Below are 72,089 nucleotides of genomic sequence, written 5' to 3'. Positions count from 1 at the left end.
TTGTCTTTTTAATCATGCCTGCTAGCTGAAAAAGTCAGAAAAACTGGAGCCCTGAGAGGAACTTCTATTCTAGTATAGAGAGTAAGTGTACATAGTTATGAGATAAAGTGTATCATCAAAAATGTATTGAGAGGGCATCAAGGTAGCTCAGTAGAGAGCCAGGCCCGGAAATGAGAGGTCCTGGATTCAAATTTAGCCTCAAGTACTTTCTACTTGTATGACACTGGGCAAGTCACTTAACTCCAATTGCCTAGCCCTTACTGCTCTTCTTCCTTGGAACTAATACTCAGTATTGGTTCTAAGTTAGAACATGAGGGCCTTTTTTTATTACAAATAAAGTACTATGAGAAATTCAAAGAAGGTATTACTTACTTTCAACTAAGACAATCAGGGAAGACTATGACATTTGAGCTAGATCTTTTAAGGTCAACAGATAGGAATGGAAAAGAGGGAAAATAAGGAAGGAGACTCATATTTGGCATGAGTTTGGGGTTACCTGAAAAGAGGACATCACTCTGCACACAAATCAATGCAGGTATATATTTGTCCACAGCTGCCATTTATGCCCATTATGCCATTTATGGGCAGTTCTAGTATTTATTCTTATTGCTGGTTTTCTCAAGAGGCATGTAAATAAAGGCTTGTTTAAAGATGTTGGTATGGTAGAATCTGGATGCTGGATGCCAGCCATTGGGTTCAGTGAGGGCTGAAACTGTACTGAGTTAGTCAGTAGAACAATAGAATCAATGAAGAATAGTAGTGTGACAATGAGAGGATGGGAGCATGAATGAGAATCAATGTGGCATGTGTGAGGCAGTGTCAGGAGCTTCAGCACCCTAGCAATTGTGTATCAATGTGGAGTGTAAGGATATAGAGGGAGACAAAGACAAAGGGAGACACAGAGAGAGAGACACAGGCAGACACAGAGACTGACTTTAAGAGAGAAAGAGAGAATATACGTGGAAGAGATTCAGAGATTCAGTTCAAATTAAGGCTAAAATGTATCTCCTAGCCGAAATTCAAGGTCTTGATATGATTGAGAGTGTCTGTGATATTGTAAGAGGTCATGTAGCTACAACTGTGGCTAGTAGGGGTTCTGAGCCCATTCCCATTGCAAAGTAGCACTAGATTGGGCATAAGAAGTCCCAATCACATTCTATTCAATAAATTTCCAAGGAACCAATAGTAGTAGGAGCAAGTACTGTGTTCCATCCTTATTCAGAAGGATACAAGGGAATTGAGAAAGGGAAACTAAAATGTATAAAAAATTTCTCTGTCCTCAAAAATTATAAATCTAAATGGAAAGGTAAGATCAACAATCAGAAGTTAAATAATAATAAAAGGTTTAAATAATATTTCAAGTTTTTTTCTTTATTTTCTATATTGTGAATTTTAGAATTACTCCACCCTGCTTAGTCTTTAGAATTTTAGCAACTAGGAATGTATACACCCCCACTTAAGGATTAACTGTGAGGAGGATGGCCTATATGCTAGCGAGTGACAAATCAGAAACAACTGACTGACCCCCTGGGCTGTCCAAAGCCAAGTTTAAGCCACCATTGGTACATGTGAGACACAGGAAGTGATGTAAAGAACTGCCTTTATATTTTGCATCACTTCCTGTGAGAGGGTCTTTGGTGGTGAAACTTGACTTGAAGCTCAAGCATGGGACCACAGACAGCTTCCCTGAGATGACCACATGGAGAGTGATACTCCCCCTTTCCTTGGCTTTTCTGGAGGCACTATCCTCTGGAGAGGCTCATCTCTTGGGACTCCCTTTCCTTTGGCTTTCTGGAGTCACTAGCCTCTGGAGAGACCCCACATCTTAGAGAAGGTCTTGTGACTGGAAACCATGTTCAATCCTCTGCCCTGCCTCCCCACCTTGACTGAGGTCTCTGAACTCCTGCCTGGTTCAAATCAGGACAGAACAGTCATGTCTCTCTCTTTCCCTCTCTCATTCCCTTAATTTCTTCCCTCTATTGTAAATAAACCATCATAAATTCCATTCTGAGTTGAGTATTTTCATTGGGATTTAGAATTTAAATCCCTGGTGACTAACCAAAAATTTATCCAGTCCAACCATAAATTTTACTCCTAACAATATCCAATTAACAAGATCATTGTATTTTGCCTCCCCCGTTATCTCTCCAATCTACCTACTAACCAATGTCCCTGGTTCCAGTCTTTCTCCCCACTTCATAACATCCTTTTCATGATTGCCAGATTACTTTTCTATATGTACCCAACTGATCTTGTCACTTCTTTTCTGAACCTTTCATTTGGCTCCTTGTCACTCAGAAGATAAAAAAAAAAAACTCCTAAAGTTCTACATATTCTGGCTCCAACCCATCTTCCCAGACTTCTCTCACAATAGAAATGTCATCAAGCAGCTATAACTAATTGGTAAATGAATTATACTGACAATAATTACAATAAAAATTTAGAGTAAGGAAGGGCCAGAAAACTATGTTAATTTTTACCTATAATCTACTTGCAGGCTCTCTTTTATCTGTCTGTGATGTCTCTTTTACCTGTGATTGCAGGCAGATTGACTTTTGGATGTGTTTCAGTATTTTTTCAGGTATTAAGAATTCAAAAGACAAGTCAATATCAAAGTCAATAAACAGTTACTAAGCATCTTCTATCTCTATAGCACTATTCTAAGTCAGGCCAGAGCTTTTGAAGATTAAATGCAAAGTTTTTCCCTTCATGGATCTCACAATCTAATAAGCAGGGGTATCACATATGCAAGTAAATATTATACAAAACGATACATGTGATGTATAGTATACATTTAATAAACAGATGTTATATATGCAATAAACTAGAATACAAAATTATATATAATAGGTGCACAGGAGGGGTGCAAACAGCAACAGGAGATATCCAGGATAGAATATATTATAAATGTTTTATGTGACAGACTGAAAATTTCATCTGATAAAATGAAAAAGGTCATGGCTTGGACATTCATACACAACAGACTACCAAAAGCAAAATACAAGCAGACAAAGTTGATAATCAGGAATGCAGTGTTGAGATGAGAGTCCAGGGGTAGAAAGTCATCCATAGAAATAAAGTTCATACCAGGATCAGAAAGGAAGCAAGGTTAAAACACTTGTGTATAATAAAAATTATTATACAAACATAGCATATTTTAATGACTGTCTATTCTCTCCAAGTTTACTCCAACTGGACAACTCCTACCGCTACCACCCATGTCACTTTCCATGGAAACAGCCAAGTCTAATAATAAAATAATAGCAAGGGGTCAACCTCTGCAAAGAGTTTCCTAAAGTTCTTACTCTCAACTTCCTTCTGCTAGGAAGAAAGGAGTAGAGTTTTTACCCTCTCTCCTTCTATCCCCTCCACTTTGTGGTTTTTTAAAAAACCCTTACCTTCCATCTTAGAATCAATACTGTGTATTGGTTCCAAGGCAGAAGAGTAGTAAGAACTAGGCAATTGAAGTTAAGTGACTTGCCCAGGGTCTCACATCTAGAAAGTGTCTGAGTCTGGATTTGAATCCAGGACTTCCCATCTCTGAGCCTGGCTCTCAACTCACTTATTCACCTAGCTACCCCCCAAACTGACTTGTGAGAGACAATTATTAAATATGCAGTGTGAGCATTTAACTTCCTATATCTACCAATACTACAAATGAGTTTGATTTACTGTTTTAAGAAATATTAACTTGAGAAAATGTTAATAATATTAATAAGAATGTTAATAAGAATAAGAATAACTTAAAAGTATATCCCACCAACCAAGAGATATTTGTTAAATATTCACCAACACATCTCTGTCATATGAATTATTATCATTGTTTTCAAGAAATAGCATGATAGAGTGCTTAGAGCAGTGATTCTCAACCTTTCTAATGCCGTGACCCTGCAATACAGTTCCTCATGTTGCAGTGACCCCAAACCAAAAAAATTATTTTGGTGGCTACTTCAAAACTGTAATTTTGCTACAGTTATGATTTGGAATGTAAATACCTGATATGCATTATGTATTCTCATTGCTACAAATTGAGAGGTTGAGAACCACTGGCTTAGAAGTTGACCTTGGAAGATGGAAAACCTAGGTTCAAGACCTAGGATCATAGATAAAGAGCTGGAAAGGATCTCAGAGGCTATCTAGTCCAATCCCCTCATTTCACATATGAGGAAACTTAGGTCCCTTTCCCTGAAACATAACTGAGTGCTCATGAGCAAGTAAGTGATCTTATCAGTGCTCCCAGGAAACCTTCTAAAACTGCAAGTTATGAATGAGTTGTCAATCTGCTTAAACTAGAGATTTATGTACTGGAAGGTCCCTATATTGATGAGATCATAGGTTCTAACAAACAGGGGAAATTATTATACAAACAAAGGGATATTTTAATGGCAGTATACTCACTCCAAATTTACTCCAACGGGACAATTCCTACCACTATCACTCAAACCACTTTCCATGGAAATAGTTAAGTGTGAAGATTAGATATGGCTCTCCCCTGATTATAACAATGAAGGTACTTAGCTCTTCCTTGATTGTGAAGATTAAATTGTAATCCCCTGTCTATTTTTAGATTTTAATCCCCAAATTGTAAAGCACAGTACTTAAAGTTGAGTATGGAGATCTACCCATTTTGGATTTTAACCACAAAAAGGAATGAACACCCATTTCATACACTGAGTGGGAGGTCTGTGACCCATGTGTGAAAGAGTGGGCAGCCGTGGAGTAGAGGGTCAGTTGTGATTGGTAAACATAAAAATTTAGGGGAAGTGACACAAAAGAAAAAGGTCTTTAAAAGTGGAAACAGAGACACACAGAGGACAAACACTCAGACTTGGAGAGAAGAGAGACTTGAAGGGAATCACTTGGAGTGAAGTCTGCTGGAGTTGAGGCTGATAAAAGAATCTGCTGCTTGAACTGACAATGTGGTGAGTAAAAAGGCTGACTTCCTTCCTTGCCCTTTCTGGAGGTGTGAGCCTCTAGGAAAGGCCCATTGTCTTGAGACTCCTTTCCCCTGGCTGGGACCTTAGAATTTCTACCTAACTCATAGGAAGCCGGAGCTCACTCTCTCTCTCTCTCTATCTATCTATCTATCTATCTATCTATCTTTCTCTAACTCTCTCTCTTTCTCTCTTTTCCCTTTTCTCTCTTCCTTAATATCTTCCCTCTTTTGTAAAAATAAACTACCATAAATTCCATTTTACTTTAGTAATTCATTTTTGGGATTTAGAAATTAAATCCCTGGTGACCAATTAAATATTCAGTCCAACCATAAATTTAACAAAAGTCAGTCCAATATTTGCTCATCTTAGTATGTCTAGTCCTAGAGTACTAGAGAATAGACTCTACAGAATGTCAGAACCAGAGGAGACTTTAAAGATCATTGAGCCAACCCATCATTTTATGAGTGAAAAAAAGCCAAGGGACTGATTTGCCCAAGGCCATGATCATGAAGAGTCTCACCATGTTTCCCCAAGGAATTCTGCTTGTGGCATATTCCATCATTCCTAACACATGATTCTGCATACTAGTCTTGCTCAGCTAACTATTGTCCTCCAGATTAATGTTTAGTATTTGCTTATGTCTCTTTATAGAGAATGCTTTGATCCCAAAATATGTTTATAGTGTCTATTATTAGTCATTCTTCAGAACATTCTTGTAAAGTAGGTCAGGAAGGTTAAGGCAGAGTGAGATTAAGTAAATTGCCCAAGATGGGCCCCTTCCCTGTTAAATAATGCTTCCAAATTACCTGTGAGACCACATGAACACTCAAACACTCAGTGATGAAAGCCGCTTAGGTCACTAAGATAACCAGGACTAAAAATTATTATGCCTTTTTCATTTTATATCTTCTCTTTCCTCCACTGTCTTCTCTAATTTTTAATGCTTTTAATGAAGTGGGGGCCTGTAGGCAAAGGTAATATAGGGATGTGAATGAATGCAGGAGTAAGCCTGATTTCTCATTTTCTTCCTTTTCATTGCTAATTCAAGCATAGGAAATGAATGCAAAAGAAGGCCTGGAGAGCAAGCACCTAAGGGCAACAGAGGGAGGAGAAAGATTTCAGCAAAGAACAAACAGACCTTTCCTCTGAATCAGAGCTTGTTAGTTAACAGAGGAGGAAGGAATTATGCCAGGAACAGAGTCTTAGCTGTGTTTCCCAAACCAGACTCTATTGAGGACCAATAAAATATTTAATTACCATGGGCAGCTAGGTAGCACAATGAATAAAATGCTGGGTCTGGAGTCAGGGAGACTTGTTTTCCTGAGTTCAAATCCAATCACAGACACTTACTGACTGTGTGATCCTAGACAAGTCACTTAATCCTATTAGCCTTAGTTTCCTCGTTTATAAAAAGAACTAGAGAAAGAAATGGCAAACCACTCCAGTACTTTGCCAAGAAAACCCCAAACTGAAAATGACTGAACAATAACCACAGAACCCTTTGCCCTCCACAGCCTCAACACAGTGATTAAGGCAGAGACAAAAGAATCAGGAGTATTAGGGTAAAAAAGGGAGTCAGGTATTTGCTTTTAATATAGGATTTTTTTAAATAAATGTATTTATTTGTTTGTTTGTTACATTAAAATACCCAGATAATTTCCTCCCTTCCTTTCCCCACCATTAAAGAAGGTATCATTCAACAAAAAAAGATATCTGTATATAAAAAACTATGTCAATTATTTCAATTGATCAGTTCTTTCTCTGGAGGTAGACATACACAAGTCATTCTTCAAACAATTTTTAGATTGTTGTATATAATGTTCTCTTGGTTCTACTTATTTCCCTCTTCATAGTTTCATATAGGCCTTTTCATGTTTTTCCAGAATTAACCTGGTCATCAGTTCTTGCAGCAGAGTAATATTCCATCACAATCACATGCCACAACTTGTTTAGCCATTCCCCAATTGATAGGCATTCCTTCAATTTCCAGTTCTTTACCACCACAGAGAGAGCTGCTATAAGGATTTTAAATCATATAGGTTCTTTTCCTTTTTCCCAAATCACCTTAGGAAATAAACCTAATAGTGATATTTCCAGGTCTAAAGGTAAACACAGGTTTTTAACTCTTTGAGCTTGAAATAAGGACCTTCTTAGGAGCAGCTAAGTAGCACAGTGGATAGACAGCCAGGCCTAGAGTCAGGAAGACCTGGATCTTAGACACTTCTTAGCTATGTGACCTTCTCAAGTCACTTAACACAGATTGCCTAGCCCTTGCCAATCTCCTGTCTTAGAATTGATTCTGAAATAGAAGGTAAGGGTTTGTTTGTTTTTAAATAAGAAGAACCTTCAGCTGTTAGAAGTTTTGCAGGCCAGTAAAAATTGAGCACGCATTGGCCTGCAGGTTGGAAAACATCGACCTAGAGAAGCTAAAAAATTATCTGGGGGTCTCTTCTATCTCCAGTCCCCTTTGTAAAGGTATTCCAAAAGTTCTGATATCTGCATACTCTATTCTCTTTAACTACCTACTAGCCAACTTAAAATTGTTTTTATTCATTCTTCCAGAGAGATGGCATGATAAAGAGGAAAGATAGCTGGGTTCAGAGTCAAATAATCTGGGCCATTATCTAATTAGAGCAAGTTGTTTCACCTCTTACACTTCTCCTTTGCTTCATCTGTAAAATGGAAATATTAATACTTCAATTAACTTCAACAAGCATTTATTAAATGCTCACTGTTTACAAGACACAAAGGATTCATTCCCTACTTGAATGAAGTTTACATTTTACTAGGACAAATAACATGTATACTGTGAAGATTGGATTTGGCTCTCCCCTGATTGTAACAATGAAGGTATTTAGCTCTTCCTTGATTGTAAAGATTAAATTGTAATCTCCTGTCTATTTTTAGACTTTAATCCCCAAAAATGTAAGCATAGTACTTAAAGTTGAGTATGGAGATCTACCCATTTTGGATTTTAACCACAAAAAGGAATGAACACCCATTTCATACATTGAGTGGGAGGTCTATGACCCACACGTGAAAGAGAGGGCAGTCCTGGAGTGGAGCATCGGCTGTGATTGGTAAACATAAAAATTTAGGGGAAGTGACACAAGAGAAAAGGGTCTTTAAAAGTGGAAACAGAGACACACACAGACACATTTAGAGTGAAGAGAGACTTGGAGTGAAGAGACACCTGGAGTGAAGAGAGACTTGGAGTGGAACCTCCTATAAGAAGCAGTTCTACTGGAGTTGAGGCTGATAAAGAATCTGCTGATTGAACTGACATGTGGTGACTGTAAAGGCTGACTTCCTTTCCTTGGCCTTTAAAGGTCCATTGTCTTGAGACTCCTTTCCCCTGGCTGGGGCCTTTGAATTCCTACCTGGCTCATAGAAAGCCAGAGCTCTCTCTCTCTCTCTCTCTCTCTCTCTCTCTCTCTCTCTCTCTCTCTCTCTCTCTCTCTCTCTCTCTCTCTCTCTCTTTCTCTCTCTCTCTCTCTCTCTCTCTCTCTCTCTCTCTCTCTCTCTCTCTCTCTCTCTCTCTCTCTCCCCCTTTCTTCTCTTTCTCTCTCTTCCTTAATATCTTCCCTCTATTGTAAAATAAACTACTATAAATCCCATTCTGACTTTAGTAATTCATTTTTGGAATAGAGCAATTAAATCCCTGGTGACCAATTAAATATATTCAGACCAACCATAAATTTAACAATCCAGATAAATAAAAACTAAATATCTACAAAGCTAACAGAAGAATTAGGAAAGTTAACAGTGGTCAGGAAGAAGGCATCACTTAAATTGAACCATAAAGGAAGCTAGAGGTTCCCAGAGGTGAATATAACCTATTTTCAAGTCTAGAGTAATTTACACACTATTGCTTAGGCATGATTCTGGATTGGTGGTGATGTTACATGGATATTTCAAGAGAGGAGATGAGGTAAAAGCTTTGGAAGGAAGAGGCATTCATAATTTCTGCCCAGAGAGAGAGAGAGAGAGTACAATTCCAGACTCCACAATCGACAGACTCCAAGGAAAAAAAAGGGGGAAAACTTACAGACCTTTAAGGGGAAGCTGGATCTTCAGATCTCCAGATCACCTGCCTTAAGACCTTGGGGGAATTTTCTCCTTGTATGAGATCAGGGCCTCTCTTGATTGAGCAAGATTATCTCATTCCAATCTAGAGCTCATTCACTCTTGTGTATTTTCTGGTATATAAAGGGTTGGTTTTTGTTTTTTTTTTCCTGTATAATTTCTCCAATTCTGTTTTTCAAGGGCTTGGATGAAACAGTTACTTAGTAGGTACAATTTTTGACAATCTTTTGGTAACCAACTTTTAGTAGGAAGAAGTCAAGCCTGCAGGTCTACAAAGTTGGAATTCCTTCTATCCCATCTCCACTCCCCTATCTCCCATCCCCTTTAAAACATATTCACCAATAAAGCAGTTTTGTTGGTTTTGAATCTGAAAATCATGCCTCTAGAACATATTCAGGAAAGGGAATATTAAGGCAGGAAGAACAATTCTAGTTTAGTAACCCCTCTCAAAGAAGAACAAAATGGCCAGACATATCCTTTTCTCCTGCTCTCCTCCAGGCTGGAATCAAAATCTCCCTTGGAGAAGAATAAGTCATATTTCAAAGTTATCTAGCTATTCTTCCCATCAAGCCACATTTTTGAGAATCCATCTGAATATACACATCTTACAAGGGTAGTACACATCTTATATCTGGGAGCTCATCCAACATAAAACTAGATCCATCAAATTTTCAGGGACCTCTCAATAGCTCCCCCATCCAGGACCTATATTTTTGAATACCCTAGTTGATGGCATCCTAGAGAAACTGGCAGGTTTTTTTTTCCTTCCCTCTGTTTTAATCCATAATTGTATAGTTATTTTTCCAACATGTGTTTCTCTTACAAATTAGTTCCTTTTGAAATATTTACAGGTTTTTGCATTTGTTGATTCATTGAATGTTTATGAACTGTTACTTTTTTTAAACTTACCTTCCATCTTAAAATCAATGGTGTATGTTGGTTCTAAGACAGACGAGTAGTAAGGGCTGGGCAATTGAGGTTAAGTCACTTGCCCAGGGTCACACAGCTAGGCCATATCTAAACCCAGGATCTCCCATCTCTAGACCTGGCTCTCTATGCACAGAGCTACCTGGCTGCCCCAAGAACTGTTACTTTTTATATTACTGAATTCTCTCCAAATATTACTCTTGAAGCTAATCTGAGAATAGACTTTGCATTATTAAAATGCTGGGGATTAGTTGAGAAATGTTTATATTTTTCTTTTTATATCTAAACAGTCCTAAACTACTTGATTTATTATAAGATCCTTATGCACTCTAAGTCCAGAGGGTAAGGTGTGCCTACTTGCTAGAAACCTTAAGTAATTCTTGGGAGCCTTGCCCCAAGGCAACTGAAAAGCAAATTTGATAGATCCCTGGGTCTATAATCACAAAGACTTGATTTCAAATCTAGCCTTAATAATCCTAAGCAAGTCACTTAACCTCTATTTGTCTCAGTTTCCTTAGTTGTAAAATTAAAATAATAAAAATATCTTCCTTGAAAGATTGTTGTGATGGTCAAATGAGATTGTAGCTCCTGGAAGAACCAGGAGAACATTGTGCATAGAAGCTGATACACTGTGGTGCAATCAAATGTAATGGACTTCTCTACTAGCAGCAATGCAATGATCCAAGACATCTCTGAGGGAGTTATGAGAAAGAACACTATCCACATCCAGAGAAAGAACTATGGGAATAGAAACACAGAAGAAAAACATTTGCTTGATTATATGGTTTGATGGGGATATGATTGGGAATGTAGGCTCTAAATGATCACCCTAATGCAAATATTAATAATATGGAAATAGATCTTGATCAATAATACATGCAAAACCCAGTGGAATTGCTCGTTGGCTGCAAGAAGGGGGAAGGAGGAGGGAAGGAAATGAACATGAATCATGTAACCATGAAAAAATATCCTAAATTAATTAATTAAGTAAATAAATATTTTAAAATAGATTGAAGTTCCTGGAGGAGAGGGACTATCTTTTGCCTTTTTGATATCTCCATCCAAGCTCAGTGGTAGGTGCCTAATAAATATCTATTGATAATATAACCTTTCATTTTACTGATGAAGAAACTAAAGCCCAGAGAAAGTTAAGTTAAATTATGTTAAGTTTCCAGAGTCACACAACTAATTAGTATCTGAGGCAGGATTCCACTCCAGGTCTTCTGACTTTGGAGTTAGTGCTCTTTTTATTGCATTGAAACTGAGGTTGCAAACACATAACTGGAAAGATGGTGGCATCCTCAAGTTAAATAGGGAAGTTAGCAAGTTTTAATAGGAAACAATGAATTCTGTTTAGACACATTGACATTGAGATTGCATCTCCAAATGGAAATGACCACTAAGCAGTTGATGATACAGTTCTGAGGCTCAGAAGAGAGAACTGAGAGCTGGGTATGTAAACTGGAGTCATCCACACAAAGATGAAAATTAAATCTATGGATTTGGTAAGATCACTAAGAGAAAGAGTATGGAGAGAAGAGAAGATGGTCCAGGATAGAATCCAGAAACCTCCAAATCAAAGTAGATGGGACATGCATAATAATCCAGCACAAAACATTGAGAAAAAGCATCCAGACAAATGAGAAGAGAATCAAGTGATAGACAAATGTTACTAAAATTTAAGAAGAGTGTATCGAGGAGGTTGGAGTGGTCAACAGTATCAAATACTACCACAGTATCTAGAAGGAAAAAGATGGAGAAAAAAATCTTTGAACTGAGTAGTTCATTGGTAATTTTGGAGAGAGTAATTTCCATCTAATGGTGAGGCAAGAAGCCAGACTACAAGGGGCCAAAAAGTAAACAAGAAATAGAAAGGAAATTGATGGACTTTTCTAGGAATATGGCTATAAAATGGAGAAATAAAGGACAATAGTTTCAGAGGATGTAGGGGCCAAAAAAAGGGTTTTTACTGTGTTTTGTTTGTTTGGGGTTTATATTTGGTGCTTATTTGTTTTGTTTTGTTTAAGATGGTAAAAACCTGGTCATGTGTAGATGCAATGTGGAAGGAGCCAGTAGTTAGACAGTTAAAGGAATAAAGGGGAGTAATTAAAGGGCAAACTACCAGAAGAAAGTAAGGAATCAAGGGCCCAAGTAAAGGAATTAGTCTAAAGGAGAGAACAATGACATGGTGTTAAAATGTTTTAAAGTACGTACAATAGGGGAAAAGAGGGAACTCACCATAGAAGAATGCAGTGGATAGAACTTACCTGAGTTCAAATGCACCTTCTAACACTTCCTAGATTTGTGACTTTGGGCAAGTCTCAATCTCTGCTTCAGTTTCCTCATCTGTAAAATGAAGATAGCAATAGCACTCTCTTCCCAAAATAGAATGTGAGCATAAAATGAGATTGTTTTGCACCACATGAATGCTAACTGTTATTATTTTTATCATTGTTGTTGCAAAGATAACTTTGATTTTCATAGTATAGTATGAAACAAAGTTGTCTTCTGAGAGAGAAAGAAGGGTCAGTCTAGATGACCTGGGGGTCACACAATTAGGAAGTATCTGAGGCTGTCAGAGTCAAATCTAGGAATTCTCATCTCCAGACCCGGATCTCTTTCCATAGAGTCGCCCAGCTGCTCATTATGTGGTTTTCTTGAAGGAGACAAGAGATTCCACTCAGTAGAGATGAGATGAAGGAAGAAAATATTCCAATACACAGAAAGTCCTATGAGAGGAAAACTAAGAAGGTCAATATGGCTGGTACTCATAGTTTATGTAGAGGATTAATATTTAAAATGTGAAATATAGGAAGGTGCCAATTATAAAAGGCTTCAAGTGCCAGACAGAGGAGTTTGACATTTGATCCTCTAGGAAACAGAGATCCCCTGGAGTTTATTGAGCAGGGAGGTAATATGGTCAGACTTAGGAAAATCACTTTAGTGACTGAATGGAGCATGGATTGAAGTGAAGAGAGACATGAGGAAGAAAGTCCAATTAGGGTGCCACTAGAGTGATCCAGACCAGCATTTCCAGTGAATGTTTGGACTAAGGAGGTGGCTGGGTGAGTAGAGAAAAGGCAGAAGCAAAGAAGAAGCAAACAACTAATAGGAGAGATGAGAGAAGTAACCAGAAGAGGAAAGAGTATTTAGGAGAGGAGGGTGCTTAACAGGGTCAAATAAATGCTGCAGAAAATCAGTAAAGATGAGGACTAAGAAAACATCATTAGATTTGGTAATTAAAAAATTGTTAGTAAGTTAAGTGATACTGTCAAAATCCAGGGTTGAGAAGATGGTGAAAAAAGAGGAAGTAAGAGCAGCAAAGACAGCACAGTTAAAGAGAGCCAGGCCTAGAGTCAAGAGAACCTGGTTTCAAATCTGGCCTGTGACTCATCCTAGCTATGTGACCCGGAGCAAGTCACTTAACCCTGATTGCCTAGACCTTACTGCTCTTCTGACTTGGAACCAACTTTAGTGTCCAATACTTAGTATCAATTCTAAGAAGGTAAGGTTTAAAAAAAGAAGAAGACAAAGCAAAGAAGCAAAGGTAATATGACTTTCTCCAGGAGCTCTGCTGAGAATATGAAGTGAAATATAGAATTATAGCTATTCTCAAAAGTAGAAACTAGTGAAGATATTTGAGAGCTGGTTCAAAGGTGAAGTTGACATACGTTGGCAACAGATTGGAAATGGGAAGTGAGAGACATTGATAGCCAAGTTACCAGACTGGGAACCAGGTAAGATTGGACCCTGAGGGGTAATAGAGGAGGCTGGAAGAGGGAATGTTTTAGGGGGAAAGATAATGAGTTGATATGGACATGCTGAGTTTAAGATGTCTCCTCGATGGGCAATCCAAAATGTCCAAAAGGCATTTATTTGAATGGCATGTCTGAAAAGCAAACTTGGGGGTGCAATATGATAGGTCAGTGGAGAGGTTAGGGCTGGATGGTTCTGAGAATTGTCAACACAGAGAAGGGAATTATATCCACAGGAGATGATCAGATCACCAAGTAAAACAGAAGTTGCTTCTGTTGTATATCTCCAGTTTAACTAGTATATAGCTTGTTTGTACAGAATTGTTTGCTTGTTGTTTCCTTCATCGGGCTCTGAGTTCCTCCAGAACAGGGATTATCTTTTACTTCATCACTTGGCACAATGCTTGGCACATAATAGGAACTTAAGGAGTGACTATTTATTTAAATATCTAAAAAAATACACACAATTGTGCTTCTACAAATCTTTACTGAATTAGATACAGTATCAGTGAAAACTTTTTTTTTAAACTACCACACAAACCTGCAGCTGCTCTGAGAAGAAAATTTTTACATAAACTAACAACTGTGTGACACTTTAAGAAGGGTTTTTTGAAGGAAACATTATGAGTTGCCAATGAAAATGGAAAACCTGTTTTTTTATTTTTATTTATTAATTGAATGGTGTAATAAAATTTAGTATAATTTTATCAGAATGTTAATATCATTAGTCCTTCTGCCTTAGTATCAATTTTAAGAGAGAAGAGAGGTAAGAGCTAGACAAGCAGGGTTAGGTGACTTGCCTAGGGTCACAAAACTATAAAGCATCTGCTGAGATCAAATTTGAACCCAGATCTTCCTGACTCCAGGCCTGGCACTCTGTCCACTGTGCTATCTAACTATCACCTCATTAGTTACTATTTACAAAGTTGTTCCAAGGGTTTGAGTCTATTTTGCATAATTCAGATTTTGATAGCTAGTCAACTTGCTGATTTCAGCCAATCATTATTTCTCCATCCATTTGAAAATAGGAAGTCTGGCTATTTCATTTCTCATGAGGCTCAATGGTCAGCAAGATGATACAACCTAACTGGACCAGCCCATCAGCAGTTGATAAATAAATTTAAATATGTAGAGCATGAAGAAAAGAAAGAAAAAAACTATCATATAAACATTAGAAACAGCAATGTTTTTAAAAGAAAATTCAATGTGTGCAGGAGTATCTCAGTCATCATATGGCTATGTACCCACACAGATTAGAGGGAATATTACTTTTTTGCATATTCAAGAGCTACAATTTTTAAAAGGAAAGATGACCGATACAAGGAACTGGTTGTAAAATGTTTATCTATAAAGATCTTGTGAAAGCAACCACCAAATTAATTTCTAAATATCTTGAACAGAACTGGACAAGAGTTAGCATGCCTTAATCAGACAAATATAGCATCTATTGAAAATGCAGTAGATGCTATCCACCCGCTGACAAAGAGGTAGGTAATAGACTCACTGTATGGAACAAGCCCCACAGACCTGGAACATGGGATTTATTTTGTTTGACTAGGCATATTTGTTACAAGTGTTTTGTTTTGCTCTTTTCTTTCTCCCAGTGAGAGAGGGAAGGTGAGAGGATTAGAAAATAAATGCTCATTAATTTAAAAAATTAATAAGAAAAATGTAACAACCTTGATGAGTCTAGGGGTGATAGAGCAGAAAATAAAACACATTTCTTATAACAAGGCCTTCAAATCCATCTCAACTAGAAAAATGTCATTCCGACCACAAAATTATTAAGGTTTTAAATTTAGAACCAGAAAGATACTTCAAGGTCACCTAGTCCAACCCCTTCATTTTACAGAAAAAGTCATTGTGACCCAGAAAGTTTAAGCGACTTCTCCAAGGATAAGCAGGTATCCAAGGCTGAATTCAAAGTCAAATTTCCTGATTCCAAATCGATTACTCTTCCCAATGTACTATGTCATTGCACAGAGGAGAAAACTCAGATCCAGAGAAGTTGTGACTTACCCAAGGTCATTCAGGTGGCAAATAGTGGGGCCAAGATCCAAACCTAGATCCTCCAGTGACAAATCTGGCATTTTACACACTGCATTATGCCACCTTTCTATTAAAAACAAAATCCTATTGCAGCCAGTATCCCCAACCAGAGAATTAAGCAACAGGTTGTTTTTGACCTATAAGGATATGCCTTATGTAGTTTTAATAGTAGTCAGGCTTGGGTTTGTTTTCATCAATGGTCTGAAGGAAAATATAGGTCAAGGTTCTCTCTCTCCCTTGAAAGGGAGGCATAATGATGCAATAGAAAGAGTGTTAGATAAATTGTCAAAATTAATTAGTCAATAAGCGTTTATTAAGGGTCAGCTTTGTGCCAGGTACTGCCTTGAATACTGGGAAGACAAAAAGAAAAAGAAAAGCAAAAAACACACCTCTGTTCTCCAGTCTAATGATAATGAGGGAGACAATATACCAACAAATAGATACAAACAAACTATATACAGGATGATAGAAGGAAGGCACTAAAATTAAAGCTGATCAAAAAAAAAAACTGCTAAAAAAGGAGCTGAATTTGAATTCTAGCTCTAACACTTCCCAATTGTGTGATCCCAGTCACATCACTTCATATCCCTCTGCCTCCATTTCCTCACCTACTAGACTAGATGTTCTCTGAACTCCCTTTAGTCTGTGAAATTGTATTACTGAAGTTAACATTGAGAGCCATAGAACTTCAATGCATTAGCAACATTTGTTAAAGTCTCTTGCAAGCTTGATGAAAGTAAAGTTTCCTTTCATTGGTCATTAGAAGTAAGATTCTTCTATCCAGAAATGGAGCTTTAAAGACAAGCTTTTAAAAACTACCACCTATAAAAGCAGTTTTGAAGACTGGATAAAGCAACATGTTTGCCATGGCATATGTCTTTGTAAATTAAACTATTGAATGGAAAAAATAATGGAAGAGGAAAATGATAGATGATGGAAATAAAAGATGAAGGATAAAGAAGTGATAACAGGAGGAGAGAAAATAAGTAAAACTGACAGGGAGAAAAGAGAAAGGAGAAGAAGATAAAAGTAGCTGGTTCTCTTCCTCGCTCTCTTTTCCTGGTCAAGTGGTTTTTGTCTCTGTGTCTACAGAAAAGAACATTCTGCCTCTCTGGGATATGATCACCTGCTAGAGCAAAGGAATCAGATGATAAGAGAAAAAGAAAGGTACTGACCTAGCCAGCTATCTCCCTCCCTTTCTCCTTTCTTCCTTCTAAGCATGGTAGAACACAGATCCCTGGCCTTCCCAGATCACATAGAATTTGTCCTTATCAGAGACATGCTCCCAGGCCAACCAGAAACCTCTCCTCTCCTCTCAAGTGAGCTGATCTCAGCCTTGTGGGTAAGAGGCCTTTCTCCTCCTCCTCCTCCTCCTCCTCCTTCAAGTCCAATGTGTTTAAGGTCATTTAGCAATGGAGACCCTAAAATCCAAGCAGATGCCAGGGATTCAGTGTCCTCTAAAGGGATTCAAATTTCAGAGGGAATAGGAAGATGAAAAGAACAACAAAGAAAGAGATTCAAGATGAAAGAAAGTTTAGTAATAATAGGATATGAAAAGGGGCAGCTGGGTAGCTCAGTGGATTGAGAGCCAGGCCCAGAGATGAGAGGACCTGGGTTCAAATTTGACCTCAGACTTCCCAGCTATGTGACCCTGGGCAAGTCACTTAACCCCCATTGCCTAGCCCTTACCACTCTTCTGCCTTGGAACCAATACACAGTATTGACTCAAAGATGGAAGGTAAGGGTTTTATTAATAATAATAATAATAGGATGGGAAGATCCTAAGGAGAAAATGAAAAAGACAAAAGGAGGAGGATAGTGGTGGGGAAGAGAAGGGCTAGGCAGAGATAAATGGGTCTGAGGGAGCAGGGAGTGGTAGCAAAGGGAAGAGCTTTCTGCCTCAGGAGGTTTATGCCTAAGCCACTACAACTGTGAATCACAGGTACAAGAAAAGAGGGAGGAAGCTGCTAGCCAGAGAACTGGGAAAATACCAGTAGACTGGATCCCCTCCTGCCATGATAAATCCTGGAATAATGGGAAACAGTGTCAATCTGTTCTTTCTCTCCAAACACAAAGATCTAGAAATTCCTATTTGGTGATTAGATTCCTTGGATATGACAGCTCATAATCCTGAAAATTTATTTAGTTATATTGGTTAATTTGGCTCTATTTGTATCCTTGTGCTTACCACAGAGATAAGCAATTAGTATATGCTTTATTATCCTGCTTGACACACCTACTAGCTGTGTGACCCCAGGGCAAGTCCCTTAACCCTATTCGCCTCAGTTTACTCATCTATAAAATGAGTTGGAGAAGGAAATGGCAAACTGCCCCAATATCTCTGCCAAGAAAACCCCAGGAGGGGTTATGAAGAGTTAGACATGCTAAAATGACTCAACCACAAGTGTTTTGTAAATGCTTTTCAAGGAGTGACTAAGTGGCTCTATCTAATGGATAGAGAGAGAGGATGGGAGATGAGAGGTCTTCAGTTCAAATATGATCTCAGACATGTCCTAGCTGTGTGATCCTGGGCAGATCCTTTATCCCCAACTGCCTGGCCCTTAACACTCTCCAGACTTGGAACTGATACTTAGTATCACATCTAAAGCAGAAGGTAAAAGGGTTTCCAAAAAAGTAAAATAAATGAATGCTTTTCATTCATTAATTCAATCCATGTCACTTCTGCACTTGATATTCATTGCTATTGAGTCCCATCACACACACACACACACACACACACACACACACACACACACACACACACACACTTTCAGGAAGAGTCAGACACAATTGACTGAAAATAATGATCCATGGCTCCATGGCTCCATAGGAGCAGTGTTGAGTTAGAACTAGCTCCATCAGACCAGTCATTAGGTTAAGTTACAATGTTACAGGTAAACATGAAGATATAGTTACACAGCTAGCGATTGCTTAAGTGAAATGGGCTTTTCTCATAATGATATTTGTTTATTGCTTTGTCATTATTCAGTCCTTCAGTCATGTCCAACTCTTTGTGACTCTGTGGACGATATCTAACCCTGGAGTTTCTGCGGCAAGGACGCTGAAGTGTTTTACCATTTCCTCCCTGGTGGATCCAGTGGGACCTTTTGTCAGACAGTCAGAAGTTAGGTGACTAGCCCAGGGTGACACAGCTAAGAAGGATCTGAGGATGGACTTAAATTTAGGTCTTCCTGACTCCAGGCCATTGAGCTGCCCCTTGTTTATTGCTACACATGTAAATTACCACATGATTGCATGAATTTGTTTCTTATTTTTACTATTATGTTCATTCATTTGAATATGTTTTGTGTTATATTCATTCTATTGCAATGTCTGTTAATTGGTTTGTATTCAAAGTGTATTTTTTTTAAACCTTTCCTCTCCATCTTAGCAATATTCTAAGACAGAAGGCCAAGGACTAGGCAAACAAAGTTAAGTCACATAGTTTGGAAATGCCTGAGCTCATATTTGAACCCAGATTCTCCAGGATCAACTTTTATCACCTAGCTGCCCTTTAAAGTGTACTTTTACATAGGCCTATTGCTAGCTTTATTGTTGCAACTTTGTAGCTTTGCTTTATTGCTTATGGTCCATTGCTGCGCATTACGGATAGGTGTGTACTTCTGAAATGTGCGTGTTATACCCTGCATGTAGTAAGGCTTGTTGTCAGTAGAGCACCTGCCAGGTGATGCTCTGTATGCCCTGTCTGTTCCATGTACTATTAATGTAGCTTTGTTTTATTGTAGTCTCCACACTGGTTACCTGGGACACCAGGAAAACCACTCTTTGTTTTGAAGCTCTAAGGTTGGTGTTTATCACACCTAGTGAGTTACTACTTTCAAGTTGGCCCGGCTGACCTTTTTACAAGGTCAAGGTCTTTTTACAAGCGTAAAACTCTTTGTAGGGGGGATGTCACCCAAAGGTTAAATGTAATTTGCTTAAGACTCTCCTTATTGGTAGAAACCGTCTACTCAGAGCTCTGTGACTTCCTGAGGGACAGAGTTGTCAGAGCTTGGAAGAGAGAAGACCCAAGTCCAAACTCTCTTCAGGAAGATGCCACTGAAGGGAGAGAAAAACTCTGGAAAGAAGCAGCTGATGTGTAGACAACATCCAGCCCTCATCAACTCTGTCCAGGCAGGGAGCATTGAGTTATTAATCTCCACCGAGGAGAGCACCATGAACATGGACTTTGAGCAGAAAATATCCCCTTCAGGGAGGGAGGCAGCTCAGTGGATTGAGAGCCAGAGCTAGAGAGGAGACATCCTAGGTTCAAATCTGGCCTCAGATACTTCCCAGCTGTGTGATGCTGGATGAGTCACTTGACCCCCATTGCCTAGCCCTTACCACTCTTCTGCCTTGGAACCAATGCACAGTATTGACTCAAAGAGAGAAGGTAAGGGTTATAAAAAAAAATCCCCTTGAGAATTAAAAAGACCCCACCCTATTTTAGCTCTGATGTATTTATTAGATGAGGACTAATCAATCCATCAGTTATAGGCTTTACATGAAGTGCTGTAAGTCTGAAAACTACTTGATGACAAACAGAAATTCTGCTCACTTTCAAGAAGTTGGAACAAGTGTAGTTTTTCAGGAAAACCTCTCAGAACATGGAAAAGGGTGTTGAGGAGTAGCTAGAGGTCCCCTCCCCGCAAATGAGCATTTCCATATGCATATTAGAACATGAAAATATTTCATAGGGAACTGTGACAAATAAAATTAGATCTAGACAATTGGGAAGCATTAATTTCTCATTGGTAGGCTGAGCTAATATAATAAAAATGACAATCCTGCCTAAATTAATTTATTTATTTAGTGCCATACCAATCATTACCAAAATACTTTTTGATGAAACTAGAAAAAATAATGACAAAATTAATTTAGAAGCACAAAAGGTCAAGAATATCAAGAGAACTAATGAAAAAAAATGTGAAGGATGGGGGCCTACCAGTACCAGATTTTAAACTGTACCATAAAGCAATGGTCATCAAAACAATTTGGTACTGGCTAAGAGATAGAAGGGTGGATCAATGGAATAGACTTAAAGTAAATGACCTCAGCAAGATAGTGTACAATAAACCCAAAGATACCAGCTTTGGGGATAAGAACCAACTGCTGGGAAAATTGGAAAACCTAAGAAACTGTAAATCTCTACTTCATATTTTTTATGACTTTTTTTTAAAGCATTTATATTCCATACATTACTTTCTTTCATTTTTTAAACCCATACCTTCTGTCTTTGTATCAATTCTAAGACAGAAGAGCAGTAAGGGCCAGGCAAGTGGGGTTAAGTGACTTGCCTAGTGTCACACAGCTAAATCTAAAGCTAGATTTGAACCCAGGACCTCCCAACTCCAGACCTGGTATTCTATCCACTGTGCTGCCCCTCACACAATATTTTCTGAATTTCCTTCTGTTCTCTTCTGTGCATTTTTAAAGGCATTTCAATGGCATTCTTTTAGAGTACCAGTATTGCTAACTTCCCTACCTACCTGCCAGCAGCCTTGCCCCAACAGGGGTCTCTCCCCAATACATACTTTCTAGTTCTCATTTGTGGTTTGTTTTACCCCCATTAGAATGTAGGATGTAAGCACTGACATTTGGGACTTTTATTTGGATCCCCTGAATTTAGCACAGTACCTGACACATATTGAGTGCTTAATAAATATTTCTACCTATCTATATCTATCTATCTATCTATCTGTCTGTAATCTATGTTCCTATCATTGGCCCATGATCAATTGCCTGACTCATGGTTTAAAGAATAATATGGAGAGACAGCTAGGTAACACAGTAGATAGAGCACCAGACCTGGGCTCAGAAGGACCTGGGTTCAAATTTGGCCTCAACAGATACTTCCTATCTGTGAGACCATAGGCAAGTCACTTAAGTCTCCACTGCCACCCCCTTCCCCCCTTATAGAAGGTAAGGGTTTTAACAGGGGAAAAAATTAATAACTGCATGGATACCTCACAAAGTAGCCTCTCAGAGGGCATAAACACCATGTCAGAACCAAAATAGCTATGAGGTCTAAACTCAAAAATGTTGTGTCTGAAACAGACACAATCCACAGACCATCAAAGGAAGTCTCTCCTTCCCCCTCTACTCCCCATGTACTTCCTGCTACCCAAAAAAAATTCAGTGTGATCACCCTTTGAAAGGTGTGTGTTTCACACTCTCAGGCCTGTCATCAGACACTTACTTATTTGACTATAATCCCTTACAAAGAAATGGTGCTCTAAAACATAAGAGCACCAGCTTCTGGGTATCCTTTGATTTAGGTATTATGCAAAGGCTATTCATTGTTTGAAATCCACAATTTTAGTCTAGAAGAGAAATCTTTGGGAATGTAGTCTCACAATATGTTGGTAAATAATTATTCTTTCTATTTTTATTTGTCCCTTAAAGTGTAATAGGACTTTTAAACTTTTATTTCTTTTCTTCAATTTTTCTCTTTAGCCTTGGGCATGCATGGAGATCACACACACATCCTCCCTGCTTCCCCTCTCCCCAGGAGGAGTAGGTAAATAAAAGGAAGAGGAAAGAACCTCTTGGTTATTTATCTAAAGACATTTGTTAATTGGTCACTATGGTGTGAAGGCAGATCTGGCTCCAGGACCTAGCACCTAAGATAGAAAGCATGGATAGAGGTATACCTATAGACTCTATAGAGGATCTCCCAACAGACTCTAAAGGCAGATGAGACCGCATTAAACATTTATTAGATAGACAGGCCTATGTGTGTTTACATCCACATGCACAATGTCTAAGGTAAATGCATTTTGTAAATGTGGATGGATAGGTCTGTAAAAGTTTCATACCCAGACAGGGTTCTGCTCTCACTAAAGGATTACAGTGACCACATCCACAATGTGGGCTTGTCAAAAATCTTGGATTTCAATTGAAGTTCTGCTATTTATTACTTATGTGACTTTAACAGAAGTGATCTAACCCCACTGAGACTCAGTTTCCTTAACTGTCAAAGTGTTAAATCCCTTGACCTAAATTTTTCCTATGGAATTATACCTCCAACAGCAATCAAGTTTAAATGTTATGATTGACATGATTTTGCTAGTTCCAAATTTCCCTTCTTCATTACACAAGCAGGTCTCTTAGAGTGGCTGTTAGACTTTATCAGATATTTTTCTCTTCTCAGTAGAGAGGTGGGGACTATTGGGTTGGAAAGATTGTATATGCCATCAGATATGGATATTTTGTAAGTCGGTTTGATTATCTGTTTTTCTTTGGTGTAGGAAGGATTAAAAAGGAAGGGGGTTATGTAGAAATATGTTAGGGAAGGAGTAATGCATCACTCCATCCCTAATTTATATTCCTAGAGGTATTTAGCAAAGTGACTGATAATATTTTTTTAAGGGTAGACCCCCATATAACATTTGAAAAACATTTAAAGGTTAGAGCTAAAAGAAAATGATGGTGGGTAAATATGAAATGATAAAATATGCTAAATATTTTAATGGGGTATTGCTAAAATAGGATGTTCTGGTTTCATTAGGTTCTAGCTTCACTAGACCGGAACACCTTGGACTGCACTTGTGTCTTTCCAACATACCATTCTCCCTAATCATTCTACATACATATATACATTTAAATAATTTAAGTAATAATTAGTAAGGAATCCTATCACATAATTATAACCTATGACTTATGGTGAAGCTTCCCTTCCCCCCACCCCACTCCCCAAACAACCTCCCAGTAGCATCTCACTGAGCTCATCACCAGAGCTGAACTGACTCCATAAAGCTGGATGGGGACATTCCAATGTCCATATTCCCTAGTCAATGACTCAAGTATTGAGGTTGGAGGAGAGTGGGTGGGTGGGTGGAGACTTTCAGCTAGAATTGTCCAAGGTTGTTTCTGATGCTGATTCTCATAGTGACCCCAGGCAAGAACAATCATTTCACTTAATAGATTTAGCTTCTTCTTCAGTAGAAGGTGGTGGGGTGCAACAGAAATAGTGGTGGATTTGTACTCATTTCACCCAAGTTCAAAACCCCTCTCAGCTATTTATAACCCATGTTCCTTTTGAGCAAGTCATTTTTTCCTCTCTCAGGGTCACTTTTCTGGTCTATAAAATGAGATACTTAAACCAAATGACTATTTAAGACCTTTCTGACCCTAAATGTGTGTGGCTAACTACATATGTAAAATATATGCTAGAAACCAAGTGGCTAATTAGTTCCATTACCTTTGTTAAAATTAGGAGAAAGCAATCTCTTCCCTTTACCAAAGAGAACTGTTTTTAACTTAAAATTCTCCAGACCATGATTCTGTTCAACATTAAACCATTTTGAAGCCCATAAAACCAGGCATTAATCTATAAGATTATATAAGACTCATTTTCCTCATTTCTAAATTGGACTAGCTGGCTACTAGTTCATTCCATCTCTAAGTCTCTAATATCATAAGGAAGTAGGTCATAATAGAAAGGAACAAAGTCTGACTCTAGAGGCAGAGGGCTTGGGTTCAAATGCTACCTGCCATTCTGTCCATATCGCTCTCTACTCAACAAACTCCAATGGCTCCCTCTCACCTCAAGGATCAAAACTAAAATCCTGTTTGATGTCCAAAGTCTTTCATAACAAAGCTCCACTCCCCTTTCTTACATCCTCCCCTCCCAACATATTCTTCAATCAAAAGACCCTGGGCTTTTTTGCAGTTTCCCTAACCTAACACTAGGTCTCTCAGCTCCTGGCATTTTCTGTAGCTGTCTCCCATACCAGGAACATTCTCTTGACTCTACTGGCTTCCTTCAAGTCCCAGCTAAAATCTCATTGTCTACAAGAAGTCTTTCCCAGTCTTTCTTAATTCTAATGCCTTCCTTCTATTAATTATCTGCTATTTACCCTGTTTTTACATATTTGTTTGCTTGTTGCTTCTCCCATTAGACTGTGAGCTCCTTGAAAGCAAGGGACTTTCATTTGCATTTCTTTGTATCTCCAACACTTAGCACTGTGTGTGGTATTTAATAAATGCTTGCTGACTAGCTGGGGTGTATGGGGTGCTCAGGGAGGGGTAGTATCTCTGGTATGGAGGGATTGTCGTGCCCTCCTAGGGCAGCTCTCCAGCCTCTGACCCCCACCTGACACCCAGCTCTCACTTGTGGCTCCCAGTAGCTGCTAGCATGTGGCAGCGGCCACACCCCGGGCAAGGGCTTGGACAGGCCGGCCAAACCGTGTGAGGGTAGCCATCGGGTCATTATCGACCCCTGGTGAACCAGGGCTCTGCTCACCCAGCATGTGAAGACTGCTTCAGCTGAACAGATGGAAGAAACCAATAAGAAGGTTCAACGGCTGAGATGGCGACGCAGCAAAGCACTGTGGAGTGCTTAGGGCGTGTTGGAGCACAAAAGACAACACTGACCATCCAATGCAACTGAGGAAGTCTCCAGACGTAACAATTTTTTCGTGCCACTGGACCCAGGCTTCCAACGCTGAGAGAGTGGGACTGTCTCTGTGCATCGGCTTTTCCACTTAAATCTCTTTCACGCACAAGTATCTTTGTGCACACTCATCTATCCTAATCCCATCCACCCTCTTCAAGACCTGCGGCAATGGGGGAGTGACAACGCAACAGGTAGAGGTGACCACTGGCAGTTGTAGTCACGATCCTGACTTTCTTTGAATCCCAGGGCTTAACAGTGCCTCACACATAGTAGACATTTAAATAAAAGTTTATTGACTCCAACATATCATGTTTATGGTTTTGTCTTGTTTTTTAAACTCTTACCTTTCATCTTAGAATCAATATTAAGAATTGGTTCCAGGGCAGAAGAGCAGCAAGGGTTAGGCAGTTGGGGTTAAGTGATTTGCCTAGTTTCACACAGCAAGGAAGTGTTGGTTGAGGTCAGATTTGAACCCAGGTCCCATCTCTAGGTCTGATTCTATCCCCTGAACCATTTAATTGCCCCATGTTTTTTAGTTTTGTAGGAATGAATGAAAAGAAAACAATCTTTCTTCCTTTTCAGGGCCATAGACCCACAACTTTTCTCTAGTTTTGGAATCAAGAGAAGCCTCCTCAAAAATCCTAGACCAGTGACTCATTATGGCACAGATAACTTTGAATTCCAAGATATTGTCAATATGTATGGCATAATGGATGCAGAGCCAGCCTCAGAGTCAAGAAGACCTGGGGTCAAGTCTCATCTTTAGCATCTATAAGCTGTCACCTCAGGCAAGTCATTAAACCTCTCAATATCTCAAGCAACTCTGTTAAGCATTATAATTTTTTTAAGCTATGTCTTTCTGTCTTAGTATCAGTTCTAAGCCAGAAGAGTGGCAAGGGCTAGACAATGGGGGTTATGTGACTTGCTCAGGGTCACACAGCTAGGCAGTGCCTGAGATCAAATTTGAACTCAAGTCCTGGTGCTCTAGCCATTGTACTACCTAGTTGCCCCCTAAGCATTATAATTTGCTGAGCAGCCTTAGACTAAGGAGTTTCCTCACTGAGAATTCCCTACACCAATAGAATCACAGGTCCAAGTAATTGCTGGCAAGGACCAAAGGCTGGCAAATCCTTGTTATGGTCACCTACTAACTTCTAGGTCATTCTACTCTTTATTCCCATTCTATCACTTCTGCTCTGGTCTCACTCTCTTCATTTTACTGTCTTGACTCAACAATTGACCAGTTCATTCTCTGCCAAATACAGAACATGGATTGCACAACAACCTATCCACCTAAAACCATGCTAGAGTTCTGCTAGAAAAACTGAAGAAAGGTCTATTATTATATAATGTAAAGTCTGTATTATGTAATCTCAACTGGGCCTTCACTTTGGCAGGGAAAGCCTTTTATTTTTCTCTATCACATTTAGTTGATATTCCAAATCATCTCCTCTATTCCCAGCCTAGTACCTTTTAGCAGAGAATCTTGCCATCTATTTGACTGAAGAAATCATGGTCATCTGCCATGAGTTCTTTTTTTTTTCTGTAGATCTCAGAATTCCTTTTTATTTTCCCTCATTCCCTCCTCCTTTATTACAGTCTGTGAGAAAGAGATGACCCACCTTCTTGCCAAGGTCAAGTGCTCCACTTGTGCCTTCTGAAAGTTTATATTTTTGATAACTCCCTCTCATCAGTAATCTTTATCAGTAATCTATAGACTCCTGGTTATAAAAGTTATCAATTCTCTTGCATCTTTTTTTTTTTAAAGAACTCCTAAATAAGGGGCAGGTAGGTGGATCTGTGGACAGTCAAGCATGGAGATAGAAGGTTTCTGATTCAAATCTGGCTTCTGACACTTCCTGTCTTTGTGAACCTGGGCAACTCACTTAACCCCCATTGCCTAGTTCTCATTACTCTTCTGCCTTGGAACCAATACTTAGTATTGATTCTATGATGGAAGATAAGGGTTTGGGTTTTTTTTTTAATCCCTAAGTAGACCCTACTATCACCTCAAACTTTTATATCATTTTTTCCTTTTAACGGTTAGATTTCTCCTAAAATGTCATCTACATTTATTGCCCCTACTTCAATCTCAATTTAAACCCTTTGTACTATTCGATGCCCCTACCACTGATTGAAATTTCTCTCTCCAAATTTACTAACAATCTCTTAACTACAATAGCCAATGGATTTTTCTCAGTTCTTAGCCTCCTTCAGACTCTGTAGCTTTTGATAATGTGGACCAACTCTTCTCCTGTGTACTTTCTACTTCCCTGTCTTCAGTGGCATTATTCCCTCCTGTTTCTCTTTCTATCTGTCTGACCAAACCTTCTCAATCTTCTTAGCTAGATCATCATGATCATCATTTATCTTTTGCACTACAAGCCTATCTTTAGTCCTCTTTTTTTCCTTTCTCTACATTCTTTTACTAGTTATATCCACTCCCCTGAGTTCAACTATTATCCCTATACACAAGATTCCAAAAAACTGTATATTCAGGCTCCATCTCTTATGAATTCCAGTTCTATACCAACTCCCTACTGGACATCTCTATCTAGATGTTCAAATACCTTCTGAACCTCAGTATGATCAAAGTGCCCCTTCTCTAAAGGTCCCAATTTTTTTAAAAACCCTTACCTTCCATCTTAGAATTAATACTAAGAATCAATTCCAACGCAGAAAACTGGTAAGGGTTAGGAAATGGGAGTTAAGTGACTTGGCCAACATCACACAGCTGGAAACATCAGCATCCCCAGCCAGATTTGAACCTAAGATCTCCTGACTCCAGGTTTGACTCTTTATCCACTCTCTATCACCTAGCTGCCCCTAAACATTCTTATTTTTGTAAAAAATACTTCCATTCTTATAGTAAGCCACATCTACAAGCTGAGAGCTATTCTTGACTCTTATTTCTTTGCTGCAATTACTCAAGAAGAGGCAAATATGAGAAACAGTAGTTGAGGTAGAAGTGACAAAATTTTTCTATGGTTAGATAATATAGGCTCAATGAGAACAGAGTCAAGGTTAAAAGATTACAAACCTAGTTTAAGGGTAGTTGGCTCTGGTACCTTTTGAGGTGGGAATACTTTTTGTTTGAATCTATCAGAAGGAGGTGCAAACTAAGCAGTACTGTGTGACCCCAAATAAAGTCATTTAACTTGTCAGTCTGAGTTTCCTCATCTTGTAAAATGGGAATAATAGCACCTACTTCCAAAGTTATTGTGAGGATAAAATTTGTAATTTTATTTTTTGTAAAACATTGAAGCTTTTCAAAAATAATCTTCTCTTATCCTCAAAACAATGCTGGAAGGTGGATGATATTGTACCCATTTTACAGAAAAAGAAATTAAAGTTGACTCTTCCAGGGTCACACAGGTGGTTCAGTGTCTCAGATTACATTTGAATTCAAGTCTTCCAGACTGAAAAAAATATTACATAGACTGTACGCTTCTTGAAGGAGAAGTGTTTATTTTTTCCTTCTATACACGAACTACGCATAATAAGCACTTAAATAGGATGTAGCTAGGGGGTTCAGTGGATAGAGTGCCGGAGCGTGGAGTCTTAAAAGACCCGAGTTCAAATTTGACCTCTGACACTCACTGTGTGACTCTGGACTAGTCATTTAGCCTCTTTTTGCTTTAATCCACGGTAGAAGGAAATAGCAAACCACTCCAATATCTTTACCAAGAAAACCTCACGGACAGTATGGGCCGTGATGTGAGTAAGAGTCGGGAACCACTGAACGTTTGTTGGTTGGTTGCGCAACCGTAAATGCGGTCAGTCGTTTCTGAGTGAGGTGGCCACTAGAAGCCCCTTCGGTTTTGTTTCTGTTCACCAATGAATGTCTCTTTCTTTCACTTCTCCCCACCTCACCCCTCTTCTCCTCCAATGAGCCACTCCCCTTTCCCGCTTTCCCACCCCACTCCAAGTCATATGGTCGCTTCCTTTTTCCAAACAGGTTCTGCCCTAGGTTGTCATAATGCGCCGGGTCACGTGGCAGGGGACAGCGAGCTTTGTGACGCGACGAGGCTCCGCCCCCTTTCCGTGTCCCCGCCTTCCGCGCGGAGCCCGTGCAGCCCCTGCTTAAGAGACCCCGCACTGGGGCGCTCTGGCTGAGTAGAGCCGCGGCCGCCATAGTGACTGGCCGGACTTGTCGCTGCTGAAGGGCTAACCGGCTGAAGAAGGAGACGTCGCCATCGTCGATTTTGGAGCCCGAGATTTCTGGCGTTCCCGGCTCCGGGAAGCGGAAGAGGAAGAGGAGGAAGGTGGCCGCGGCGGCCGGGGGCCCGCACAGCGTCCCTGTGCTGGCTCGGGGCTGGGGTGAGGCGAGGCCCCGGGCCTAGTGCGGCCTAGTCCCAGCTTTGTCTGTGAGGAGGCGGCGGCGGTCTCCGCGGCCAAGGGGAAGGAGCCGGAGGCGGCGGCGGCGACCCCCGTCAGGGAGCCCTCTCTGTCCCGCCTCCCCTAGGTTTGCGGGGTGCTCGTGTCTCCTCCCAGCGGGACTCCGTGTACGGGGAGGAGGAGGAGGGGGGAAGGGGGCCGGGGCGGGGGCCCGGGCCCGGGAGCTGACGCCGATCGGGAAGAAAGCTGCAGTCGCCGGGAGCCGAGCTCGGCCAGGCGGCCGCCCCAGGAGGAGACAGACAGACAGGCAGGCAAACAGGAGGCCTGTGGCCTTGGCGGACTCTGCCCCGTCCTCCCCTCCTCCCGGGGCCTGGGGTCGCCCTCGTTGCCGGAAAGAGACAGAGGGGAGGTGGCGGCGCGATGGACCCCTGATCCCTCTGGGGGGACTCGAACTGTTTTTCCCTGGACTGCTGCTGATTGCGCCGCCCGCTTGCCTGTCTCCTGCAATCCCTTAGCATGAGCGAGGGGGGCCCCGCTGGGTGACATTGTACGGCTTATACCCGTTGGATCCCTACCTTTTCCTTACCCTCTTCTCCGTACCCAGGCCCTACCTCCAAATTCCCTTCCCCCATACCCTCCCTCTCCCATCTACCCATGAAGTGATTTGAGTATTGGGGGGGGTTCTTGGTTCAGAACCCCATTCGTGGGGTCGGGGGGGGGGGGAGCAATAAGGCCTAAGGTTCCCTCAGTTTCTGAGTGTTTTTGTGTGTGTACATATCTCTTAAGTTTATAAATATACATATAATTCAGAGTGTCACGTCTCATCGCTGAGCCTTAGGGAACTTTTGGCACCATGTCCTGTGTGCATTATAAATTTTCCTCCAAACTCAACTATGATACCGTTACCTTTGATGGACTCCACATCTCCCTGTGTGATTTGAAGAAGCAAATCATGGGGAGAGAGAAACTCAAGGCTGCTGACTGCGATCTACAGATCACCAATGCACAAACGAAAGAAGGTATGCGCCCCGCAGGCACCCAATTTTTTTTTTTCCTGATACGGTGAGGGGACTGTTCCTGTAATTTTGCTTTGCAGAGGGTGTATACGTTGTGTAAAAATTTTGAAGCTTTAGACTCTTAGAAAAAAACTTAAAGTAAAATATGACTTGAAAATGTGATGGGTGTTTAATCCAATTCTGGATCTCATTTCCCCTTCCTTTGTAGATTAACCGAAATAAATAAATGATAGGCTAGTTCTTGTCAAGTTATACAACTTGTGGCATTGGGGATCTTGCACTTTTAGGCTATCTGCCACCCCTTGGCCATTTGGCTCCATATTAACACTTGCACAAAGTGGAGAGAAAGGGGGGAAGACCGCCTTGGTGAAAACTGCTTTTAATAGCGAGTTGTGTAAAAGGATTCCCCAAATATGTTTGGGCTTTTTTAGGTACCTTTAACTCGCGCCCCGCCCCGCCCCCCCCCCATCATCCTCAGAATAGTTATATCCTATATACTAAGGTCAAGGTCCTCCTTTTTAACTGACTTTTAGGGATTTCCTCTACACATTCTTTAGTATTGTAATTGGAAATATTCGTGTTTTTAGAGTCCTTAATCAGTGACAGTCATAAGGTGCTACTTTTGTAAAGTTCTTCTTAAAAATGAATAATTCGAATTTTGAGTGCTGATTTTGAAATTAATACCCAGTAGATTTAAATATCTTTTAGTGATTTTAGAACATGCTGCGAAGAAGTCAGGAGCTTCCATATTGGCACAGATAAAGGAAAGTTTTCTTTTTGAAAGCTTTTAGCTTGAATGGACAGTTGAAAATTTTAAAATAATCATTAACTTATAGGTAAAGGATTGTGTCAGATTCAAAGGAGTTTAAATCATTTGTTTTGTTTTAAATCACATTTAGTGTGGGGAAAGATTTTTTAAAAGGAAGTTGAGTTTCTTTGTCGTTAAAAGCATTTCAGATTTTGAGTTCCTATAAGTTAACCTCTTCTGTGAGATCATCTGGGTAGAGGTGCTGAAAGTAAATTTTTTGAGTTAGCTTTTAAATAATGTTATTTGGAGAAATATTGCCAGTTAAAATATCTTATGTTATCTTAATGACAGGGTCCAATCTAGTGCCATCCTCGAGTTTTGTACACAGCTTTACTGGCTAGAGTTTGGGGGGTTTGTTTTTTTAAAACATAATGACCAATGACAATTTTATTTTGTCAAAATCTGAATTTTATATATAATATAATCTGAAGGTTTTAGAACTTCCATTTCAAAAAGAAAGGTGCTTTCATTCTCTAAAAGAAATACTGTTTCATTTTTTTGCTTGTTTTACCCAAAGATATTTTGCTTTAAGGTTTAAAATAATTTCTTTTCATCTGTTGCAGTTCATAATATTAGTTGTCATATTCAGCATGACTTGGAATATTCAGTAGTGAAAGGAAAGGAGTTATATCTTCCATCATAATACTGGTGTTAACCAGTTGTTTGGAGATATATGGCAAAATTTTGAAAACCCATAAGATTGTGATTCCGTCATTGAATTAGAATTCAACAAGCATTAAGCACCTCCAATGTATCAGTCACTGTGGATATAAATTCAGTTCATTTTATTTTGGATAATAGATACAGATAAAGCTCACAGATCCAAAAATCTTTATTCTAGCTATCATTTTGTAACACTTGAGGAAGTAAATGAGAATCTGAAAGTGGTTTGTAATCTTAGACTTTACAAATAGCCCTTAAGAACTTTTAAGTTTCATTATTTTTTGAAGCTTTAACAGGACATCTCTGAGAATTTTTCATTGCAAAAAAATTAATACATTTGGGCATAGCATACTTAAATTAGTATTCACTTATAAGAAAGTATACAAGGCATTTGACAGATTCTTATATTGAATATAGATTTAACTTATTAATGCCCCAGATGTTTCTAACAACATTAACTTGCTGAAAGATCTTTTAATATAAAAAACAGTGACTATTTTTATGAGCCAAATTAAAGAAAAAGAATTAGTGAAATAAGAATTGTGCCACTAAATTTTGAAGCTGTAGTTAGGTTCTAAATACTGACTTCGTGTAAAACCAGTACACTAATAACATCTTGCCTCAAGGTCTTTTTTTTTTTTAAAGACTGATGGACTGACCAATTTTTATTGCATGAGCCAAATAGAAGGGTACTATATACAGAGGAGATAGGGGAGAATCATTTCTTGGTCTCCTCCTCCTTAGACAAAGTCTTGATGATCTCCTCTTTCTTTTTCAGAATTTAAGGGGGAACAGTCAATACAGGTTTCAAAGCTAAAATGTATAATTTTTAATGTAGAGAATCCATTAGGATAGTCATTCATTCAAAATTCATACCAAGTTTACTTTGAAGTTAAACTGGATTACAGTAAGACCTCCCTAGTTTGCCATGTTTGATATACATCTAAGGGTTGATGTTTTGCTGTAGTTTTAAATTTAAGTAATATTTTTAATGTATTTCTAAGAAGTAATTCACCTAAGCTAATACTATTGCTAAATGTCCTTTGGAGACCCTGTAAATAAGTGAGAAGTGATATTTGGGTATGAAGAGGATTTTTCTAAAGCACTCAATCTGTTTAAATTGTTCAAACCATTTCCTGTGCATTCTTGTGTGTGTGTGTGTGTGTGTGTGTGTGTGTGTGTGTGTGTGTGTGTGTGTGTGTGTGTGTGTGTGTGTGTGAAAAAACAGAAGTATGCCCTACTTGCTGTGCACTTCACTTTTTAAAACACATTATATGTAAAATCTACACTTCTGGTTGAGACGAAAACCAAGCAAGATAAAGCTACGCTTCACAGTGAATTTATACAGGTTTTCTTATTAATACTCAAAACATTATTGAGTACATCATGTGTGTAAACAACACGTCAAGGTAGCATTTGAAAATAGCACATATTGAAGCAGTTAATGTTGTCCAACAGACTAGCTGCCCAATTAGTCTTTGTTGTTCATTCATTTCTGATTCTTCTTGACTCTGTGAACTATTTTCTTTGCAAAGATACTGAAGTGGTTTGCCATTTCTTTTTTCAATGGATTAAGGCAAACAGGTTAAGTGACTTGCCCAGAATCGCATAGTTAGTGTTTGTTCACATTTGAACTCGGGTCTTCCTGACTCCAAACCTAGCACTCTTATCCACTGAGCCATATAACTGCCTAATTGATCTTCCAAAACATTTTTTTTAATATTACTTAGCTTTGTAAATAGTTCCTAATAACTTTCATTTTAAGGTTTGCAAATTACTTACTTTCCTCACAACAGTTATATAAAGATAAATATCTATCCCCATTTTACAAATAAAACTGAGAGGCCTGTTAACTTCTTTTGTCATAGTCCCCTTTTCAGAATAACATTTTCAAATGAATAAAATACATTGTATTGTTAAAAAAATGACATTAAAAACCAGCTAATCAAAAATAATAAAAAAAAATAAATTCAACCACTCCTAAGAAGTTTCCTCTTTGTCTAGGCAACTTTTTCCAAAGTCAGATGGATCAGAATCATGTAGGAGAGAATATTCTGTGAACAATTTGTTTCTGTTTTAAACTCTTTATGGCATAAAGAGCTCCCCTCTATCTTGAAGATTTCTTCTTTAAAGGTTTATCTATTTGCCAGATTCATTAGGCAAACAGAAAAACTATGGTTCACTTCTTTTTTTCTGTTGTCAATAAGTGGGTGTGAGATAGCTTTCAAATGAAAATTTTGAGCCAGTAATACAAACCATGCTTTTAAGATGTTCACCATATTTTTTTTTATTATGTTGTTGCCTAGTTTCACCCAGTCCTGTGTTAAAGGCAGTGTCAGAATTGTGGAATCTATCATCCATTGAATGACAATGTGCAAATTAAAATATTGTTTACATTAGTTTATGAGGGAGTAATACTGGAAGGGGATACTTTTTTGTTTGGAAATGTTTCGCTATATTCAGGAGCTTCAGAAGCTACCATATTTCTGAAAGACAATTATAAAAACAATATAAAAGATCTTTAAAAGTTCACTTAGACTAAGGCCTATATCTTAGGAATGAGGGAATTGAGTCAAACATAAGGGTGATGACTTGACCAAGGTAATAGTGCTACCTGTGGAATAACTTAGAATCAAAACAAAACTATTTTGAGAATCCAAGTGCTCTGGGGGAGAAGGAGATGAGATGCATAAGATACAAACGGATTTGGGCACATTTGAAAATTTTGTTTTTTCTCTATTTTTTCCCCCTTTGGAGAAAAAAATTGGTATATGTTCTATACTTGTGAAATTCTTTAAAAGGTGTTTCTCTCTTCAAGGAAGCCTAATTGCTTAAATAAAATTCCATTTTTTCTAGATCTAAAAACAAGACTTGATTTTAGTAGTTTTTTAATTGATTGTTCCTTGTTATCAAGTCTGAAATCAATCTCTTAGTTATAAGCACAGAATAGGCAGGTAATGTTGAAAGATTTTTTGTGAATATCTTCAAATCTTTGAAGTCCTGTTAATTCAGACATGCCCACAATTGGGATATTTAATTTTGGTATATGTTTGCTTAGTCTATTATATAAAACTACTAGGCCTCAAATTTATACTTTAACTTGGACTTCAATTAGGAGAACAACTAATATGAGGGAAGCATATTCATGGAATATTGAAAGAAACTTTGGATATTTAGTTCTCTGCTCTTCAAGAAAGAATTTTCCATTCCTACCCCCCCCCCCCAAAAAAAATAATTACTGTGACAATGATTTTTACAAGCATTTCTGTAGCCCAAACCATAGGTTTGTTTGCAGAATTTCTGCCCTCAACAGAATTAGAAGGTATGGAGCAGAGATAACTTAGAGTTAATTGTATAGCCAACTAAAGTTTTTGGTGATACACTGTTGAATTTTATATCAGATATTATCCCAAAATCCTTTGTTTAAAATGCCAGTGCCTTGATCAGTTTGTTTTGTGGTTTGTTTTTTTTTTTAAACTCTCATTTTCTGTCCTAGTAACTCTTAAGGAGCAAGGACAATTGGGGTTCAGTGACTTGCTCAGGGTCAGGCAGCTAGGAACTAACTATCTGAGGTCAGATTTGAACTCGAGTCCTCCCAACTCCAGACTAGCAGCTGTACCTTGATCAGTTTTTGCCAATCACTTCTGACCCTGCCTCATGTTTCTCTGTTAGAGCCTAAATACTTGTGAATATATGCCAGTTTCTAGAATCTTAGAAGTAAAGACAAAATTCCTGATGTGGCTAGACTTAATTACCTCAACTTTAAAATCGAGACTCAAAGATTTGCTCAAAATTTAGTCTTAATTTCCTAAACATTCTTAATTTTGTGTTTTAAGCATTGCCTGAAACATTTAAATGATAAGTTACTACTAATCCTTAATAATTATGGAAGTGGCATGCTTTATCAGATTAGAACTATGTATTTGTGGCAGGCTAACATGGTACACAAATTCAAATATCTTTTATTCAGTCTCTATTATTACTGAACAGAAATTAGTAACATAATGGAATTAAATGATTTTGTGAAAGAAAAAAAGACAAAAAAAATTGATTGATTTAACCTCTCAACACTCAGTTAATTAAACCTCCCTCCCCTTTTTTTTTAAGTAGTAGAGCCTAATTATTTTCCTTGAGGACAATAGCACTTTATTTTTCTTTTATTTAGTTCCTGGCACATTGGAATGATGTTTATTTAATTCCTGGCACATTTTTGCATAAAATAGGCACTAAAAATATTAGTTGAGTTGATCATTGATTAAGGGGAAGTATGGGATCAATGTCCTGAAATTTGGTTTTAGAAATTGCTTTATATACCTCCTTCCTCATCAAATCTTTAATTATAGCCCTTCTCTAATTCATCAACTAGGTCAAATAAGACCTAGAATAACCCATAGAAGAAGCATATCATTTAGATACTTAATGTCCTGCTTATCCCATTTTTAGATATTAAAATCTGTATATTGACTTGATTGAATAGCATCTTAATGTTTTAAACTAGAAAAAAAAACAAAATGTTTCAAGGTTCAAGTATCAGTCATTCAATTTTTAGATGTCATAACAATTTATGGTAGTTAGAAAGATAGACACAGTTTTCTTTTGTAAATTACATGTTTCAGAAACTTCAATGTATATAATACTAATAATCTGGTATTAGAAATTGGGGCAGCTGGGTAGCTCAGAGAATTGAGAGCCAGGCCTAGAAATGGGAGGTCCTAGGTTAAAATCTGGCTTCAGACACTTCCCAGCTGTGTGACCCTGGGCAAGTCACTTGACCCCCATTACCTAGCCCTTACCACTCTTCTGCTCTGGAACCAGTACACAGTATTGATTCCAAGACAGAAGTTAGGTTTTTTTGTTTTGTTTTGTTTTTAAAGAAAAGAAAGAAATTGGGGAACTCATTACCTTACTCAGATGCAGATCTTGACTACCACATGTGTGGGGCTGCCAATCAAGAAACAAAAGTTGGCAATTGTCTTTGATGTAGGAGTTTTCTTAGTATATAGAGCATGAATATAGCTGTGTATATACAAACATATGTATATGAAGTACTTTTGCAGACTTTGGCATACAAGATAGTTAAAGTGCAAAAGAACTTTGTTGACACAGATAAGTAACCTTAAATTCATGTTTCATTGGAGTCAGTTGACACAATCTAAGAAGATTTAGAGGGAGAAGAAGTGGGTCTCTTCACCAGGCTGAAAGTAGATTGATTGGCTAGCAGCAGATCACAGATTGATCCTCTTTCTGATCAGCTTAGAAACTTAGACATCTCTGCTTCCCCTCCTCCAGGAGCCTAATGGCCAGAACTTTTGAATTCAAATGATCCACCAGGTTCAACCCCCCCCCCCAGTAAAGAATTACAGGTGTATATAACCACATTTAGTCTCAATATTTTAAGACTTTTAAAATAATTTTTCTCCTTCATTTATAGCAAGTAAATAAAATTTTAAAACTTTTGAATAATAAGAATATTTTCTTTTTTATTTTTTTGGCTGAATGGGCCATGATATATCAAAATCTCAAAATCAAAAAATGAATTTTTTTAAAAATTTCTTTTTGTTTGCAGAATACACAGATGATAATGCCCTGATTCCCAAGAATTCATCGGTTATTGTAAGAAGAATTCCTATTGGAGGTGTTAAATCTACGAGCAAGACATATGTTATGTAAGTATTAATCAGATCTTGTACGCTTACATATAAAATATTTTAGTGGTTTTATGGGATTGAGAGAGAGCATACCAAAAGTTAAATTCATGTTTTGGGTTCTTTTCCTCTCAACTGTCCCATTACTAAACAGATCATTAGGCAATACCAGTTTCTTCTGGTGCCTCCCCCCCTTATTAAATTGCCTTTTTTGTCCTAATTAGTATTTAGTAACTAGACTATAGGAAATGTCCAGACACTGTAAAGATTACTGTTTTATAGTTTAAGAAGGATTTTTTTTTCAGTTCCCTAATTAAAATTGGCTTTTCCTCATTCACATCCATTTTGCTCTGTGTCTCATTTACCCTCTAAGTCCTTTTTCCCCACTATTGATTCAAAACTGTCTTTGGGCTAAGAGACTCATTCAGATTCAGGCTTAATATTTTATAGCTGCATATTTCTGCTTTCACAGTTAAAAAGTGGGATTTTCCTTATATAATACGGAAAAATTAAAGAGATTTATGCTGGTAATTGTTGTATCGGCATCAAGAGTATTTAAGCTATATAACTTTCTCCCAGTCCCAAGCATTTGTTTCATTCCTTACTCCCCATACCAGTAAGGGCTCTAGTTAGATGTAATAAAAATTGGGAACAGTAGAATTTTCAAAATTCACAGGAGAGAACAGAATAGGCATTGAGTAATTTAGTGCTGTTTGCATAACTGGCAGCAGAATGATAATGACCTAGAAAGGAATCAGAATTACGAGACTGACAAAAGTTTCCACTTTGAGAGTTGAGTGATGGTTTTGTTTTTAATTGTTGACCAAAATGTTTCAGTGAAATAAGCCCAGTCAAACTTGAAAATTCTGGAATAAGTCACTGATGAGCAAGAGTAAGACAAGGCAAATAAAAACATTTTTGGAGCTTGGAGTAACTCATAAGTAAATGTTTTCAAGAAAATATTCTTAAAAGGTTAGGTCCAGGTCTTTTACATTTAGAGATCATTTTAGTATAAAAGACACAACTCTATCCTTGTATTTATAGCAACCAAAGGAGACACATTCCAAAGGTCTTTAGGACTTAGCATTGTACATTAGACTAGTACCTAATAATAAGCTGACACATAGTGATTTAAAGCTTACCAAATGCCAAATAAATATTATCTAATTTGATCTTTCTTGATGGCAAAACTTGCATTTTTAAGAGATTACAAGTAGAAAATTAATCATTGTACTATAAAACATGATATAAATGACCTTCAGTATTTGGTTTGTGATTTTTTTCCCCCTCCTAGAATAGTGAACATTGTTTCCAAATAAATAATGCAATCTACCACCAATCCTCGGGAAATTTTTAGGAGGTACATGGCAAATGAGCCATTTTTTTTTTTAACAATGAGACTTGCAACTTGCATGTCAATTTATTACACATAACATGCAAAACAATTTTTATGGAACATAAGATTTCATTTGTAGTAAAAATTCTAAAATCTGTAAAAATGCTTCTGAATTTTTTTTGTTAAGCAAATATTGGAAAATGAAAACTTTCTTTTATCACAGGACTTCCAAATCGCGCACAATCCTAGAAACTCCTTTCAGGTGATATTCTAACACTACTTTATAGTCAACATAGCTTAAATTTTAAAATAAGATGAACATGTAAGGTTTATGTTTAGTATACCCCCTGGTGTGTGGGCTTCTTTAAAGGAATTTCTGCTTGGGCTTATGCATACTCTTGATCTCTCTTCCAGTATTCTCAGTAAAGCACCTTTTACTCATTCTTTTTAACTGAAATACTATGTCCAACTTGTGTATGCTATCATTTCTAGATGAGAATTTTAGCTTAATTTGTTTAAACTTGTCATTTAATCCTTTGTCCACTGGTTTGGGAAATTAAACAGGAAAACAAGTATAGTCCTTAATGCTTGTTGCCAATTTTAAGACTATCTGCAGCATAGCTGTTCCTCAGGGACCCAAAACCTAAATCTTAACTACAGATGTGCCCTGCTTTAAAAAAGAAAGAAAGAAAAATCAAAACTCATTTAGAAAAGTGTCAAACAGACTTCATTATTCTAAATTCAAGCTCTGCTTTTAAAATAATGTTAGTCTTCTATGAATAATATATTTAACAATAAAAGCAAGGTACAACTGTATTCCAGAGCAAGACTTTTTTTTTAACATTTAATTCATATCTTAATTTCACAAAGGTTGAAGGCATCTAATCAAATTAGATGGTATATTTGTTATTACTAAAATTAATAGGTGGGTGTTATTCATATTATCAAAAAAGAACTTTTTATGTATGTGAAATATTATATATATACACATATATATATATAATAAGACTCATCAGCATAGATGTTCATGAAATATTTTAACACTGGGGGGGGGAATCTATTGGATATTCTAACAGGGCTTGTTTTGTTTTTTAGAAGTCGAACTGAACCAGTGAGTGGAACCTCAAAAGCAGTATGTAAAAACACAATCTCACACTTTTTCTACACATTGCATTTAACTTTAAAACATTTAATGTAGCAGTGAAATGTGAATCCGTTTTAGAACTTTTCATTTTTCCCACTGCAGCACATCTTGTAAATACAATGTATTTGATTACAGTTTAGTTGAATATTATATTTATACCACAACTTGCACACTTCTATTGTAGAAACTGATAACTTGTGCCAGGAAAAGCACTGTATTTCATATTGAATATGATAGACTTCCTGTATGACTCTGTGTTGTACAGATAATGTATGATCTTTTTTAGATCCTGTAGGTTTAAGGTTTGCACTAATGAACATGATGCCATGTTCTACATCTGTCTGTCTATAGTTAGTATTTTGTATGTATGTATAGGTTGTTGTGTGCTTCTTGTTTTTTGCAATAAAAAATGTTTGGAGTGTATACCTTGCCATTTTCACGTTGTATCACTTAGTTTTTGTTAGATTTTTTTTTTCTGCCTGCCAAATGGCTTGAAAAATGCTATAGAAACTTCTGTGAAGTTTTATTATATTGTTAAAAGTTTGATGTTTCTTCCTAACCTAAAATTTAAACACTCATGCAAAGAGCTCTCCAGGAGCATTTTGATGCAGTTAAATTATTTATCTTCTGCATTTGGAATATGAGCTCTTTTTCTTTGTTTAAAACTGTTCTATGAAATAAACCTTGAAACTGTGCCCCTAGTACAAAGAGGTCTTGGTTTAACTGGGTATGCAAAGTAGTTTTCTGAAGTTTTAATTATTTGGATCTTCCACTGAAGTGAGCGAGTAGACTTAAATATTCCGATTTTAAAAATCAGTCCCTCTTGGGGGAATGGGGGAAAAAGGGATTTGGAGGTATTGAGTCATTAAGGTGCTAAATAACTGTAGATGGGACCCCCCAGCTGTAGTAATTTTGTCAGCAGTGGTTTTTCTTAACCTGGTTAACATTTTTTTAGGTCAGCTATCACAGGTTATACCACCAGTTTGACAACAGCTTGGGTAGAAGGCAGCAGTATTCTTTTAGTTGTAAAAAGTAACTTGATCTGATTCAAAACACAAGGCTATAATAAATGGTTCTCTAGATGTTTTACTTTTCCAACTCCATACAGAATCCAGGTTCCTTGCTATTTTATTTTATCATATTAAGAAATATTTATTGATCTTCATCTAGAATGGTGTATGTCATTACACTAACCCTATATATACCCTTGGTTCTCATATATTTAAAGGTCTATGAGCTTTGGGCTTGTATTCTATAAAGAATATAGCCTTTAGTTCTCGCTGAACTAAAAATACTGATTCTAAGCTCACAATTCCTATATTCAGGGTTCTTTTTTTTTCTTTTTTCTTTTTTGTTTTTTTTTTATTTTGAAGCATAAATCTGTAAAACTGTCCAAATTTCTGTTTTTGCTGGTGATTGGTTTAAAATTGATTTTAATGCATCAGTGTGTATCCAAATGCTAGCACAAATTAGCCTAACTGTCCCGGTGACTGTAGTAGTTAATGTAATGCATTTGTATAAACCACATTTACAGTAAATGAACTAATTCAGATGAAACTTTTATTTCTTGAAAACAGAATTCTTTTCCTTTTTTTGTTTACTAGCATGTGTATAAACACAAAATCACATGTTCATAAATAAAGTTAACATTCTTTTAGCCTCGTGTGTTCCCTGGCATGTCTGTATTACACTTTTAAGTAATAGTTTATTTTGAGCTAATTTTTAGGTTTTCATTTGTTTTATTAAAAAAAAAAAGCATTCTTTAAGGAATAGCCATTTAACATAGGTAAAAGTGACCTAAAATGGAGTCCTTAATTAAATTCTTATCCCCATTTGTATACTTGGGGTATACTTTATGACATTAAAACTTAACCAGTTTGGACCATCTATAGAAAGAGTAGATAAGTATATATTCACTGGGCATAACTATTAAAAGTTGCTGCCTAACATTTTATAAAACTTAAGAATTACATGGATGGAAGGCACATACAAAATTTAAGGTGTAAACAGTATAGACTGGATTTATCCATCTGATTGTTGAAAACAAATATGGCACCTAACCAGTTCTCTAAAAGATGGCTTTTTTAGATTGCCTTTTATTTTGTTTAGTCATCCTTCCATGTTGATATGAAAAGTTTCTCTCTATATTACTTGAAAATTGAGAACAAAGCCAGTAAAATGGTGTGTATACTCTGATTTAAACAGTTGCTCACAGAATCAAGACCACTGACTAGATGCAAAGAAGTTGGGTTCTTTTCATTTTAGCAGAAATTTACATATAAAGCAAGACTGAGTCTATAACATGAATCATTGTCACTTTTGGGGGGACTTAAAGCAGTAGACTTCATTAACTCAAATACTTTGACAGTAGCTGCTGGTTTATTATTACCTAATACTTGTAAATTCCTAACTTTTTTTTAAATTAACTGCCATTTTCCACTTTTAAAACCTGAACTATGTGGAAAATTAAGTTGTTTGTTTTTTTTTAAGTTCCAAGTACTTTATTTATGATAAATTTGGCTTTTGTGGATTACAGTCTACTTAGGTGTCACAACACCTCAGTTAAAATAAATCACTGTTTAATAATTTGGGTTTCTTTTCATATAAACCAGAACCTATCTAATTCATTGAGAAGACAGTTTGATATGCCTAGTAATGTTCAATGGGAGGCTAAAATGGAAACTAAAATGAAGGTGAGATATGGTATAAAAGGGAGAAGGTAGCCATATCTTCTGATGTACTGGGGGTAGGAAATACACCAAGGAATTAATTCTTACAATTAGTAATCACTCATTTTATTTACAACCTCTAGAGGTAAGAAAATTATTATTCCTTATAACCCTCTTCCCTCCCAAGGAAATCAGGTCAGTATTCACAAAATTTAGCACAAAATTTTAATCATATTGCCAGCTTAGATCCAATCAGAGACAATATGAACCACTTTTTTTAATGTTATTATTTCCCCATTTAGAAACTAACATAGATGGTGGCTGACAGTATACCATGCTTTAAATTTCCTCCAAAACTGATGTCAGATTCAAATTTTTTTAGATTTTGATCAGTTTAACTATTAAGATGGAATAGGTCCAACTTACATATTTTGGAAAAATTGCATAAGCAAGACATTTAATAAAGAACTATTTTCTCCTATTTCCTCATTGAAATATTTGCTTTAGGCAAATAACTTTGTTCTTTTTTTTTTTTGACATCTTAAATCACTTATTCTATATGACTAAAATTTCGTTACCCATATAACATTTTACACATGAGCAGATCATTATATATACATACTCGTATTATTTCTGTAGTGACTTCATATCAAAGTTAACTTTAGCATACATCATGGAGATGTGTTTCCTCCTACCTGATACTAAAAATCTCATTTTAGGTAATTGAATATTAAAGGTTTTGAATAATTGAAAATACATTAGGGTAAAAGGTCCCTTATTTCCTAGCAGTTGTACACTTTAATTCCATTTGGCTAGTGTGGTGACTTTCTTAGAGACAGAGTGAAAATCTTAAAAGTGCCTTTCCTCCAAGGGTAAAAAATGAAAAGGTTCATGCCTCATGGTGATTATTTTCCTCACCTCTACAGGATGTCTTATTTTTCCTCTCTCCCCCACCCCCCACATTTCATTTGGCATCTTTGCCTTTAACATAGCTTTTCTTTTTTGTTCTCTCCTTCCCCCCTTCCCTCCCTTTAAAGCAAGAAGCTATTGTCAAACTCTTCAGGAGAATAGGCACACGTATTCACAATAAGTGACATTTAGATGGGAACAATTCTTCAATATTAAAAAACAGTTCTCTGATTCTTAGACTACCTTTTATTTTAAAACTGTCAGTTGCGGCAGTGTGAAGTTATGCACTTAAGAGTGTGTTCAGTGTGAATCAATCAGTCATGAACATTATCAATTAAAGATAGGGGATTAAAAGGTGTGCAGTTTTTCTCATGCTTTTTATTATAAGCTTTCTATTTGATATTCTTTCCTATCCCCATTCTCTTTACTGTAACTGAAACTCTCACATATTATCTTGTGTATGATATATATCTGCATAGATATATATAGACACATTTATGAGAGGGATAAAAATAGGATCAATTACACTTTAACTTCACAAGGCATATGGTAGAAAAAAACATGCTCTTTAGAGAACTTAAGAAAATGCCCAGTACTTGATTTTTAAACAGAAATTAGGGGCTTAATTATCACTTACAGATGTTTTCAGTGTGGAACTTGAATGTGTGTTTAATTTTTTATGAACAGATTGATGACTCTTCTGCGTCTATTTCTCTGGCCCAGCTTACAAAGGTATATATACATATATATTCTTGAACCACTTGTATTTTATTATGAATAATTTTGTATTTGGTGGAAATTTTTTCAAAGGGGGGAAATTCTTAATTTTATTTGGAACAAAATGTACTTCATTTTTTTACTATCCTGTAAAGAGTAGTTCCAATTTTGGGAAGATAGGGGAGTACCTTATCAGCCTCAACATAATGTTGGAGTATTGCTCATCTTCAAGACAGAAAGAAGAAGCACATGAAGCTACATTTAGCAGTTTTTTCCTCATGCATTTTTGTTTAATTTTACATTGGAAACTAACAAAGTTCTGGAGGAATTTCCTGTTTGGCTGTATGTTATGTGGACTTATTTAAACAGCCAAAATAGAAGCTTTTCCTTAATACATGGACAATCACATGATTATTTCTTGGATTTCTGAATTGACCTGATGGCCAATATTTTGAATGTTTCAGTTGCTTGGGTTCTTTGTTTTTTGGGGTTTTTTTTTTCTCAAATTATAGACTTGTAGTCTGTCTGCAGTAGACAAGTTAAACAACCTAATTTGTTTGAACACAGACTATGTAAATTGTGTAAGTGTATATAACTGTTTATAGGAATATACCAATGTATATGTTTGGCATATGGGCAAAATGTTACCTTTTGAAACTGTTGTATATGCCATGTTTTGCTATAAGATTGCTTGCATATTCTGCTCAATAATGTGTACCTTTTGTTTGGGAAAGCACTAGTGACTTGATTGCACTGGACAAATAGAGTTACCAACTTTTCAATAAGTAATTCTCACTTCAGAATAGAGAGATGTTTATTGAAGGTAAAGCTAGAAGTTCTCCAGCTTATAGCTTCTCCTGTTCCCTTCTTTTCCCCCCCACCCACAAATCCCCAAACTGTTGAGAATTTTCACAATCTTACATGCTTTTGGCAAACCATAATAAACCAAATTAACACAAAAATGAGCTGAAAAGATGGATTCTCCATTAGTGCTGTCCCTACCCTGTCCATGGTTTTGTTTTAGCTTGTGTCCATTTTTTTCCCCAAAAAATGTGAAAGCTGTCCTAAGAGTGAACCTCTTTTAAGTTTCTGTTTTTGAAAAATAAACATTCAGATAACCTCATAACATAAAGCAGGTTAAAACTGTTACTTACTTTAACCTCTTAATGCGGTGTGGTTTAGCATAGAGGCAATGTCTTTAACAGTTTACTGTTTTATTCTTATGTATTATAAATGCCATATTTGAGTTTTTGGTCTATTCCTACTAATGTTTTTGCAGGGGTGGGGGGTTGGGAGGGTTTTTGTTTTGTTTTTTCATTTTTCTTTATTGTAAACTAATGTTTGGGTTCAAACAAATTAGTTGTTAAACATCTGTAATCAAATTTTCTGTAAATGTTAATGTCATTCTGAGCTATGTTAATGTTAAGAAAAGCATTGTATATGAAATTGACAATAAAACATTGAAACTGGTTGCTTGTTTTGTGAATGAATGTAAAAAGGTAAACCCAATGAATGGCTGACCTGAATGCTAGTAGATGCTTGAAGATTCAGATGATTAGGAGTCACTCTCTTAGACCCTGCTTGTATCTGGACTAGTGTATAATTAATTATTAAAATGGTAAATCTTTTCTAAATTAATTAATATTTGAAAGGTAGTTTGACATGTTTTAGACTTAAAATGATGAGTAATCACTTGTCTTATAACTTGTAGCCATGTATAATCATAATCTAAATATTAATTTCTAGTTCAAAATATAACATTGAGATTTCAATACTAAAGTTATAATCCAATAAATTATAGTCATAATATGGAATTTAAGACTTCATTTAAGGATAAGAACATCCAAAAGAGTGGGGTTTTTTTTTCTTTCTGCACCTAACATCAGTCATAAGTAAGTTTTAGAGAAGATACACAAGTCTTATTATAAAGTACAAACAGGGCCTAAGGTTTTGAGTGCCCCCAAGAAATATTTCTCAAGTAAACAGACACCCAAACATCATGTAATGGCTTAAGGAACTCCCCAGAGCATCTTCAGGAGTATATATGTAGCTTTTTTGATGCAACTTTAGTTAGATGCTGCTCTTTACAGGATTGGATGAGTGGTGTTGTCTTTGGCTGTGTGGACTTAAATGTGTTTCTAATGTGTGTGTCAAATAATTACCTGTTAAACAGACTGCCAATCTGGCTGAAGCCAATGCTTCTGAAGAAGATAAAATTAAAGCAATGATGTCACAGTCTGGCCACGAATATGATCCAATCAAGTAAGTTCTTAAGTTGATCCTTTGCAATAGTAAAATGGGTGGGGATTTTATCTGTATTTAAAGAAAAAAAAATACCTTGGGGGGGGTGGGGTATGTGTGTGTGTTTGAGAGAGAACATACCTGTGTGTGTCTATATATCTTATTTTTAACTTTCAGTTACATGAAGAAACCTCTGGGTCCACCTCCACCATCTTATACCTGTTTCCGGTGTGGTAAACCTGGCCATTACATAAAGAATTGCCCAACAAATGGGGTAAGTTGTGAATCTTACAGATATGTATTTTATGAGCATTCAAGCTTCTACAAATCAAAAAATGTTACTATAGTATGAAAATTAATTGCCACTGCAGTATGTTATTTTAATACTTGAGTAATAGAATGAAACAGTTCCCACTGTGGGATAAATTAGTAACTAATGAGAATTCCAGTCTTTAAGTTCAGCTTCATATACTATAACAAGTGATTTTTCTTAAATAAAATTCAGTGGCTAACAGAAGTTTTAACAGATCATGTGAATAGGCTAAAAAAATATCACTAATAAGGAAAATTAAAGGTCAGTTTTACTGTACCTTTTATCTGAACTTGGAGATCATAGACCTAAAGTTGGTGGAGTTCCATCTAGTCCAATCTCTTCCATTTGCAGATGAGAAAACAAGCCCAGAGGGAAAATATTACTTTCCCAAGGTTACATAGGTAGTTAATTAAGTGGCTGAGCTGGAATTCAAAACCAGCCTCCTTGACGAATAATTTTTTTTTTCATTGAGCATTAGGTAAACTTCTTAGAACTCTAGTAATAAAATATGAGCTCAGTGTTAGCTCTTAATATGCTTGAAGTTGTATTTTTTATTTATTATCCTTAGTGGGGAAAATATCAGCAAATTTGGCTAAAATTGTAGAATTCATTTTGGTTTACATTAATTTTTTTCTTAGCCTCCTAACTTTAATTCCATTTCTTTTGAGTCTTTGGTTCTATTCAAATACAGAAAACTTAAAACAGTTTAAGGAATTTTAAAGCTAATGTGTTTTGTTTGTCACAAAATTAAAAGACTTAAGAATGACTCTTAGCTGATTCCCTAATTTTCTAGATGAGGAAAGTATGAAGATTAAGTGATTTGTCCAGGATTACAGACTAGCTAGACAGGATCTGAGCTGAGCCTTTATCCAGGTTTTCAGTTTCCAAATATGCTGCTCTTTCTAATGCACCATTTCTAATGCCTCTTTACTAAAAATATTCTTTAATATTTAAATCTGATGAGACTTTTTGCATATGCCAAAAATCCAAATAATAGAAAATACTTCTTTTTCTCAGTTTTACTTATTTTGCATATGGTTAACTGAAAGAGAGACACTAATGTATAGTGAGAGGCAATAAGGTCATGTTAAATCAGATAAAAATTATTGAAGTCATTAAGTTAAGAGTTAATTGCTTAACATTTATATTAGGGCACAGACAGACATTTAAAATGAAATGTAGTCCTATTTATCATTTCAGATTTTGCTTTTTTTAATAGTTTTCCATGTGAGCTATATAGTGAGACAAATAGAAGATGGCTTTTATCAGATATTTTTATTTTCAAAAGCTTTCTAGGTATTGAGTTACGTGGGAAAACGAGTTGTAAAATTTAGTGAAAACTAGTGACCTCAAATCCTTATTTCTGAACTATTTTTTATACCTTATCCAATAAAAGTAACTGGCCTTTAGATCTATATTATTTTTAATAGGCTTCACATGCATCATTTCATTTGATCCTTTCAATAGCCTTATAAGGAAGTTAAAACAGATATTATTTAACTTCATTTTACAGATGGAAGCAACAGGCTTAATGGTTGCCCAGTCACAAGTATAAGAGACAGGATTTTTAACCCCACATCTTTTCTTTTCTTTTTTTTTTAACCTTTACCCTTCTGTCTTAGAATCAATACTGTATTATCAGTTCTAAGTCAGAAGAGCAGTAAAGACTATGCAATGAGAATTAAGTGATTTTTCCAGGGTCATACAGTTAGGAAGTGGTAGAAGCCAGATTTGGGGTCTGATTTTCAATCACTGAGCCACCTAGCTACACACATACACACATGCGAGCGCACACACACCTTTAAAGTAGGCATTAGAAAACACTTGTTTTCCTTAGTACTTCCTGGTAATGTACATTCTATTTTTCATCCTTAAGCTTTTAGTAATTAATAGTCTTATTTTCTATTTTCAAATTAACATTTCACTAAAAAAGGACATAAAATTTAAGCAAAATTATTTTTCAATACTATTAACCCTAGATAATCAGATTTAAATTGTACTACGAAGGAGACATTTAGTAATGAAAAAAACCACCAGATTTGGCATCCTGTTTCTTTTGGTACTTGTGTGACCCCGGACAAGTCATTTAATTTGAGGTAGTCTAAGTTTTCACATCTGTAAAATTAAGCTCTTAGACAAGATGATCTCACCTGTTTAAAATCTTAATTTGGGAGGCAATGTTTATACTTTGAAGTCAACTTCTAGTTGTGTGGATGTGTTTATTTTCAAGTAAAATTATATGAAGACTGGTAAAGAAACCTCTTAACTTGAATGAGTAAATCAACAACCACAAGAGATAACTTGATCAATGATATTTTAGTTTTTTAGAGACATTTTATCACTATTTTATCTGATTGGAAGAGGGATATCAGAATTATTGAGTTGAAGCAACTTTTTGCTTAACCAAAGCACTTTAAAAGGGCCTTTAGCATTTTAAAATCTAAATCTTTTTCCCCAAGGTAAAGTCTTTGTTGGGATTTCATTCTAGAGTTAAATGAAGACTTGAATTTGGCTTCTAACTTTAACTAGCTGCATAAATTTGGACAAACTATTTAATCTCATTAAGTATAAGTGATTATTTACACTGCCTATCTTTAAAGTGCTATGTAAAACATAAAGGCCTATATAAATGCCAAGTAATCATTAATAAAAATAAAGTTTGGCTAGTTAACTATATTTTGTATTTTGATAAATTTTTTGTTTTGTTTTGTTTTTTGTTTTTTCTGATTAGGACAAAAACTTTGAATCAGTTCCCAGAATTAAAAAGAGTACTGGAATTCCTAGAAGTTTTATGATGGAGGTGAAAGATCCTAATATGAAAGGTGCCATGCTTACCAACACTGGAAAATATGCAATACCAACTATAGATGCGTAAGTACTCAGGTTAGAGGTGGGGCAAAAATGTGACCTGTGGAGATTATAGGTCCCAGGGTGCAATGCTTTTGTTTTGTTGCTTATGAGTTGATGATTTAGATCCCTTAGGGAACATTGTATGCCAAGACCTCTGGTCTCCACAAGTTGCATTTCTATATTAAGGAAGAGAAGCTGCAGTCTGCTCCATTTTAAGCAAATTTTAAGTGGGTTTTGGGATTTTGTAAAATTGTCCATGTGGGTGCCCCTTCCCTTGTAGTCTTCTAATTTTTCTTTTCCTGGCATTCCCTGCCTTCTTCCTCATTCACATACATACTTGCACATGTTCCCCCAGATTTATTTTTGTTGTAAGCAGTTTATTTTGAGAGTAAGGGAATTTGCATAAAAATCATCCTGAAATCTGAGGTAATGATTTTTTGACTGAGTTTGGAACAAATTATGTATTAGGGATTAGAAGATTAAATGTACTGAGTACTACATTAAGCCAAAATGTGACAATTTCATATTATTTTATTGTAAGTTTTAAAATCTCAGCTTCAGGAAGGTTAGATATTAGGTGAAATTGATTGTTTTTTTTTTTTTAAGTTTATTTGATGATTACTTTGTTTTCGGGTCATATACCCTTACGAAGATACGGTAGGACAGTGTCAGGGTCATCTTGGTAAATTCAAATTTTTTTTCTGCTGGTTTAGCAAGTATTGTCAACAACCTTGTTCCATTTGACATCTGAATTGTCACATATAGAAAATTTTATATATTTTTTGGCTTTATCCTGAAAGGCAGACTGGAAATGGGTAACTATAGGGACATGAATTTTGATGAGATGTAAAGAAACATTTCTTAACACTTAGAAATGAACTTTGAAAGTTAACCAAACTATCTTTGGAGACACTGAAACAGAAGTTGAATGGTGGTGCTCTTGTCAAGGATGCTGGAGAGGGAATTTATGGATCAGGAAGAAGTTCACCTTAATGTTCTAATAAGGTGTCTTACAACTCTTCAAGACTTTAAGAAAATATATGCTGTATGAGGAATATGGAATACAAATAACCCTTGTTCTCCAGATTTTTTTCCCTTGCCCTATACAGTTTTAATGTGCAGAAATAAAACACTCCTTAATATTATATTCAGTAAATGTTTGTTATAGGAGCTCAGTGAGTGAGCCAGTAGGAGATGTTGAAAATGATGCACATGTTTGAAGTAGAATGAAAAGCCTAAAATAGTAAAAAAAAAAAAAACTTGGAAAATATCATTGTTTTGTTTTAGTTCACAGATAAGAATTAGATTGACATTTTTTCTTTTTTTTAAATTCACCCTCCCCTCCCACTTGTACCCTGCTCACTTACCCATATCATCCACTTTATATCAATCACTGTCCTGTGTTTTTGTGGTTTCATATCAAAGCAGCTTGAGCATATACTGTCTCTACTTCAAAGACATTATATAGAAATTTCCAAACAAATTTTAGCTGAAATTGCTGATTTCAGCCCAGACACTATATATTTTAAGAGCAGACCGATTCAGTTATATTTTACTTAAATGGGTTAAAAGACTATAAGTTGTGGTGGAAAAATTAACATTGCCTGTGAACCCCAACTAATAATTAACCTCTGCTTTTGAAACCCCTCTTGAATGCTGAAATACAAAACCCCTTTGTGCCAAACACACAACAGATATATTGGGGAGAGATGGGAGACCAAAATATTTTTAAATGAAACCTTCACCCTCTCCACTAACACCGCTGGTAAGCAACTCAGACTCTTCTGTTTCTTTCTTTTTTCTATCCTCTCCTCCTCTTCTCTTCTTTTTTTTTCTTTTTTTTTTCTCTCTCTTGGGCAGTGGGAGACTCCTCTTTCACAAATTGGGAACAATGGGGCATAAGCAAATTGATACTTATTTCTGGAATCGTGGTGATGTCTATGGAGCAGCTGCAACACAAATAACACACCTAAGGTACCCTACTACCAATACGTACAGCTCAGATTCTTTCATTTTTCCGCATTGAGAGCTACACACTGTTCCTTAAATGAAATGGAAAGGCATTTCTTTAAAAACTTAAGGCCTGACATTCCTGTTCTACAAATTTGCCAAATTGTGCAAGGGAAAAAGGGGTGGTTGCAGGGGAGGGATTAGTAATGTTTGGAATCTAATGGCTTTTTGGTGATCATTTAAATTTATCAGAAGGGTTTCCATTTCTGTAGCACATTTGAATATAATACATTTCTACTAAACACATTGTACACCCAGATGAGACTGTCAAGGAATGTCTGGTGGAGTGTCATTTCATCTCTTTGTAGCACATGTTCAAAATCCCAATCATTTAGTCAATTATAAGGCAATAATATTCCATGATGCTAACTATGAATGATGAATACATTCTTTCAACACTGATCATACTATAGACTTGTCTTGATATCTGCTGCTGCTTACTATGAATAGATATGCATGGTGATGATATAAATATTTCCCTTAAAACTATCTCTTCTGTATTGTAATAGAAATACTAATTCTAGTTTTCCATTTTATTTGTGTTAATTTGACAAAGACTGGCATTGGTCAAATAGTAAAAAGTCTAAGAAAATTAGTAAAAATAAGGGAAACAATGTAATAGATTGGGCTATATTTCTAGAGACCCAAGTTCTAATCTATGTTTTATCACTAACAGACTTCATGATCTTGGTCTAGTTTAATGTCTCTGGACTTCAATTTCCTTATTTGTGAAAATGACAAGTTTAAACATGAGACTCTCTAAAGTCATTGTCATTTTCTACCACCCTCCCCCCCCCCCAAAAAAAGTTCTATGATTCTGATTTTCTTAACATTAACCACTGCCCCAAAACATTTTTGCATAGTTTACAAAGAGCTATTTAAAGAAACTATTTCCCTGATCATTTTGAACATATGATATTTGTCTAACTTGCTCTTCTGTTGAATGACTCAAGTGGCTATAATTCATTGCTTGTTGTTACATTTGCTTCCCATTATGTAATGGAATATGTGGCATGATTTAGAAAATGCTATACCTTACTGACAAAAGTCTTTTTAAAGGTCTCAATTCTTTTATTTCAGAGAGGCATATGCCATAGGGAAGAAAGAAAAACCACCTTTCCTACCAGAGGAACCATCCTCTTCATCAGAAGAGGATGACCCTATTCCAGATGAATTGTTATGTCTAATCTGCAAAGATATAATGACTGATGCAGTTGTCATACCTTGCTGTGGAAACAGTTATTGTGATGAATGTAAGTTCTGTTAAATCTAGAAGTGGTATATGTATTCCCAAATATTCTCATTGGGATATGCCCATGTTATTTTTATGTATACCAAATGTAATTCAATGAAATGAGGAAATGTGAAATATTGTCTATTTTATCACAGGTAAGAAATTTAAGTGTTGAGTGGATAAATATTCAGCAAAGTAAAATCTACTTTCATGAGCGTTAACTACATTTGTTAAGACTGATTTTCTTCAAAGTATTCTTTGTACATTTTTGCAATGATGGTAATTATAACCATTTATATTATCACTGTTTTGCCTGAAAATGAGTGATTTATAACAAGAAGTAGAGGTTATAGTTAATAAAAATAAATTGTCATATTCATAGATCAAGCCCATCATTTGTCTAGGCTGATCCTACCCACTTTTGGACAGTGTTGTAACAATTGAACAATTGTCATTCCTTTTGTCAACTTAAGAAACTTAGGGATACGTGATTCATGATCCTGGTTTTATTTTAATTAGCTGACAAGTGTCATCTATTAATTGAAGTAAAATCTTTGGAGATAAATTCTTTTACCTATATTATTTAAAACAATTTCATTTCCATCAAAAAACTACTTCTTTCCAGTTACAAGAGCTATCCTGTGGTTTCTTTTCTTACTCCCACCCTCTACCCCACACCATCGAACAGAAAAAATACTTAATACCTGCAGTTGACCACAGGAACTGTCTGCTCAACCATCCCCCCTGCTCTTTTAAGTCTCTTCCTATAATTTCATTATTCAAAGACTAGCCATTAATGAAAGTATTGATTAAAACTAGTACCAGTGATGCTATCTGGGAGGAGATGATATGAATATCAATCATAGTTTATCATAGGACAGAAACAGTAAGTTTTTATACTAATCCAGAGGGTACCTGTTTATTCCTTATGCTTTAACGGTTGCTTAAGCTGTCCTTTGTCCATAATAAAAACAGTACTCCAGTCTTAGGAATGACCCAGTGCTTTTTTCTTAAAAGGCTTTGTGGGATCTTAATTAAAAATATTTCAGATGGTCTAAATTGCATACAACTATTTAGCTTTCCTTCTAATCAGAACACTAATTTGATAATTTAGATCACTCTAGTAGATTAGTTGGGTGGGATTTCCTTCATGAAGACATAACTCTTACTCCCCCTCCCCTGTGGGCTATTTTTCCTTAGCCAGAAATTATATTCTTTATGATCATTTATTTTGGCTTACTCAAAATAGAAGAAAGACTTCCAGATCTACAATTATTTATTTTCTCTTCAAGATGAGAATTATGGCAGTCTGCCAGTCTTCTAGCGCAGTGGCTATAGAAAAGCCAACAGCACTTAATCTTTCATTCCCAATTTCACCCTTGAATTGTTTTGAAAGTCATGAGTAGATATCACCTAGTTCTAAATTCATTTACAGCTAGTTTCCAGGTTAGATCTAGAAGATCCTATGCTTTTATCAGCATTCTGAAAAACTTTATTTTATGAGACATTTTAAAAGTAGGAATCTCATTAACATCTTCATTAGGAAAGTTGAAAACAATGTTATTCTTTGTCTTTAATTCCTAGAATTATCTTGTAATTGTAAGCAACCCTCCTCTTTGTCTAGCTGGTTTCCTCTTGTTAGTAGATTTAAACTCTTACTGGCTTTTTGAAAAATTTTGTAAGGTATTTCACAGATTCTTTTTGGCCTTAATTTCTAGTTAGTAGCAAATAGCCTTGCTCTGGACCACCATTGTCTCCTTGGTAGTTTTATCCTTTCCTTTTAAAAAATATAGAGATTTCTTGAGGGGACTTTTTTTAATAGGTTTTTTCTTAATGAATGGTTTCTTTTTTGTATATCATATAGACAGGCAAAGTAATTTTCTAACATAATAGAACATGAGATTTGGGACTAGAAGGGGTGTTTAAATATCAGTTCTGCCATTTATTATCTATATAACTTTGGACAAATAATTTAAGTCCTTGGACCTTAGTTTCCTCATTTGTAAAATGTAGGAATTGATAACTAGATGACCCTCTCTTCCAACACTAAATCCTCTGATACTGTGCAATACCTTTGTCCAGTTTACTCTGCTTTTACTCCAATAGTGACTGTATCAGGGATTAGTACTTCAAGAGTTTTGTGATTTTTTTTAAAAATCCCATCCATACATTAAATTATGATTTTATATGTAGATGTGTGCCCCCCTCTACCCCAAAAAATATATATCACCATGGTTAGTATGTAGATGTGTGCCCCTCTACCCCAAAAAATATATATCACCGTGGTTAGCCTTCTAGAGTGAGGCAGTAAACTAGTCAACTACACTGTTTCCTGTTTCATTCATGTATTCACACATTTCCATAATTGTCAATATCAGCTCAATTTGTAATCTGAAATATTTGACATCCTAAATCTTAGAAAGAAGAGTTGTAGTAGAAAAGCTAAAGGAGAAACTGATTTAGATTAGCACTCTGATATAGGATTATTAGATAACAGACTTATCAGCATAGAATTTATAAAAGAACTTATTTTATAAGTATGCTTATAAGGTCAGTGGTAAGTTTGATTATCCTTTCTATAACTCAAAATTGTCTTGAAACACAGGTATAAGAACAGCATTGCTAGAATCAGATGAACATACATGTCCAACTTGTCATCAGAATGATGTATCTCCTGATGCTTTAATTGCCAACAAATTTTTGCGCCAGGTAAATATATCCTGTCCCATATGTTCTCTTCAGTATGAAAGGGTATCTTTCCATTGACTACTAAGAAAATTCTGTATGTATTAACATACTAGGGTTTGGTTTTTGCAGGCTGTTAATAACTTCAAAAATGAAACTGGTTATACTAAAAGGCTTCGGAAGCAAATACCTCCACCCCCACCTCCAATTCCACCTCCAAGACCACTGATTCAGCGGAACCTACAACCACTGATGAGACCTCCAATTTCAAGACAACAGGACCCTTTGATGATTCCAGTGACATCTGCATCTACTCATGCTGCTACTTCTATATCATCATCCATGACTCCTAATCAGTCTTCCCTATCCTCTGCTGTACCTATAAATCAACCTACTACTCCAGCACCAGTTCCTGATATAACTGCCACAGTGTCCATATCTGTCCATTCAGAAAAACCAGATGGGCCTTTCCGGTAACTATTTGTGTTTAATCTGTTAGAAAAGTTGATATAATCATTTTTCTTTGCCTTGTTTTTACTTCCTTTTTTAAAATACACATTGGCCACCATTTGTTAGTTTTGGGGGTATGTGGAGGGCACTTCTAACACCAGTTGTAGTTAAAAGGAACTATAAGACTTTGTCCATCCACAAGGAACACAACCATGAAAAACCAAGATGTGAAAAGAACTTATAATATCCTAGTTAATAAGTGCCAAGCTAGTTGTATGATAATAAATGCAGTGAGAGTTCCAAGAAGCTGAGGTAGTCAAGGGAATATTCATTTCATAGATGAGCTTGACTCTGAGGGACTTAAAGAAGCAGAAAGAAGAATAGAATTGAAGTAATGGAGAAGTGCCAGAATTTCTTGGCTCCCAGTTTAGTGTTTTGTTTTTGTTTTTGTTTTCTATATAAGATAGGGACGGGGTTGTAATTACTCATATTAATTCTTCAATGTCAAAAGGTTGTTTCTTTTCTTAAATTCCCCTGTACTATGGGGTATCCTCATAACCTCCATAGATAATAGGACTAGTCTTTCTGTTCTCATCTATATTCTGTCCTTAAGAGATTTTATCTATTCTTTTGTTTTTGACTTTCAAACAATGTTGCAAACTCCATCTGCCTTTTCTGTTTTAACCTCCATTTCTTGTATTTCTTTTCATAAGTTATTGAAACATGGTCTTATCTCTGATTTTCACCATCACATTTTTTTTGTGTATGCATGCTTATAGCACTGACTAGATTGAAATATCCTAGAAGATATGCCTCCCAGAATTCTTATTAATTTGAATTTTCATCGTTATCCCTTTACTTAGCTACCATATATGAAATTTTGAATTATTATTTACTTTCCTCTTTCCATTTCCAAGGTCCTGTTTCTTAAATATACCCATTTTTCTCTAAGCTAGATCAAGTATTTTTATTCATTCTCAATGAAACAATCTGAGTACCTTAATCTCACACTGTCACAGATGATTTCCAAGTTTCTTGCTAGTTTTTACAATGCACAGTTTTATTTAGTATTCTATATATAAATATATTTTTGTCTGCCACTACTAAAAAGTAGGGACAGCTAGGTGGTTCATTTTGATAGTCAGGCCTGGAAATGGAAGATTCTGGGTTAAGATCTGACTTCTGACACTTCCTATCTATATGACCCTAGACAAGTCACTTAACCCATTTGTCCTTTCCATTCTTCTGCCTTGAAACCAATACTTAGTATTAATTTTAAGAGAGAAAGTATGGGGTTTTTCTGTTTTGTTTTTAATAAAAAGGACTTTAGATTGCCCAACCTAACTTCAGTTATAGGTGAGTGAGCAGAGACCAAGAGAAATTAGCTTGTCTAAAATATAACCATGGCAATGGCATAACTAGAACTGAAGTCTTATGATTCTATTGTTTGTTTTTTTCCCTCCTAATTGTTGCTTGTCCTCCACAGTAACTGTGTCACTCTTCTAGAGACTCTTAATGGGTACTTATACTCTGCACAGTGTTAAGTGCTGATTTAAGGTTGAAGGATATCCTGATTTTTCTAGTAAATTTTATATAATTTTTAGTTAATTTTAATATTTATAACTATAATCTTGCTTTTACCTTTTTGGTACCATAACTTCAGGGAGAATATTGAGACATGTCCTTGCTTGAGCAAATAATATTTATAGGGTCATATATCATTTAAAAATGTATACATCCGTAGCTGATTTTTTTTTTTTGCAGAGAAAGTTTTTGACAACAAAAACTGTATTGTGCATAGTATGTAACATATCAGTGAAGTGTACCAGAAATTGCCTGTGATTGTTACCTATAGTCTAATAATTAATGTTATACTATTTAGTTAACTCCGAGAGTCTTAGTTAACTGAAACTTTCCCAGTGCACTTATGGAAACATAGATTGATATAGTAAAATAAAAGAGTTAACATTTTATAATTTTAAAATATTTACTACACTATTACTTTAAACCACTACTATGGACCTTTATGTTGTCACAAATCGTTTTATGTTTTCCAGTGATCCTGATAATAAAATTATACCTGCTGCAGCTTTGGTATCAGATCATCCTAAAGCTTCTTCATCAATAGCAATTAGTGCACTAATGGAAGAAAAGGTAAATTTTACTTAAGTAACAGAGTTTTTAAGCTATTCAGATTTTTAAAATAGTAATACTGTTTGACATTTTGGTTTTTTGCTATTTTGTCTCCCTTCTTGATTTTCCACAAGGGCTATCAGGTACCTGTACTTGGAACCCCTTCTTTGCTTGGGCAGTCCCTTTTGCATGGACAGTTGATACCTACAACTGGTGAGTAATAGAATAGAACATTAGTTTGAAACCATTTTTGAAAAACTTTTTTTAGCCTTGCTTGATATGTACTTCATTATTTATCTATTCAAAAGGTCCAGTAAGAATAAATGCTGCTCGTTCTGCTGGTGGTAGACCTGGTTGGGAACCGTAAGTATATTTGCAAAAGAAAAGTCTTATTCTCGAATTAAGTAATTGAACATATGCACTTAACTAACTTATTTGTTGAATGTTCATTATAAATGTTTAATTTGATCCAGTTTATTATAAACAAAATTAAATTTTATTAGATCTCATTGATTTAGAATAAATTGTTCCCTTATCTAAGTAAATTGTTATTTGGCATGCTAAATATACAATTTTACTAATTTGTGAATTTTCAAATTGTCATTAGATGTGTTAATTGTCGAGATCTTAGAGCTGCTTTAGTATAAGAATCTTTGGTAGAAGGGGCAGCTGGGTAGCTCAGTGGATTGAGAGCAGGGCCTAGAGATGGGAGGTCCTAGGTTCAAATCTGGCCTCAGACACTTCCCAGCTGTGTGACCCTGGGCAAGTCACTTGACCCCCATTACCTAGCCCTTACCACTCTTCTGCCTTGGAACCAATACACAGTATTATTTCCAAGATGGAAGGGTTTAAAATAAAAAAAAAAAGAGTCTTTGGTAGAAAGAGAATTGAATCAGGACCCAAAATACCTCAATTCCAGTCCTAGCTATGTTGCTAATGAGATGTAATGATTCTGATCAAGTCAGTTCCTCTTTCTGGGCCTCTGTTATCTCATCTATAAAATGAGGAGATTGAACTAGAAGACCTCAAAGGTCCCTTTCAGCATAAACTGACTTTCTTCCCATTCTTCATACATGAAACTCAGTCTCATCTCTGTTCTTTCTCATGGTGTATCTCTCTCCTGCCCTTTATTAATTTTCTTCAAGACTCACCTTAAATGCTGCCATTTACACAATGCCATTTCTGATCTTCTTAGCCAATAATAATGCTTTTTGTCTCCCCCTAAAACCTTGTGGTCTTACTTGTATATTTTGCATATATGTATACTTATTGCCTTCCCCATATAGAGGTTGCAAGTTCCTTGAAAGGAAGGATTGTTTCACTTGTCTTTGTACCCAGTTCTGGTACATAATGTGTTAATAAACACTTTATTGATGAATTGAATTAATATGTTAAACTGTCACAATTACTTATAAGCACTTGTTTTTCCCAAGTAGGCCAAATACTTTCCCTGTTTTAATTACACTAACAAAACTGGGTTTGCCAAGTATATTAATAGCATAAAGAAATCTGTTCAATTCTGAATGAGTGGGATCCAAAGTAAATACTAAAATCTAAAGAATGGTTTTTGTTTTTAATTCCTAAAAACAGAATCCTATGCTCTTCCCCCCTAAGTGAATATGAACTAGTTATGACTTGGGATTTTTTTCTTTAGAAGCATAAATCGAGGACGACATCATGGTGAACGCTCACAGAGAACTCAAGGCCCATCACTACCAGCGACACCAGTCTTTGTACCTGTGCCACCACCTCCTTTGTATCCACCACCTCCCCACACACTTCCTCTCCCTCCAGGTGTTCCACCACCTCAGTTCCCTCCTCAATTTCCACCTGGGCAACCACCACCTGCTGGCTACAGTGTCCCTCCTCCAGGTTTCCCTCCAGCACCTACAAATTTATCAACACCTTGGGTATCAACAGCAGTACAAACAGCTCATTCAAATACTATCCCAACAACACAAGCTCCACCCTTATCCAGGGAAGAGTTCTACAGAGAGCAAAGACGACTAAAAGAGGAGTAAGTAATTTGCAGTTATGTATGTGTGTATGTAATTTTTCCCCCATTTTAATGATGATTTGTATATATTATTAAATGGGTGCTTGTGGAAACATTTTCCAATGTACTCTTTAGAAAAAGGTAAACCACAAAAAGATTTAAAATAAGGTATCTAAGAAACCTACCTAGGGATTCCTATTGACTGTTTTTAAATGGAAAACTTTACTATTTCATTCATTTTCTTCATGATCTAATTATATTTGTCTTGTTAGTTCTTACACAATTTTTTATTAACACTTACTCTTTAACTTTATTTTACTAGGGAAAAGAAAAAGTCCAAACTAGATGAGTTTACAAATGATTTTGCTAAGGAATTGATGGAATACAAAAAGATTCAAAAGGAGCGTAGGCGCTCATTTTCAAGGTTAGTGTTTTGTAAGCCTTCATGATAGAATAAAAAGTAATCTAGCAGGACACAAGATAGGAGATACTAAAATAATGGGACTGGATATTCAAAGAAATATCTAAATACGATATTGTACTTTTGTCTTTAAAATTCAGTCTAGATTGATAGAAATAGAAAACTAACATTTCTTGTTGTTTGTTGATTCACTTACATTTTTCTATGTAAATCTTATTTTCCAGAATAAGAGATTTTGGGAATTAAGTTACTCTTCCATAGAGTTGTTCCCTGTAGAAGTTGAATATATATGGTGAAACAGATTAAATTTTTTGAGCAATATTTCAATATGAGGTTATGCCTTTTTTGCTGGAACATTAACCTGAGTAATTATGAAGCTACAGTATACTGTAGATTGTTTTATTAGTAGCAAAGCAGAATTAGCATTTTCCTTAAAGTTTATTTAAAGGAATTTTATCTTTAAGATTTATAATTCATTGTGATTTTTTTAATTCTTTTTGCTTTATTATTGGACAAAGTATTATTTTAAAAAACATTCAATTTAGGCACATCACAGCATGTTATATGTTAGAGCACTACACTCAGGTATTTGGTTGGAATTCGCCTTTATTTCTATGAATCCACCCTTGTGTGCTCATCACCAGTAGAGGTCACTATCTCCTTAGATACATTAAAACATGACAGTTACAGAAAAAGAAAAGTGAAAAGAAGATAGGTATTATAACTAAAGAAGGCTGTATCTGATTTGTATTCTTCAATCTTGGGTTTTATTTTGTTTTGTTTTCAGGTCTAAATCACCATATAGTGGCTCCTCCTATTCAAGAAGTTCATATACCTATTCTAAATCAAGATCTGGTTCCTCACGTTCCCGTTCCTATTCTCGATCCTTTAGTCGTTCACACTCTCGTTCTTATTCACGATCCCCTCCATATCCCCGAAGAGGCAGAGGGAAAAGTCGAAATTATCGTTCAAGATCCAGATCTCATGGATATCACCGCTCCAGATCTAGGTCACCCCCATATCGACGATATCATTCACGATCAAGATCACCTCCAGTTTTTAGGGGACAATCTCCTAATAAACGAAATGTACCTCAAGGAGAAACAGAACGTGAATATTTTAATAGATACCGAGAAGTCCCACCACCTTATGATATAAAAGCTTACTATGGTAGGAATGTTGACTTTAGAGACCCATTTGAAAAAGAACGTTACAGAGAATGGGAAAGAAATTACAGAGAGTGGTATGAAAAATATTACAAGGGTTATGCTGCTGGAGCACAACCTAGACCTCCAGCAAATAGGGAGAACTTTTCTCCAGAGAGATTTGGACCACTGGGCAACAGAAGAGAGAATTCTCCCTTTGCTCGAGGTCGCAGAGAAGATTATTCTGGTGTACAAGGTCACCGCAGTCGCAACATAGGTAGCAATTACCCAGAAAAGCTTTCAGCAAGAGATGGTCACACCATGAAGGATAGTGCCAAGTCAAAAGAGAAGGAGAGTGAAAATCCACCAGGAGATGGAAAGGGAAACAAACATAAGAAACACCGAAAGAGAAGAAAGGGAGAAGAAAATGAAGGATTTCCTAACACAGAGTTGCTAGAGAGTTCTAGAAAACAAAGAGAACCTGTAGGTGGGGAAGATATTAAAACAGACTCCTTGTTCATTCTCCCCAGTAGAGATGATGCCACCCCTGTTAGAGATGAACCAATGGAGGCAGAGTCAATAACTTTTAAACCTTTATCAGAAAAGGAGAAGAAAGAAAAAGACAAACCAAAAGCAAAAGGCGACAAGACTAAACGTAAAAATGAAGGGACTACTGGTTCAAAAAAAGAGAGCACTGCAAAACCTGTTAAAGCATCCCAGGAGAAAACAGATCTAGAACGTGAAAAATCTCCAAGATCTGAACCACCATCCAAAAAAGCCAAAGAGGAGGTGCCAAAGACAGAAAGTACTAAATCCTCCTCCCAGAAAGATGAAAAGACCATTAGTACACCCAGAAAAACTCACCCTAAGGTGACGAAAGAACATCAAGAAACAAAATCCATCAAGGAGGAAAAGGTTAAAAAAGAATATTCAAAAGATGCCAAACAAGAAAAGCTAGCTAACAAGGAGGAAAAGTCAAAAAAGACTAATGAGAAAAGTAAGCCAGCTGATGCCAAGCCAGAAAAAAGAAAAAGAAAAGCTGAAGAAAAGGGTGTTGATAAAGAACATGAGATTTTGTCGTTGAAAAGCTCTAAACCAGAAGTTGCTGAAATGATGAAGCCATCACCAAAGCGGAAAATTGAGCCAGATGCTGAGAAAACAGATAGGACACCAGAAAAAGACAAAGCTGTGTTAACTGCCCCAGCCAAAAAAATTAAGCTCAACAGAGAAACAGGAAAAAAAATTGGAAGTGGAGAAAACCTGCCCAATGCAAAAGAACTCACTGAAAAATTGGAGCCAACATCCAGTAAAATCAAACAAGAAAAAGTTAAAGGAAAAGTAAGAAGAAAAGTAACAGCCACTGAAGGATCTAGCTCAACTCTTGTGGATTATACCAGGTAATTTTTTTCCCCTTCACTATAGTTCTATAATACAATTCAATCTCATTTATAATAATTCTAATATTGAATTGCTGTAATTTGGACTTGGTTCACTTTTTTAAAAACCTTAACCTTCTGTCTTAGTATCAGTTCTAAGACAGATAAGTGGTAAGGGCTAGATATGGTTAAGTGACTTGCCTAGGGTCTTACTGGGAAGTGTCTGAGGTCAGATTTGAAGCCAGATGGATCCTCCTGAGTAGGCCTGGCTCTGTATCTGCTGTGCTGGCTCATGTCCATGTTTTCTGGGGAAGTGGATTTGCTAAGAAAAAAAAGATTTTAGGAAAAAATATGAACTTTTAGAAGCATGTTCTCATAAAGTTCATTTATACATCTGTTGAATGCATATATTTTACCAATCAATAACTTAATATCTTGATTCCATGTAGCATATGAGCGACAACATTATGGAAAAAAGATTTTTCTGCTTCATCCTAGAGGACAGAATCAGGACCAATGGGTGAAAGCTTACAGGGAGGCCGACCTTGGCTCAATATAGAGTAAAACTTCATGACAGATTTAGTCAAAAGTAGAATGCGCTTTTTAAAAAAATAGTAATTTCTCTAATTATGAAGGTGCTTAAGTGGAACTCATCAGGAATGTTGGGAGCTTATCAGTCAGAAAGTAGGGGCTGCATTTCCAATGGGATATGAGAAACATTACTCAGCATTCATTTTTAGAAATATACCCTTTGTTAATTTTTTAATTCTTGTTAAATCATCATCTAAATAATTCATCTAACTCAGTTGTCATCAAAATGTGTTGTGGGGAACCTCAGGAATCCCTGAAACCCTTTTAGGAAGAGATCATAAAGGCAAAACTATTTTCATAACTATAATAAGATGTTATAATGATAAGTATATAGTAAATATCAATAGCTTCCCATAAAAGCCCTTTGTGGAGGGACTGGATTGGTGGGGTAGTCAATTTTTTTTTAACCCTTACCTTCTGTCTTTGAATTGAAATTCTCAGAGAGAATAGTAAGGGCTAGACAATTGAGATTGAGTGACTTGCCTAAGGGCACACAACTAGGAAATTTCTGAGGTCATATTTGTACCCCAAGGTGTTTCTGACTCCAGGCCTGGCAACTCTATTCACTGTGCCTAGATACCCCTTCAGCAATCATTTTTAAGAGTATGAATGGGTCTGGAGACCAAAAATTTGAGAATCGCTGCTCTAAGTGTTAACTTCTAGTCAACATTTTTAGGCTAATTTGAATTCCTTAGTATAACTTAGTAAAAACTGTAGTTCTTTGACTATCTTGCAATTCAGTCTTTGATAATAATTTACTAATTATAATTGGGCTTTCCCCATTTTGTCTGAATTAGTGAGATTAAACTGAATTAAATGAACATTAAGATAATTCAGAATTCATGCTACACTATTCTCCTTAACATTTCTTGAGTTGCTATATATAATCCATGCTTGTCCCTAATTTTCAATTAAAAAGGAAAAAGATAATTGATTTATAGGTTGTAGAGATTGGAAGAAAGCTATTGAGAATTAAGGTATGGCATAGTGCCTGCTACTCTTTGCTTATGGTTGAGGCAGCAACAGATAACTTGGTTTGGTTCATCAAGCTTATGTTATATAGCCTGTGTTCACATGCATATAAACTACCAGTTACCTAGTAATTAAAGCTTTTCTTGCTTATTGTGATTCATTGATACCTTAGAAAGCAAGATTTTAGGAGGATCAATATTAAAGGGAGTAGTTTAGTTCCCTGGAAAATGTTATACATGTAATTATCACAACAGGGTTTCATGGATGTCATCAGATTTTTATTTTGTATTTGTATTTTTGTGAATACTGTATTGGTCTGGCAAGATTAGGTATCCATTACCATTACTGAGGCCTGTCTGCCCATAGTTGCCTAATATAAAAACAGGTACTATATTGATATTCATTTAATGGGATCCTGCCAGTCATAATAAAGACTAAGGGTATAGCCTAGTCCACCTCAGAACTGGAGTAAGCAGTGAAACAGCTCATTCCACTGAGGAAGAAAAAAGTCTCTCTGTTCTGGAGCTGAACATTAGACCAGGATAAACTTAAACATTTTTAAGTAAAAGTTGATATTTCAGTGGACCTATTTTAATGAAAATTAATTGGTTTGTGAAAATATTTAAATTTTATACCCTAATTAATGTTTTTATTTCTTTTAGTACCAGCTCTACTGGAGGTAGCCCTGTAAGGAAGTGTGAAGAAAAAACAGACACAAAACGAACTGTCATTAAGACCATGGAAGAATATAATAATGATAATACAGCTCCCGCTGAAGATGTTATTATTATGATTCAGGTTCCTCAATCAAAGTGGGACAAAGATGACTTTGAATCTGAAGAGGAAGACATTAAATCTACACAAGCTTTGTCAAGTGTAGGAAAGCCTGCTAGTGTTATAAAAAATGTTAGCACTAAGCCATCAAATCCTGTTAAACTTATTGAAAAAGAAAGCGAGCCATCAGAGAAAATTCAGAAACCCACAAAAGAAGTAAGCCACGAAGGTGTACAGCATGAGGCCAAAAGTTCCAAAACTTGTTCATCCAGTGATAAAGGAAAAACCAAAGATCGGGATCATTCTGTGTCAGATAAGGAAAACTCTGAAAAAAGGAAAAGCAGCATTCAGACAGAAAAAGATACTACTGTAGATCGTATAAGTGAACAAGGAAACTTTAAAAGTCTTTCTCAATCTTCCAAAGACAGTAGAACTTCAGATAAACATGATTCTGGGCGTGGTTCCTCAAGTAAAGACTTTACACCTAATAGAGACAAAAAAATAGACTATGATAACAGAGATCACTCTGGTTCCAAACGGAGAGATGAAAGGAGTGACTTAACAAGAAGAAAAGATTCTCCTTCTCGAACTAAATTAGAATCTTCATTGGGTCAGAAAAATAAACTGAAGGATGAGAGGACAGATTTACCTAAAAAGGGAGTTGGAGAGTCAAAAAGAGGCAACTCTAGTCCTTCAAAGGATAGGAGACCATATGATCATAAAGCTGCTCATGATTCCAAACGTTCAAATGATGACAATAAGTCTGTGGACAAAAATCCAGTTAAAGAAAGAGAAAAGCATATATCAGAAACAAAGAACAATAAAGAGAAAGAGTTAAGTGGAAATAAATTATTTTGTAAGCATAGCTCACCAGATACACAAATTGAAAAAGAGCATGTTACTACAGGGCAAAATGATAAGACTGTTGTCAAACCTAAGCCCCAGTTAAGTCATTCCTCTCGACTTTCTTCAGACTTAACAAGAGAAACTGATGAGGCTGCTTTTGTACCAGACTATAATGAAAGTGACAGTGAGAGTAATGTGTCTGCAAAAGAGGAAGAAACTTTGGGGAAAAATCCTAAGGAACTGAAAGAAAAGGTGGCAGAGAAAGCTAAAGAGACCCTGGAGACAACAGTAGTTGGCCAAATAGGTATAAGAAGTCAGAGTCAAAGTAGTCCTAGTGTTAGCCGAAGTCGCAGTCATAGCCCTTCTGGAAGCCAAACACGAAGCCACAGCAGCAGTGCTAGCTCAGCAGAAAGTCAGGATAGCAAGAAGAAGAAAAAGAAAAAGGAAAAAAAGAAGCACAAGAAACATAAAAAACATAAGAAACATAAGAAACACACAGGCACTGAGTTAGAATTGGAAAAGAGCCAAAAACACAAGCATAAGAAGAAAAAATCCAAGAAAAGCAAAGATAAAGAAAAGGAGAAGGAAAAGGATGACCAAAAAGTTAAATCTGTCACTGTATAAAAAATGACAGATTAAAAAATTGACTTAATTACTAAGTCATCTGTATTAAATTTTGTTATAATGTAAACAGATTCAAGCTTTGTAAATAATGACATGGAAGACCCTGTGCTGCACTTAAAATATTGCTGCTTGATTATTTGATTTTTACATCAGAGCTTTATAACACGAACTTTTTGTACAGAATTGTGAGTTGTGACCATGTAACATGAGAGGTTTTGCCTGGGGCATCTTATTTTTAACCACCATTAATTAGTTTGGGTGGAGTTTACTGTACTGTGAAATTTTCACATTTGGATTTTTTTTAATTGCCTGGCAGAAAAAGCTGGTATCCGTTCTAAAATATCAGCAGAATGATTTGCAGAATTCATTACAGCCCTGTTATGTCACTTTTTGATTACAATAAAAGTTTTCAGTAAACTTTTCAATTGTGTTGTATTTGCATAAAGCAATCTCAAAAAGTACCCTTGAGTCTATGGTATAGATTCTTTTCATTAGTTTCAGGGTTGTAGTCAATATTTTTCTTGAATGTGCATTATTCTTTTAGTAGTTAAATGCAAGTAGGAAAACAAAAAAGCAAAACTTTTATGACTACAAAGTAATCTTAATTCCATCTTTCAGGAGAGACTAAACTTTGTTGTGAATTCAGAACATCTGCCATGTTTGTATAGCTTTTTAACTACTTTTCATATAGAAAGAGTTATTCAACTCTTGCTTCATTCTACTCAGTTATTTTATTGTGTTTAGTCTTCATAATATCACCATTGACATGACTATATTGACAAGATTCTTCTTTTTAATCTGATTAGAAGAAATCAGGCCTTTCTCTACCCAAAGTTCAGTAAAAATAAAATTGTTTTAATGAAGTTTTAGTTCCAGTCATAAGGTACATTACCATGGATAAAGAGTAAAAAAGTGTACCTTGTGTTTAAATTTAATTGCATCTTTATCTGAAATGAAATCTTAGATAATAATCTAATACTAGTAATGGGGCAACTCAGGGGTCATTTGACTTTTTCAAAACTTCAGCAAAAGATCTATGATTTCTTTGGTGTGGCATTCCTTTGCCAACAAATTGTAGCCCTTCCATACCCAAGTGTAATTTTCATGAATTGCTGTGACCAATACTCTTGGCAATGAAGCACTCTGAAAACTGGACTGGAACAAACAAACCTTCATAAGATCCAAAACAGGATTCAAAAGGATGGTCAGAATTTGGAAAAGTTTTATTCCAGGTGGAGAAAACAGTATGATAAAGAGGAGAGTGAATTTGGAATAAATAGTTTATGCCAGGGTAGAAAATGAGAGGTAGAAGTTTAGCCAATAGGATGAGGAATTCTGGGATTCAAACAATTCTAAGTCAAAGAGGTATATAGGAGGAGGAGGAGGGCTGTTCTCATTCCTTTTCTGAATCCTGGCAAACATGGAGAGAGATCATATATACATAGCAGCAGCCAGCTTGAAAATTGTTTTAAAGAGTACTGGGATTTTAGATTGCTCTTGGTTGTATTTATGATGGAAAAATGTTTATCAGAAAACTTTAAGCAGTACTTTGTTCAAGAGACAAATTTTAAAGCTTATCAGGCAGGTGGTTTAATATGACCACAAGGACCTTGATCTTTCCCACTTTCCCCATTACTACCTTTTCCCCTTTAATTCTACAAGTACCAAGCACAGATCATTAATATTCTCCACTAAACCTCCAAGTTTACAATAACTACTCTTTGGATCTGGCAATTTATAGGATCATAAGTTTAAAACTAGGATGGATCACAAAAGTTATTTCATCCAATCCCCCTAGTTTTGCAGATTAGGAAAATTCCAGCCCAAAGAGGTTAAATGAATTGCCCATATATACACATGGGTAGTACTAGTAGCAATCTAGGGATTTGAACTGAAGTCATCTTACTCTAAATAAAGCATCATTTACATTATGCCATGTTGCCTTCCATGACTAGAACTGAATTTGAAGTCCTGAATCCACTTAATGGATTCCACATATTTTCTAGCCCTTCCTATCTTAGCCACAAAAATAATGTAAGAGAAGTTAAAAGACTTTATTAAAATCTGGGTATACATGTATTTACATATAGCATTTCTTTGATCCATCTAATAACCTTGTTTTTAAAAATCAAGTTACTTTAGTACAACCTGTTCTCAGATATTTTTTCCAATTATATGTAAAAAGGCTTAACAAGTTTTTTAAATTTTAAGATCCAAATTCCTTCCTTCCCTCTCCCCCTCTGAGATGACAAATGATTTTATATAGATTTATCCATGTGTAGTCATGCAAAGCTATGTTAATCATGTGAAAGGAAAAAAAATATGCTTTGATCAGCATTCAGATTCCATCAATTCTTTTTTTGGTGGTGGATAGCATTTTTTATCATGTGTCTTGGGTTGTATTGCTGAGAAGAGCTAAGTCGTTCATAGTTGATCATTGTACAATATTAATGTTACTGTGTACAGTGTTCTGATTCTGCTCACTTTGCACCAGTTCATGTAAGTCTTTACATGATTTTCTGAAAGCATCCTTGCTAGTTTTTTAAAGTATGATAATATTACATTACAATCATCTCCAACTTCCTCAGCCATTCCCCAACTTATGGGTGTCCCCTCAATTTTTAATTCTTTGCAAAGTCCTTACCATTTAAAAAATATCTCTGGGACACAGACCCAGTAGTACTGTTGTTGTGTCAAAGAATATGCAAAGATTTTTATCACTTTAGGAATAGTTTCAAATTGCTTTCTAGCATGGTTGGATCAATTACCAATCTGAAAGGTGTGAGATAGTACCTGAGAATTGTTTAAATTTGCATTTCTCTAATCACTAGTAATTTAGAACTTTCATATAACTATAACTTATTTCTTCATCTTAAAACTCTTCATATCTTTTAACCATTTGCCAGTTCGGAAGTGACTTCTATTCTTACAAATTTGACTTCATTCTCATATGTTTGAGATACTTGCTGTAAAAAAATTCCCAACTTTCTGCTTTCCTATTCATTTTGGCTGTATTTGTTGTTTGTGCAAAAACTTTTAAATTTAATATAATCAAAATTATCCATTTCACATCTTGTAATACTCTCCCTTGCTTGGTCATAAATTATTCCTTTATCCAAAGATCTAATAAGCAAACTATTCCATGCTCCTCATAATTTACTTAATGGTATCACCCTTTAAGTCTAATGTAAACTGAAACATAACCTAGTTTCTCCCAAGCAATTTTCCAAGCAGTTTTTGTCAGATAGTGAGTTCTTGTCCCAAAATTATGAATCATTGCAATTATCAAACTGGATTCCTACAGTCATTTACTGCTCATTTTTTGTGTACTTGTATTCCACTGATTCAACACTATTTCTTAGCCAATTCCAGATTGTTTTGACAATTATCACTTTATAATACATATTGACATCTAGTATAGTTAGGCCATCTTCACATTTTTTTATTAGTTCCCCTTGCTAGTCATGACTTTTTTTTTTTCAAATGAATTTTATTTTTTTCTAGCTCTATAGAATATTTTTTGGTAATTTGATTAGTATGTCCCTGAGTAAATAAATTAGGTAGAATTATTATAATGGCTCAGCCTACCCATGAACAATTACTGTTTTCCCAATTATTTAGATCTATTTGTATGAAGTGTTTTATAATTATGTTGTTATAGTTCCTAGATTTGTCTTGGCAATAGACTCCCTAATCTATATTGGCTACAGTTATTTTAAGTGGAATTTCTCTTTTTATCTCTTGCTGATTTTGCTGATGATTTGTGTGGGTTTCTTTTATATCTTGCAACTTTGCTAAAGTGTAATTTACTTCAATTACTTTTTTAGTTGATTCTCTAGGAATCTCTATACCATCATGTCATCTGCAAAGAATGATGATAGTCTTGTTTCCTCATTGCCTATTCTAATTCCTTCCATTTCTTTTTCTACTCTTACTGCTATAGCTAGAATTTCTAGTACAACACTAAATAATAGGTGATAATATGCATCTTTGCTTTGTCCCTGATCGTATTGGTAAAACTAGCTTATGCCCATTCCAAATAATGCTTGCTGATGGTTTTAAAGATATACTACCTATTTTAAGGCAAGATCCATTTATTTCTATGCTTTCTAGTGTTTTTAATAGGAATGAGCATTTTATTTTGTCAAAAGCTTTTTCTATATTAAGTTAGTCATATGACTTCTGTTGGTTTTGTTAGTGATGTGGTCATTTAATGCTGATAATTTTCCTACTATTGAGCCAACCCCTGCATTGCTGGCATAAATCTCACCTAGTCCTAGTTTATGATCTTTGTGATATATCATATAATCTGTTCTTTTTTACATGTTCATTAACTACCACTTTAGTAATACATTCTCTAGAACCCTTCAAGGGAAAGAAGTTGAGCACATTAGTTTGTAGGTTGCAAGTTTCATTGAAAATCAGAACATCCCCTCTTATCAATTCTGTGGCATCTACCCTTTCTCTTATCATTTGACAGGTCCAGCACTAATATCTATCAGTCTATCTGGGCCTCATGACTTGAACTTATCAAAAGTATCTAGGAGACAGCTGGGTAGCTCAGTGGAGAGTCAGGCCTAGAGGTGGGAGGTCTTGGGTTCAAATCTGGCCTCAGACACTTCTCAGCTGTGTGTCCCTGGGCAAGTCACTTGACCCCCATTGCCTAGCCCTTAAGACTCTTCTGCCTTGGAGCCAATACACAGTATTGATTCTAAGGCAGAAGGTAAAGATTTAAAAAAAAAATGAGGTTGCTATTCTCTCATCTCCCTAATTCTCTTGGGTTATAGTGCCCTTTTAGCCATTTAAAAAATCTGGTTTTTATTGTTCAAAGATTATTCTCCTTGGCTGAAAAAAAAAAGCAAAATAATATTTAAATAGTTCTACATTCTTTATCTTTTTTTATTATTGACCCATCTAATGTATGGGGAACAAAGTTGGGGTTCACTCAAGTTTCGAACTTTACCCTACCTTGGGTCTATACCCTACCTTGAGTCCATAAAAGACTGATAGCACCAACTTGATAAAGACA

At 36.2% G+C, this 72,089-nt stretch overlaps 1 protein-coding gene across 12 annotated transcripts; it reads left to right on the top strand.

The window, feature by feature from the left end:
• Window positions 1–29,202: 29,202 nt before the first annotated feature.
• On the top strand, window positions 29,203–67,485 carry RBBP6 (RB binding protein 6, ubiquitin ligase). 12 transcript variants are annotated; one of them, XM_056805856.1, is made up of 20 exons: window positions 29,203–30,511; window positions 37,546–37,645; window positions 39,184–39,222; window positions 40,056–40,071; window positions 42,717–42,797; window positions 44,370–44,414; window positions 46,573–46,661; window positions 46,818–46,914; window positions 49,685–49,824; window positions 51,664–51,777; window positions 52,894–53,066; window positions 55,653–55,756; window positions 55,865–56,205; window positions 58,240–58,336; window positions 58,450–58,528; window positions 58,624–58,678; window positions 59,970–60,332; window positions 60,634–60,735; window positions 61,520–63,274; window positions 65,479–67,485. In XM_056805856.1, the coding sequence occupies exons 1-20, from the start codon at window positions 30,346–30,348 to the stop codon at window positions 67,058–67,060; spliced, it is 5,538 nt and encodes a 1,845-aa protein (XP_056661834.1). In that variant the 5' UTR covers window positions 29,203–30,345; the 3' UTR covers window positions 67,061–67,485. The 12 variants fall into 12 exon arrangements, with proteins under 12 accessions (XP_056661834.1, XP_007499110.2, XP_056661835.1 ...); XM_007499048.3 differs by having other exon boundaries at window positions 40,056–40,092; XM_056805857.1 differs by lacking the exon at window positions 39,184–39,222.
• The last annotated feature ends 4,604 nt before the right edge of the window (window positions 67,486–72,089 follow it).

This window comes from Monodelphis domestica, chromosome 7, assembly GCF_027887165.1.
Source record: "Monodelphis domestica isolate mMonDom1 chromosome 7, mMonDom1.pri, whole genome shotgun sequence".
Taxonomy (NCBI): Eukaryota; Metazoa; Chordata; class Mammalia; order Didelphimorphia; family Didelphidae; genus Monodelphis; species Monodelphis domestica.
This window is presented reverse-complemented; position numbering and strand designations above follow the sequence as displayed.

Excerpts from the sequence above, each read along its gene's own strand:
- RBBP6 (XM_007499048.3), top strand. The coding sequence starts at position 30,346 with ATGTCCTGTGTGCATTATAAATTTTCCTCCAAACTCAACTATGATACC. Across the intron at positions 49,825-51,663 it reads GCAATACCAACTATAGATGC|TGGGAGACTCCTCTTTCACA; the intron begins GTAAGTACTCAG and ends TCTCTTGGGCAG. Across the intron at positions 63,275-65,478 it reads ACTCTTGTGGATTATACCAG|TACCAGCTCTACTGGAGGTA; the intron begins GTAATTTTTTTC and ends TATTTCTTTTAG.